The sequence below is a fragment of the Bombus huntii genome, unplaced genomic scaffold (assembly GCF_024542735.1).
Source record: "Bombus huntii isolate Logan2020A unplaced genomic scaffold, iyBomHunt1.1 ctg00000059.1, whole genome shotgun sequence".
NCBI lineage: Eukaryota > Metazoa > Arthropoda > Insecta > Hymenoptera > Apidae > Bombus > Bombus huntii.
Window position 1 is genome coordinate 734,636 of NW_026099320.1, and position 72,089 is coordinate 806,724.

At 27.2% G+C, this 72,089-nt stretch overlaps 8 pseudogenes; all 8 read right to left on the bottom strand.

The window, feature by feature from the left end:
- Window positions 1–2,194: 2,194 nt before the first annotated feature.
- Window positions 2,195–3,761, bottom strand: LOC126875863 (ATP synthase subunit a-like; annotated as a pseudogene).
- A 201-nt stretch (window positions 3,762–3,962) lies between these two features.
- LOC126875880 (cytochrome c oxidase subunit 2-like) lies at window positions 3,963–4,638 on the bottom strand (annotated as a pseudogene).
- A 13,088-nt stretch (window positions 4,639–17,726) lies between these two features.
- LOC126875862 (ATP synthase subunit a-like) lies at window positions 17,727–19,265 on the bottom strand (annotated as a pseudogene).
- A 229-nt stretch (window positions 19,266–19,494) lies between these two features.
- On the bottom strand, window positions 19,495–20,173 carry LOC126875877 (cytochrome c oxidase subunit 2-like; annotated as a pseudogene).
- Window positions 20,174–29,138: 8,965 nt separating this feature from the next.
- On the bottom strand, window positions 29,139–30,866 carry LOC126875861 (ATP synthase subunit a-like; annotated as a pseudogene).
- Window positions 30,867–30,903: 37 nt separating this feature from the next.
- LOC126875878 (cytochrome c oxidase subunit 2-like) lies at window positions 30,904–31,582 on the bottom strand (annotated as a pseudogene).
- A 9,943-nt stretch (window positions 31,583–41,525) lies between these two features.
- LOC126875864 (ATP synthase subunit a-like) lies at window positions 41,526–42,843 on the bottom strand (annotated as a pseudogene).
- Window positions 42,844–42,887: 44 nt separating this feature from the next.
- Window positions 42,888–43,566, bottom strand: LOC126875879 (cytochrome c oxidase subunit 2-like; annotated as a pseudogene).
- Between the last annotated feature and the right edge of the window lie 28,523 nt (window positions 43,567–72,089).

Sequence of the window (72,089 nt, forward strand, 5' to 3'; positions counted from 1 at the left end):
GTTATATTAATATTTTTAAATTTGCAATTTACAAAATTAATGTTTTTATTAAACTATATATCTAATATATAAATTTAACCAAAAATAGTTTAAATAAAAACAATAATTTTGGGAATTATAGATATTGTTATAAAATTTTTTTGAAATTTATTGTATTAAGAAATTTAATTTTTTTAAGTTGGTTAATATTAAATTTATTTTAGAATTTATTATTTTGAATTTTGTTTTAATAATTTTAGTTATTTTATTAAATAATAATATTTATTTTTTTAATTTTTTAATTGGGTTGGAATATTTAATTTCAATTATTTTATTTTATATAATTTTAATTGATTTTAATAGATGAATTTATTTAATTTATTCTGTATGTGAAGGAGTTATAGGTCTATCATTATTAGTTAGAATAAATTATGAATTTGGTCATCAAAAAATTAATATTATAAATTTAATTTAAAAATGAATGAGGTTACAATTGTAATTGTTATTATTATCTTATTTAAGTTTATAAATTTTTATATCTTAAGAAATTTAATATTTTTATTGAGATTAAATATTTCAATAAATATAAATTGATTAAAATGAGTTAATTTAGTTGGAGGTTTAGGAAATAATTATTATTCTAATTATTTAATTTTATTTAATATTAATTTTTATAATTAAAATTAATATTTATAATAATAAATAATTATATAATAAATTTAATATATTTAAGAGAAGATTATATTATAATTAGAGTTATATTAATTAATTTATAAATAATATTAATTTTAAGAAAATTTATTCTTAATTTATTTTTTTATCATTTAAATATTAATTTAATTTATATTTATAAATATTTTGTATTTAAAATAATTTTATTAGGATTAATATTTTCAATATTAATATTAAATATTAATTTTTTTAAAAAAAGTAAGATATTTATTAAAAGATTTTTTATAATAGAATTTTTTTATAAGTTTATAATAAATCAATTAATAAATAAAATAATTTATTATGAATTTTATTTTGAGAAAGGTTTATTAGAAAAATTTATAGGAAAAATTATAAGATATATTTGTGATATATTAGAAATAAATTTTATATTTAAAATTTCTTTATTATTATTATTATATTTATATTTATTAATATTAATGATATTAATTTAATTTAAATTATATTCATATATTAAATAAAAAGAAAAAAAATTTGTTTATTTGTAGTATATAAGTAGCTTATATTAGAGCATTAGATTGAAAATATTAGGGAAATTTTTTTAAATTTTTAAATAATATTTATTATATATATATATATATATGAATTTAAATTTTAAATATTATTATTAATAATAAATTCTAAGAAATAATGATATTTTAAATCAATTATTAAAGTTAGAAGCATTATTGAATTATTTCTATTTACAATTAATTTTTTATTTATTAATAATTTTATATTGACAGTATAATGTTTTATTTAAACTATATAAATTAAATTAAATTTTAAATTTTGTATAATTTTTAAAATAATTTTTTTTATATAATATTTATATATATATATATTAATAAATTGGAATATTAAATTCAATTATTTTATTAACAATAAAATGCCTCTAATTTGGCTTCAATTTAAAATTTATTTTATTTAATATATAAATTTAAATTTATATAAGAAGTAAAATTTACTTTTAATTTCGACTTAAAGATTGATTTATTTTTTAAATCCTTATATATATATATATATATATATATATATATATATATATATATATATATTAAAATATTTAATTAGAATAATCTAAAATATTCAATTTAAATAATTACATGATCATTCTATTAATAAAGAAAAAATTAATATTAAAAATAAAAAAATTATTAAAATAAATAAATATAAAAAATTTAATGTTTTGATATATGAAATTAAAGGAATTAGTAAAATAATTTCTACATCAAAAATTAAAAATGTTAATGAAATTAAATAAAATGGTAATGAAAATGGAATATTTATTTTTGTGATTGGATTAAATCCACATTCATAAGGTAAGTTTTTTTCTATGTTAAATTTTTTATATATTGATAAAAATTTATTTAATAAAAAAATAATTATTAAAATTATAAAAATTAATAAATAATAAATTATATTAATTAAATATATTAATTTAATATTAAATTTTTTAATTGGAAATTAAATGTAATTTAATTATACTATATATTTAAAATTTAATTTAATTTATAATGATATAATAAAATATGTAAATGAATAATCAAATTACATCAACAAAATGTCAATATCAAATAGCAAATTCAAAATTAATATGATGAATTGTTGAAAAATGATTTTTTATTATTCGAATTAAAGAATATAATAAAAATAATGTTCCAATTAAGACATGAATACCATGAGAACCAGTGGATAAAAAAAAAAAAAAAATAGATCCAAAAATTCTATCATTAATACAGAAGAATGAATTATAATATTCAAAAATTTGTATAAAATTAAAATAAAATCCTAAAAAAATTGTTGATATTAATATTGATATTCTTGATTTAAATTTGTTATTTAATATATTATAATGTCTTAATGTTACTGAAAATCCTGATATAATTAAAATAATTGAGTTTAATAAAGGGATTTCAAATGGATTAAAAAATTTAATTATTTTAGGTGGTCATATTAAATTAATTTCAATTGAAGGAGAAATTGAATTATGGAAGAATGTTCAAAAAGATGAAATAAAAAAAAAAATAGTTCAGAAATAATAAATATAATTATTCTAAATTTTATTATTGATAAAATATAAAAAGAATGTATTCCTTGAAATGTTCTTTCTCGAATAATATCTCGGAATCATATTATTGTTGATAAAATTAAAATTAATAAATTTAAGATTATAATTAATAAATTATTTAAAGAAATTCATAAAATTGTTCTTAATAATATATTTATAGTATTAAAAGAGACAATAATTGGTCATGGTCTAATAGTAACAATATGAAAAGGAAAGTTTTTTTTCATTAATTTGATTCAGAAAAATATAATGTTAATAAAATTGAGAATACATAAGCTTGAATTAAAGCTATTGAAATTTCTAGAATTAATAATATATTTTGAATTATTAAAGTTAATGGTGATAAAATAATGAAGTTTATTATAAAATTTCTTAGTAAAATAAGAATAAGATGTCCTGAAATTAAATTTGCTGAAAGACGAATTGATAATGTTCAAGGGCGAATAAAAAGTCTAATAAGTTCAATAATTACTATAAAATTTATTAAAAATTTTGGAGAATTTAATGGTACTAAATGTCTTAAAGTTTTTATAGGAAAATTAATAATTGAGTAAATTAAAAATCTTAATCATAAAGATAATGCTATTGATAGATTAAATATTAAATGTCTTGTTGATGTAAAGATATAAGGAATTAATCTAAATAAATTTAATATTATAATATGAATTATAATTCTTAAGAATCAAAAAATATTTATTGAATATTTATTAGTTATCATTATTTTAAATTCATTAAATAAATATTCAATAAATAATTTAAAAATTATTAAAATTCGTGAAGGAATTAATCAATATGAATTTGGAAATAAAATAATTGGTAAAATTATAAAAATTCAATTTAATTGAATATAATTATTAATTGAAGGATCAAACATTTCAAATAAATTGTTTATCATAATCATTTTCATTTTTTAATTAAATTATTTTTATTATTATTATTATTTATATTATAAATATTTTTTATGATAATATATAATAAAAATGAATTTCTTAAAATTATAATAGTAAATAAACATATTAAACATATTATAAAGATAACTAATCAATTAATAGGTATTATTTGTGGTATTCATTAGAAGTAAATTTTAATTACTATAATTGATTTAAAAGATCAATTCTTTATTTCAGACATCTAATGATAGAAAAATAATAATAAAATATTAATTTTAGAATGATAATCTAAAGTTATTTAAATTAACTAATTTTTCAAATTTTATTTTTAATTCAATTTATAAATAATTCATAAGAAGTTCTTTCTAATATAATAGGTATAAATCTATGATTTATTCCACAAATTTCAGAGCATTGTCCAAAATAAATTCCTGGACGGATACAAAATAAATTTAATTGATTAATTCGACCAGGAATAGCATCTACTTTAATTCCTAATGATGGAATAGTTCATGAATGAATAACATCTAATGAAGAAATAATTATTCGTATAGAAATTTTAAATGGAATAATTAATCGATTATCAGTTTCTAATAATCGAAATTGATTTATTAGTTCATAATTTAATATATATGAATCAAATTCATAATTATTAAATTCTGGATATTCATAAGATCAATATCATTGATGGCCAATAGCTTTAATAGAAAAATGAGGATTTACAATTTCATCGATATAATATAAAATTTTTAAAGATGGAAAACAAATAATTATTAAAATAATTATAGGAGATAAAGTTCAAATAATTTCAATTGTATGATTTTTTAAAAGAGTTAGATTTAAATAATTATTATATATAAAATCTATAATAAAAAATGTTGTTAAAGAAATAATAATAATTATTATTATTATAGTTAAATTATGAAAGGAAATTAAATTATCAGAATAAAAAGAATTTGAATCTTGAAATGTAAATATATTTCATGTAGAAATTTTTAATAATTAAAATTTATTTGAATTTGAAATTCATTATATAATTTTATTAAATTAATTTATTAATAAAAGATAAAAATCTTTATAATTGAATTTTAAATTCAAAGCACTAATCTGCCATATTAATAATTATATATATATATATATATATATATATATATATATATATATATATTATTTATTAATAAATTTTTAAATTTTAATTATTAAAAATATTTTTAATTTTATTATTTATAATTAAAGGAATTTCAATTAGTGAATGATCTAAGGGAGGATAATTGTTTAATCATTCTAAAGAAGATTGATGAAATTTAAATATAACTAATCGTTTTGAAATTAATCTTTCAAAAATAATAAAAATGAAAAATAATATTCTATTTATCGAAATTATTGCTCCAATTGATGAAATTAAATTTCAACAATAATAAGAATCAGGATAATCTGAATATCGTCGTGGTATAGATATTAAGCCTAAAAAATGTTGAGGGAAAAAAGTTATATTTACACCAATAAATATTATAATAAATTGAATTTTTAATCATTTTTGATTTAATATTAGACCTGTAATTATTGGGTATCAATGAATAAATCTAGTAATAATAACAAAAACTGCTCCTATTGATAGTACATAATGAAAATGTCCTATTACATAATAAGTATCATGTAAAATAATATCAATTGATGAATTAGATAATATTACTCCTGTTAATCCTCCAATTGTAAATATTAAAATAAAACCAATAGATCAAATGATTGTAATATTAAAATTTATTTTTGAACCATGATAAGTTGCTAATCATCTAAATACTTTAATTCCTGTAGGAACAGCAATAATTATTGTTGCTGATGTAAAATAAGCTCGAGTATCAACATCTAATCCAACGGTAAATATATGATGAGCTCATACAATAAATCCTAGGAATCCAATTCCTAATATAGCATAAATTATTCGCATTCCAGGATGACTAAGTTCTATTCGAATTAATAATCTTATTGAAGATCCAATTATTCCTGATCATATTGCAAAAATAAAATATATTATTCCAATGTTTTTATGATTAGTTGATATTAATCATTTTTTTTATTAAGATTTATAAATATAAAATTTATATAATTAATTTTGAAGATTAATAGTTTATTTAACATGAAATCTTAAATATTAATTTAATATAAATTAATTAATTAAATGTTTAATTATAATTATAATAATTTTAATTTAATTAAATTAAATAAAATTTTAAAAATTAATTTAAAAATTTTTAAATAATAAAGTATTATGTCTGAAAAAGAAATAAACTGTATATTTATTTAGAAAAATTAAAAATTTTTTAATACTATTTTAAAATTTATTTTATAATATTTAATATAGTTTAAGAAAAATATTAAATTGCAAATTTAAAGATTAAATTAATAATATTTGTATTAAATTAAATAAAATAAATATAAAAGAAAAAATAAAATTGTAATTAGAATGTAGATTTTTATATGAAAAATTTCAAAATGTATAATTATTTTACTAAATTTAAATTTTAATAAAATATATTTTAGTAAAATGAAATAATTTCATATTATAATTATTCTTGTTAATAATAACAAAATTATTAAATTGTTTCTTAAATTTAAATTTAAATTATAAATAAATTCTCATTTGAATATAAATGAAAAAAATAATGGTAAAGAGGAATATATAAATAATAAAATATGAATATATTGAAAAATTTCTAAAATTTAAATTATTTACATTATAAAAATTAAAAAAATATATTAAAGTTGAAAATATACATAAATAAATTAGAATTAATAATATGAATAAGTTTTTATGAGTATGAAGAATAAAATAAAAAAATAATGAATTAAAAATTGATGAACATCCAAATAATTTTTTTATAGAGAAGTTGTATATTTGTATATAAAGCAATGAATGTATTATTAATAAATAAAGTAAGAATTAGATATGGTGTAATGAAAGTTATTGAAGAAAAAAAATAAATTGGAATAAATTTTATAAATGTTGAAATAATTAAAATTTGATTTCATGAAGATATATTATAAATATAAATTATTCAAAAACAAAACGGAAATAAACCAATTTTTAAAAATATAGATAAATTTATTAGAAAATTAATTATATAATTTTTAAAAATAAAAATTTGTGTATAATTTAAAGAAATAATAATAATAATTAATAATCTTGGAATTGATGATATTATAAAATATATGATTCTAACAATTTTATTATTTGATTTAATATTAATTATTCTAATTAAAATAATTGTTGAAAATTCTATTGATAATCATTTAATGTAAATTCTTGATGAATTTAATATAATAAAAAATAAAATAATTACTGATAAATAAGAGAATATATATATTTTATTATAAAAAATATTTTTTTTTTTTTTTTTTTTTTTTTTGAAAAAATTAAATATTGTATATAAAAATAAAATTTATATAGAAAAATTTCTATTAGTTTTTAACTTATTATATAAATAGTAATAGTATAATTTAATTATATACATAAATATTTTATCAAAATATATCTTTTATCAGACATATTACTTATATTTTTATATTTTATATAAAACTTTTTGAATTTATCGATAGGGTATGAACCTATAAGCTTAATTTAGCTTATTATATAGTTTATAAATTTAATTTTTAAAATATAATTAAATTTATTAAATTGTAATTTAATAATAATTTTAGAATTATATAGTTAATTTATAGGAATAAAAATTATTCAATTATTTATAAAAAGTTAGATATATTTTAAAAATTACTATTAAATGCAATTTAATTATTATATTTTTTTATTAGCTAATACCCAAATTGTTAATAATTAATTGATATATATATATATATATATAAATAAGTAACAGCGGTCAGTTTGTGAAAAGTGCTCGTTAACAAATCTTAAATTACAACGAAACGAAATTGTTCAACACCTTAAAATTGAAAATTACCGAACTAAGTAGGAAAAAGGCCACAATGTTTGTAGAACCTCGATAAGTGTTCGCCGAGACAGTTTCGACATCTGGACTACGTCGGACAGTTTACGACGGATATCCGTCACATAAAAGGGGTAGAAAATAACGTAGCCGATACTCTATCTCGCATCGAAGCGATCGGAAAACCAATAGATCACCATACGCTAGCTGCAGCGCAAGAAAAGGATAGCGAGCTACGCAAAATTATCAATGCTGGCTCGAGCGCGTTGCAGCTGAGAAAAGTACGATTTCCCGATCACAACGTCGAGTTATACTGCGATATTAAAACCGAGACCGTGCGACCGTACGTACCGGAACCGTTACGCCGCACCGTATTCCAAGCGCTACATGGACTTTCCCACCCGGGGATGCGAGCTACGCGAAAATTGGTAGCGACGCGCTTCGTCTGGCCGTCGGTAAATAAAGATTGCCGAACGTGGACACGACAATGCATACCGTGTCAGCGCAACAAAGTCACCAGACACGTATCCTCGCCCGTCGGAACGTTCGGAACGCTAGCGGTTGCTCGGCGTCAAACATTTGCGTACAACGGCCTACCATCCAGCGTCTAACGGGATGGTAGAACGCCTACACAGACAATTAAAGGCGGCGATCAAATGCCACGACACGAGCAACTGGGTCGGAATTCTCCCGATCGTCTTATTAGGTATAAGAACCGCGATAAAGGAGGACCTAAACGCAACGGCGGCCGAAATGATTTACGGCACCGGCATACGTCTGCCGGCGGAATTCTTTTTGCCAACTAGTCAACGGGCCAACTTGGAATACGCGAACCGGCTGAGAGAACGCATGGAGAGGGTCAGACCACACCCGATTACTCGCCACGGCGAAAAGAAAATTTTCGTCTTCAAGGAATTAGAGACGTCGCCATACGTATTCGTGCGCCACGACGCGATTGGAGGACCATTACTACAGCCACCGTACGATGCACCGTATAAAGTCATACAGAGAGGTGATAAGACATATACGGTAAAAATAAATAATCGCGACGTAACGGTTTCCATAGATCGCTTGAAGCCTGCGTTTGTCATTCCCGAAGACCTCGAACAAAGGTCCGCCGAGACTCGCAACGTGCTAATTCCGGTAGACCAAACGAATGTCCGCGACGAAAGCAGGGCGAACGCCAATAACCAAACGACAAACGGAGAAAATACCCGGAATAGATACGTTACGCGGTCTGGGCGAAGAGTCCGATTTCCCGATCGGTTTCAGGCAGGTTTCGGATAAGTGTTAAGAACCGGCCAACGCGCACGCTACTTCGTAATATCCATATATTCTTTTATTTACGTAGCGTTATCACTGGTAAGGGGGTACTGTGGCGACAAGGACTATGGAACTTTCCAACGGCTCCGCGATACAAAGCGCTACGCTACGCCGTCGAAACGCGACACGACGCACTCAATCTGTCATCGATATCTTCACGCTCCTTCAGCCGAATTTCTCTTCAGCCGAAGGGCATACAGGCGCCAGCCACGAGGGCACTTATAACGAACGCACGTCAGTGGGGATGATGATATCGATGGGCAATGGAAAAAGAATCAGTTCGGTCGAAAAAATAAGCACATTCGACCACGAGCCGTGAGACGCGAAAGACGAAAAGAAACGGGTACGCTTTTATCGAGAAATCAACCGAACGACGCTATTGTTTATCGACGTTAAGAATCAGCCGATGTTATTTGCATTATTGGTTAAATATCACCTAGTGTACTTCAGTACCTATTACACCATTCCACCTCATATTCAAGAGATAAAAACAAAACACCATTAAAAGCTGTAACAGTTATACTTTCAGACCAGAAGAATAAGATGAGAGTATAAGTAAATGAAAAGATATGGAACATTTAAGGACACTAGATATAGCATTGCAAAGAAAGGACAAGATCATACATGATCTATCACAAACGCTATCATACTTTGAGAAAAATATATTTTTTATCTTTCTTAAAATCCTTTTTAAGAAGGAAAAATGATTTGAAACAAGAACAAAAGAAACTTTCAATCATTTTTCTTGCCTTAAATCGCAGTGTAAAAATAAAGATGAAAAAAATGTTATAGCGGATTGTAAAGACAATACAATGAACGAGCATACCTTGTTGTCGCGAATTGAAACCGTGTGTGTCTGATTTGACGTGCAAGACATTTCCTTGCGGAAGTTGAATTAAAATTAAATTTTTTATAAATAAAATATATATAATAATATTGTTAATAAGTTTTAAATTAGAATAAAAAATAGATAAAAATAGGATAAAAAATATATAAATATGAATATATATATATATATATATATATATATATATATATATATATATATATATATATATATATATATATATTAATATAAATTTTATTAAAAAATTTTAGTTTAAGTAAAAATATTTTATTTACACTAAAAAGATTAATTATTAATTAAAATTTTAATAAAAAAATAATTTAATATAAATTAATAATATTTTAATAAATGTATTTATATATATATATTATGTGTGTGTATGTGTGTATTATAAATAAATATGTAAATATTTTATATTTTAAAAATAAAAATAATTTAATAAAAAATTATATTTAATGTAATTTGCATATTAAATTTTGATTTTAAAAGAATTAATAATATTAATAATATAAAATAAATTTTATAATGATTTTTTAATTAATTATATTTTTGTATTAATAAATAATGATTTAAAATTAAAAATTTATTTTATTTTAATAATTGAATTTAAATAATTAATGAAAGTTAAATTTAGAAAAAAATATAAATAATGATTAATTTAGTGCCAGCAATAGCGGTTAAACTAAATTTGTAAATTAATTTTATTAATTTATATATATATATAAATATTTAAAATAATATTATTTAATAAAAATTATATATTTTAGGTGAAATTTAATTTATAATTAAATTAAATTTTATATTTATAAATATAATAAGATAAAATAATAAACTAGGATTAGATACCCTATTATATAAAATAATAATATTGGATTTATTATTAAATGTTGAATCATTAAAATTAAATTATATGGCGGCTTTTCATTCTTATTAGAGAAACTTGTAGTTTAATTTGATAATCCACGATAAGATAAACTGAAGTAGATGTTTATGTATTGTTGTATATTATTATATAAAATTAATTTTAATAAAAATTTAATAAAAAATTTTAATTCAAATCAAAATGTAGTATATTTAAGAATTTATGAGTTATAATAAATTTAATTTTTTAATAATTATATTTTAATATTAATTTGAAAGAGGATTCAAAAGTAAAATTAATAAATTAATTAATTTGAAAATAGTTTTGAAAAGTGTACAAATTGCCCGTCAATTTCATTTGTGGAATAAGCCGTAACATAGTAAAAATATTGGAAAATGTTTTTAGATAAAAAATTAGTTTTTATAATATTTCATTTTTAATGAAAATTATTTAAATTGAATTTTTTTTAAGATAATAAATTTAATATTTTAGTTTAAAATTTATTAAATTATATTTTTGTAAAGTTGTATAATAAATAATTGTTAAAGTAATAATTTATGAAATAATATAATGATTTATAGATTTAGTAATGTGAATGAAATTTTAAAGAATTAAATAAGTAAAACAAGTTTTGTACCTTTTGTATCAGGGTTAATTAATATAATTTAATAATTTTATTATTCTCGAAAGAAAAAGAGTTAAATATATAATTATGTTTTTGTTGAATAAAAAATTATAATATATATTTAGAAATTAAATGTTAATCGATTTTTTTATATCTAGTTTTTTTTAAATGAATTTAATTAATATATAAAAAATATAAAAAATTTATTTTACAATTTTTTTTATTTTTATATAAAAAATTTATGGGATAAACTATAAATTTAAATATATAATTGAATTATTATTATTATTATTTAAAAATTTATATTATAATAATTATATTGATTTAGTAATAATTTTTATTAATAAGTATTTAATAATTTAATGATTTTATTTTAAAAATTTAAGAAATTGATATAAAATTGAATAATATATATTTATTAAAAAAAATAATTTATAATTTATTTAAATTAAGTATAATGATTATAGTAGTAATATTTTATGTTTAAAATTTTTATTTTTTAATAAATTTTGAAATATATATATATATAAGGAATTAGGCAAATTAAATATATTCACCTGTTTATCAAAAACATGGCTTATTGATTTCAATTTTAAGTCTATCTGCCCAATGATTTAATTATTTAATGGCTGCAGTATAATTGACTGTACAAAGGTAGCATAATCAATTGTTTTTTAATTAAAAACTAGAATGAAAGAATTAATGAGATATATACTGTCTCATATATATATATATAATTAATTTAAATTTTTAGTAAAAATGCTAAAATATATTTATGGGACGATAAGACCCTATAGAATTTTATATTTATATATATTAGATTTTAAATTTTTTAAATATAAATATTTAATTGGGAGGATTAGTAAATTTATAAAACTTTATTTTAAATATAAACTTTAATTAAAGAATAATTAATGATCTTGTATTATAAATTGAAAGAATAAATTACCTTAGGGATAAGAGCGTAATATCTTTTTAAAGATCATATTAATAAAGATGATTGCGACCTCGATGTTGAATTAAGATAAATTTTAAATGCAGAAGTTTAATAATTAAGTTTGTTCGACTTTTAAAATCTTATTCAGATTGGTTTCTATCTATAAAAATAAATAAATTATTTGTACGAAGGGACTATAATTTTTAATTAAATTATATTATTAATTTTAATTAATAATTTTGATTATATTAGCAAATTAGTGCATTAAATTTAGAATTTAAATAAATTATAATAAAATTATAATATATAATAATTTTTTTTAAATTTTTTATTAATAATATTTATAATTTTGATTAGAGTGGCTTTTTTAACTTTATTTGAGCGTAAAATATTAGGTTATATTCAATTACGAAAAGGTCCAAATAAATTAATAATTAAAGGTTTATTTCAACCTTTTAGAGATGCTTTAAAATTGATATCAAAGGAATTTTTTTTTTTAATTTTAGTAATTTATATTTATATAGTCCAATAATTATATTTTTTTTATCATTAATATTATGATTTATTTATCCTTGAATATATTCTTTTTTTTTTATTGATTATAGAATTTTTTTTTAATATTAATTTTGAGATTAATGGTTTATCCAATTATAATAATTGGTTGAGTGTCTTTATGTAATTATTCAATTTTAGTTTCATTACGTTCAGTTTCTCAAATAATTTCATTTGAAATTTTATTATTTTTGGTTTTTTTTTACTAATAATTTTAATTGAGAATTATTCTTTATTTATATTAGAAAATTTCAATATAATATATATTTTTTTTTATATATATCCTTTATATATTATTTTTATAATTAGAGCATTGATTGATTTAAATCGAGTTCCATTTGATTTGATTGAAGGTGAATCAGAATTAGTTTCTCGATTTAATGTTGAATATTATAGAAGATTATTTGTATTAATTTTTTTATCTGAATATTTAAATGTTATATTTATAAGATTATTATTAACAATAATGTTTTTTGGATTAAATTGATGATCATTTAGTTTTATTTTAGTTTATTTATTTCATTTAATTTTATTAATTATAATTCGTGGTGTATTACCTCGTATTCGATATGATAAATTAATAATAATATGTTGGGTTGAATTATTAGTGTTAATTTTAATATATTTAATATTAATTTATTTAATAAAAGAATTTATTGTTTTGATAGTATTTTAATTTGTATTTTAAAAAATATTTAATTTTTAATAAAATTTTTTTATAATAAATTATTATTAATTTTAAATTAATTTTATTAATTTAAAAATTATAAAAATTTATATGTATATATATATATATATAGATTTTGTTTTTAATTATTATATTTAAATATATAAAAGTTTGTTTATATAAATTTAATTAATTAAAAAATTAATTTTTATTAAATTTATATATATATATAAATAAATTATTTAATATTTATTTATTGATTTTTAATTAATATTATTAATTTAAAAATTAATTTTATTTCAAAAATTATATTTAAATATGTGTGTGTGTATTTTATATATATATTTAAATATGTGTGTATATTAATAAATTTGTATGTATTTATATAAATATATATTGATATTATTAGTAAGTTTGTGTTTATATATATATAAATATAAATAAGTAAATTTGTGTGTGTATTTAAATATATTAAATATATATATATATAAATTTATGTGTATTTAAATTTTATAATATTTATATATATGTATTTATAGATATATATATATAAATTAAATTTTTTATTTTTTATATTTAATTTATTTATAGGTTTTATTAAATAAATTATAAATTTATTAGATAAATCTAAAATTTAAAAAAAAAATGTAAATATAATTAATTTTGATTTAAATTAAATAAATTATTTATGTTTAATAATTATAATAATTTAATTATATAATTAAATTTTAATTTATAATTAGATAATTGTTTACTTAAAGTTAATAGAAAATTTTATTTCTATAATATGATTTCAAGTCATATACTTATTCAAGTTCATTAACTAATTTTTTTTTTAATAATATATCTCAAATATTATTTATAAAAAATGATAAAATTAAATATATAAAATATAATGATGTAAATAATATATTTAAATTTGTATATGGATATTCAATTATTTGTTTTCCTAATCAAGTATAATAAAAATGTTAATAAATCATCAATAAAAAATTTTATTTATAAAATAAAATGTATTATTTTTTAAATTATTTAAATTAATTAATGGAATTAAATATAAAATAAAAATTGATATAAAAAGTATAATTACTCCTCCTAATTTATTTGGAATTGTTCGTAGAATTGAATATGCAAATAGAAAATATCATTCAGGTTTAATATGAATTGGTGTAATTATTGGATTTGCTATTTTAAAATTATCTGGATCACCTAAGATGTAAGGTATTTGTAAGTTAATTAATGTAAATAAAATAAAGTTAAATAAAATATGTAAATATATAATGAAAAAATAAAACGATGCACCGTTTATATGAATTAATCGAATTAATCATCCTGAGTTTATATCTTTTATAATATTTGAAATTCTATTAAATGCAATATTGATATTTGGACAGTAATTTATTGATAAAAATAATCCTGAGATAATTTGAATTATTAAAAATATTCCAAGTATTGATCCAAAATTTCATAAGTAATTAATATTAATTGGAGTAGGTAAATTAATAAATGATATTGGTAAATTTATTATATGAATTTTATAAATTGATGAAATTATTTTTTTCATTTTTTAGCTCGTAAGTTTTTGTTTTTAATATAACAAATTTTTGTTATAATAAATAATATAATAATTAAGAAAATAATAAATATTAAAAGAATATAATAGTTGGGATTTAAATATAATTTTTTAATATTATAAATTTTATTATTTTTGTAATAATTAAAATTTAATATTTTGATATTTATATCATAATGATTAATTAAGAATAAAAAAGTTAATATTAAAATTAAATTTGTAAAAAATAAATTTAAATAATTGGTTTTTGTAAATGGTTTATTAATTAAACTAATAAAATAAGAAAATAAAATTAAAATTCCTCTAATAAAAATAATTAATAAGATATATAAGTTTAATGAAATTATTTGTTTATATGTTAATGATATTTATTTTTATAAAAATAATATAAAAAATTGAATATAATATTTGTTTTAAAGGTGATATAAAGGTATTTAAATAGAAATAATTTAAAATTAAAATTAAATTAATATTTAAATTTATAAATAAAAGGAATAATAGAATTATAAAAGTTTTCATTAATAATAAATTAATATATTAAAATTATCTATAGTTATATTAATATTTTTAAATTTGCAATTTACAAAATTAATGTTTTTATTAAACTATATATCTAATATATAAATTTAACCAAAAATAGTTTAAATAAAAACAATAATTTTGGGAATTATAGATATTGTTATAAAATTTTTTTGAAATTTATTGTATTAAGAAATTTAATTTTTTTAAGTTGGTTAATATTAAATTTATTTTAGAATTTATTATTTTGAATTTTGTTTTAATAATTTTAGTTATTTTATTAAATAATAATATTTATTTTTTTAATTTTTTAATTGGGTTGGAATATTTAATTTCAATTATTTTATTTTATATAATTTTAATTGATTTTAATAGATGAATTTATTTAATTTATTCTGTATGTGAAGGAGTTATAGGTCTATCATTATTAGTTAGAATAAATTATGAATTTGGTCATCAAAAAATTAATATTATAAATTTAATTTAAAAATGAATGAGGTTACAATTGTAATTGTTATTATTATCTTATTTAAGTTTATAAATTTTTATATCTTAAGAAATTTAATATTTTTATTGAGATTAAATATTTCAATAAATATAAATTGATTAAAATGAGTTAATTTAGTTGGAGGTTTAGGAAATAATTATTATTCTAATTATTTAATTTTATTTAATATTAATTTTTATAATTAAAATTAATATTTATAATAATAAATAATTATATAATAAATTTAATATATTTAAGAGAAGATTATATTATAATTAGAGTTATATTAATTAATTTATAAATAATATTAATTTTAAGAAAATTTATTCTTAATTTATTTTTTTATCATTTAAATATTAATTTAATTTATATTTATAAATATTTTGTATTTAAAATAATTTTATTAGGATTAATATTTTCAATATTAATATTAAATATTAATTTTTTTAAAAAAAGTAAGATATTTATTAAAAGATTTTTTATAATAGAATTTTTTTATAAGTTTATAATAAATCAATTAATAAATAAAATAATTTATTATGAATTTTATTTTGAGAAAGGTTTATTAGAAAAATTTATAGGAAAAATTATAAGATATATTTGTGATATATTAGAAATAAATTTTATATTTAAAATTTCTTTATTATTATTATTATATTTATATTTATTAATATTAATGATATTAATTTAATTTAAATTATATTCATATATTAAATAAAAAGAAAAAAAATTTGTTTATTTGTAGTATATAAGTAGCTTATATTAGAGCATTAGATTGAAAATATTAGGGAAATTTTTTTAAATTTTTAAATAATATTTATTATATATATATATATATATGAATTTAAATTTTAAATATTATTATTAATAATAAATTCTAAGAAATAATGATATTTTAAATCAATTATTAAAGTTAGAAGCATTATTGAATTATTTCTATTTACAATTAATTTTTTATTTATTAATAATTTTATATTGACAGTATAATGTTTTATTTAAACTATATAAATTAAATTAAATTTTAAATTTTGTATAATTTTTAAAATAATTTTTTTTATATAATATTTATATATATATATATTAATAAATTGGAATATTAAATTCAATTATTTTATTAACAATAAAATGCCTCTAATTTGGCTTCAATTTAAAATTTATTTTATTTAATATATAAATTTAAATTTATATAAGAAGTAAAATTTACTTTTAATTTCGACTTAAAGATTGATTTATTTTTTAAATCCTTATATATATATATATATATATATATATATATATATATATATATATATATATTAAAATATTTAATTAGAATAATCTAAAATATTCAATTTAAATAATTACATGATCATTCTATTAATAAAGAAAAAATTAATATTAAAAATAAAAAAATTATTAAAATAAATAAATATAAAAAATTTAATGTTTTGATATATGAAATTAAAGGAATTAGTAAAATAATTTCTACATCAAAAATTAAAAATGTTAATGAAATTAAATAAAATGGTAATGAAAATGGAATATTTATTTTTGTGATTGGATTAAATCCACATTCATAAGGTAAGTTTTTTTCTATGTTAAATTTTTTATATATTGATAAAAATTTATTTAATAAAAAAATAATTATTAAAATTATAAAAATTAATAAATAATAAATTATATTAATTAAATATATTAATTTAATATTAAATTTTTTAATTGGAAATTAAATGTAATTTAATTATACTATATATTTAAAATTTAATTTAATTTATAATGATATAATAAAATATGTAAATGAATAATCAAATTACATCAACAAAATGTCAATATCAAATAGCAAATTCAAAATTAATATGATGAATTGTTGAAAAATGATTTTTTATTATTCGAATTAAAGAATATAATAAAAATAATGTTCCAATTAAGACATGAATACCATGAGAACCAGTGGATAAAAAAAAAAAAAAAATAGATCCAAAAATTCTATCATTAATACAGAAGAATGAATTATAATATTCAAAAATTTGTATAAAATTAAAATAAAATCCTAAAAAAATTGTTGATATTAATATTGATATTCTTGATTTAAATTTGTTATTTAATATATTATAATGTCTTAATGTTACTGAAAATCCTGATATAATTAAAATAATTGAGTTTAATAAAGGGATTTCAAATGGATTAAAAAATTTAATTATTTTAGGTGGTCATATTAAATTAATTTCAATTGAAGGAGAAATTGAATTATGGAAGAATGTTCAAAAAGATGAAATAAAAAAAAAAATAGTTCAGAAATAATAAATATAATTATTCTAAATTTTATTATTGATAAAATATAAAAAGAATGTATTCCTTGAAATGTTCTTTCTCGAATAATATCTCGGAATCATATTATTGTTGATAAAATTAAAATTAATAAATTTAAGATTATAATTAATAAATTATTTAAAGAAATTCATAAAATTGTTCTTAATAATATATTTATAGTATTAAAAGAGACAATAATTGGTCATGGTCTAATAGTAACAATATGAAAAGGAAAGTTTTTTTTCATTAATTTGATTCAGAAAAATATAATGTTAATAAAATTGAGAATACATAAGCTTGAATTAAAGCTATTGAAATTTCTAGAATTAATAATATATTTTGAATTATTAAAGTTAATGGTGATAAAATAATGAAGTTTATTATAAAATTTCTTAGTAAAATAAGAATAAGATGTCCTGAAATTAAATTTGCTGAAAGACGAATTGATAATGTTCAAGGGCGAATAAAAAGTCTAATAAGTTCAATAATTACTATAAAATTTATTAAAAATTTTGGAGAATTTAATGGTACTAAATGTCTTAAAGTTTTTATAGGAAAATTAATAATTGAGTAAATTAAAAATCTTAATCATAAAGATAATGCTATTGATAGATTAAATATTAAATGTCTTGTTGATGTAAAGATATAAGGAATTAATCTAAATAAATTTAATATTATAATATGAATTATAATTCTTAAGAATCAAAAAATATTTATTGAATATTTATTAGTTATCATTATTTTAAATTCATTAAATAAATATTCAATAAATAATTTAAAAATTATTAAAATTCGTGAAGGAATTAATCAATATGAATTTGGAAATAAAATAATTGGTAAAATTATAAAAATTCAATTTAATTGAATATAATTATTAATTGAAGGATCAAACATTTCAAATAAATTGTTTATCATAATCATTTTCATTTTTTAATTAAATTATTTTTATTATTATTATTATTTATATTATAAATATTTTTTATGATAATATATAATAAAAATGAATTTCTTAAAATTATAATAGTAAATAAACATATTAAACATATTATAAAGATAACTAATCAATTAATAGGTATTATTTGTGGTATTCATTAGAAGTAAATTTTAATTACTATAATTGATTTAAAAGATCAATTCTTTATTTCAGACATCTAATGATAGAAAAATAATAATAAAATATTAATTTTAGAATGATAATCTAAAGTTATTTAAATTAACTAATTTTTCAAATTTTATTTTTAATTCAATTTATAAATAATTCATAAGAAGTTCTTTCTAATATAATAGGTATAAATCTATGATTTATTCCACAAATTTCAGAGCATTGTCCAAAATAAATTCCTGGACGGATACAAAATAAATTTAATTGATTAATTCGACCAGGAATAGCATCTACTTTAATTCCTAATGATGGAATAGTTCATGAATGAATAACATCTAATGAAGAAATAATTATTCGTATAGAAATTTTAAATGGAATAATTAATCGATTATCAGTTTCTAATAATCGAAATTGATTTATTAGTTCATAATTTAATATATATGAATCAAATTCATAATTATTAAATTCTGGATATTCATAAGATCAATATCATTGATGGCCAATAGCTTTAATAGAAAAATGAGGATTTACAATTTCATCGATATAATATAAAATTTTTAAAGATGGAAAACAAATAATTATTAAAATAATTATAGGAGATAAAGTTCAAATAATTTCAATTGTATGATTTTTTAAAAGAGTTAGATTTAAATAATTATTATATATAAAATCTATAATAAAAAATGTTGTTAAAGAAATAATAATAATTATTATTATTATAGTTAAATTATGAAAGGAAATTAAATTATCAGAATAAAAAGAATTTGAATCTTGAAATGTAAATATATTTCATGTAGAAATTTTTAATAATTAAAATTTATTTGAATTTGAAATTCATTATATAATTTTATTAAATTAATTTATTAATAAAAGATAAAAATCTTTATAATTGAATTTTAAATTCAAAGCACTAATCTGCCATATTAATAATTATATATATATATATATATATATATATATATATATATATATATATATATTATTTATTAATAAATTTTTAAATTTTAATTATTAAAAATATTTTTAATTTTATTATTTATAATTAAAGGAATTTCAATTAGTGAATGATCTAAGGGAGGATAATTGTTTAATCATTCTAAAGAAGATTGATGAAATTTAAATATAACTAATCGTTTTGAAATTAATCTTTCAAAAATAATAAAAATGAAAAATAATATTCTATTTATCGAAATTATTGCTCCAATTGATGAAATTAAATTTCAACAATAATAAGAATCAGGATAATCTGAATATCGTCGTGGTATAGATATTAAGCCTAAAAAATGTTGAGGGAAAAAAGTTATATTTACACCAATAAATATTATAATAAATTGAATTTTTAATCATTTTTGATTTAATATTAGACCTGTAATTATTGGGTATCAATGAATAAATCTAGTAATAATAACAAAAACTGCTCCTATTGATAGTACATAATGAAAATGTCCTATTACATAATAAGTATCATGTAAAATAATATCAATTGATGAATTAGATAATATTACTCCTGTTAATCCTCCAATTGTAAATATTAAAATAAAACCAATAGATCAAATGATTGTAATATTAAAATTTATTTTTGAACCATGATAAGTTGCTAATCATCTAAATACTTTAATTCCTGTAGGAACAGCAATAATTATTGTTGCTGATGTAAAATAAGCTCGAGTATCAACATCTAATCCAACGGTAAATATATGATGAGCTCATACAATAAATCCTAGGAATCCAATTCCTAATATAGCATAAATTATTCGCATTCCAGGATGACTAAGTTCTATTCGAATTAATAATCTTATTGAAGATCCAATTATTCCTGATCATATTGCAAAAATAAAATATATTATTCCAATGTTTTTATGATTAGTTGATATTAATCATTTTTTTTATTAAGATTTATAAATATAAAATTTATATAATTAATTTTGAAGATTAATAGTTTATTTAACATGAAATCTTAAATATTAATTTAATATAAATTAATTAATTAAATGTTTAATTATAATTATAATAATTTTAATTTAATTAAATTAAATAAAATTTTAAAAATTAATTTAAAAATTTTTAAATAATAAAGTATTATGTCTGAAAAAGAAATAAACTGTAAATTTATTTAGAAAAATTAAAAATTTTTTAATACTATTTTAAAATTTATTTTATAATATTTAATATAGTTTAAGAAAAATATTAAATTGCAAATTTAAAGATTAAATTAATAATATTTGTATTAAATTAAATAAAATAAATATAAAAGAAAAAATAAAATTGTAATTAGAATGTAGATTTTTATATGAAAAATTTCAAAATGTATAATTATTTTACTAAATTTAAATTTTAATAAAATATATTTTAGTAAAATGAAATAATTTCATATTATAATTATTCTTGTTAATAATAACAAAATTATTAAATTGTTTCTTAAATTTAAATTTAAATTATAAATAAATTCTCATTTGAATATAAATGAAAAAAATAATGGTAAAGAGGAATATATAAATAATAAAATATGAATATATTGAAAAATTTCTAAAATTTAAATTATTTACATTATAAAAATTAAAAAAATATATTAAAGTTGAAAATATACATAAATAAATTAGAATTAATAATATGAATAAGTTTTTATGAGTATGAAGAATAAAATAAAAAAATAATGAATTAAAAATTGATGAACATCCAAATAATTTTTTTATAGAGAAGTTGTATATTTGTATATAAAGCAATGAATGTATTATTAATAAATAAAGTAAGAATTAGATATGGTGTAATGAAAGTTATTGAAGAAAAAAAATAAATTGGAATAAATTTTATAAATGTTGAAATAATTAAAATTTGATTTCATGAAGATATATTATAAATATAAATTATTCAAAAACAAAACGGAAATAAACCAATTTTTAAAAATATAGATAAATTTATTAGAAAATTAATTATATAATTTTTAAAAATAAAAATTTGTGTATAATTTAAAGAAATAATAATAATAATTAATAATCTTGGAATTGATGATATTATAAAATATATGATTCTAACAATTTTATTATTTGATTTAATATTAATTATTCTAATTAAAATAATTGTTGAAAATTCTATTGATAATCATTTAATGTAAATTCTTGATGAATTTAATATAATAAAAAATAAAATAATTACTGATAAATAAGAGAATATATATATTTTATTATAAAAAATATTTTTTTTTTTTTTTTTTTTTTTTTTTTTTTTTTTTTTTTTTTTTTTTTTTTTTTGAAAATTAAATATTGTATATAAAAATAAAATTTATATAGAAAAATTTCTATTAGTTTTTAACTTATTATATAAATAGTAATAGTATAATTTAATTATATACATAAATATTTTATCAAAATATATCTTTTATCAGACATATTACTTATATTTTTATATTTTATATAAAACTTTTTGAATTTATCGATAGGGTATGAACCTATAAGCTTAATTTAGCTTATTATATAGTTTATAAATTTAATTTTTAAAATATAATTAAATTTATTAAATTGTAATTTAATAATAATTTTAGAATTATATAGTTAATTTATAGGAATAAAAATTATTCAATTATTTATAAAAAGTTAGATATATTTTAAAAATTACTATTAAATGCAATTTAATTATTATATTTTTTTATTAGCTAATACCCAAATTGTTAATAATTAATTGATATATATATATATATATAAATAAGTAACAGCGGTCAGTTTGTGAAAAGTGCTCGTTAACAAATCTTAAATTACAACGAAACGAAATTGTTCAACACCTTAAAATTGAAAATTACCGAACTAAGTAGGAAAAAGGCCACAATGTTTGTAGAACCTCGATAAGTGTTCGCCGAGACAGTTTCGACATCTGGACTACGTCGGACAGTTTACGACGGATATCCGTCACATAAAAGGGGTAGAAAATAACGTAGCCGATACTCTATCTCGCATCGAAGCGATCGGAAAACCAATAGATCACCATACGCTAGCTGCAGCGCAAGAAAAGGATAGCGAGCTACGCAAAATTATCAATGCTGGCTCGAGCGCGTTGCAGCTGAGAAAAGTACGATTTCCCGATCACAACGTCGAGTTATACTGCGATATTAAAACCGAGACCGTGCGACCGTACGTACCGGAACCGTTACGCCGCACCGTATTCCAAGCGCTACATGGACTTTCCCACCCGGGGATGCGAGCTACGCGAAAATTGGTAGCGACGCGCTTCGTCTGGCCGTCGGTAAATAAAGATTGCCGAACGTGGACACGACAATGCATACCGTGTCAGCGCAACAAAGTCACCAGACACGTATCCTCGCCCGTCGGAACGTTCGGAACGCTAGCGGTTGCTCGGCGTCAAACATTTGCGTACAACGGCCTACCATCCAGCGTCTAACGGGATGGTAGAACGCCTACACAGACAATTAAAGGCGGCGATCAAATGCCACGACACGAGCAACTGGGTCGGAATTCTCCCGATCGTCTTATTAGGTATAAGAACCGCGATAAAGGAGGACCTAAACGCAACGGCGGCCGAAATGATTTACGGCACCGGCATACGTCTGCCGGCGGAATTCTTTTTGCCAACTAGTCAACGGGCCAACTTGGAATACGCGAACCGGCTGAGAGAACGCATGGAGAGGGTCAGACCACACCCGATTACTCGCCACGGCGAAAAGAAAATTTTCGTCTTCAAGGAATTAGAGACGTCGCCATACGTATTCGTGCGCCACGACGCGATTGGAGGACCATTACTACAGCCACCGTACGATGCACCGTATAAAGTCATACAGAGAGGTGATAAGACATATACGGTAAAAATAAATAATCGCGACGTAACGGTTTCCATAGATCGCTTGAAGCCTGCGTTTGTCATTCCCGAAGACCTCGAACAAAGGTCCGCCGAGACTCGCAACGTGCTAATTCCGGTAGACCAAACGAATGTCCGCGACGAAAGCAGGGCGAACGCCAATAACCAAACGACAAACGGAGAAAATACCCGGAATAGATACGTTACGCGGTCTGGGCGAAGAGTCCGATTTCCCGATCGGTTTCAGGCAGGTTTCGGATAAGTGTTAAGAACCGGCCAACGCGCACGCTACTTCGTAATATCCATATATTCTTTTATTTACGTAGCGTTATCACTGGTAAGGGGGTACTGTGGCGACAAGGACTATGGAACTTTCCAACGGCTCCGCGATACAAAGCGCTACGCTACGCCGTCGAAACGCGACACGACGCACTCAATCTGTCATCGATATCTTCACGCTCCTTCAGCCGAATTTCTCTTCAGCCGAAGGGCATACAGGCGCCAGCCACGAGGGCACTTATAACGAACGCACGTCAGTGGGGATGATGATATCGATGGGCAATGGAAAAAGAATCAGTTCGGTCGAAAAAATAAGCACATTCGACCACGAGCCGTGAGACGCGAAAGACGAAAAGAAACGGGTACGCTTTTATCGAGAAATCAACCGAACGACGCTATTGTTTATCGACGTTAAGAATCAGCCGATGTTATTTGCATTATTGGTTAAATATCACCTAGTGTACTTCAGTACCTATTACACCATTCCACCTCATATTCAAGAGATAAAAACAAAACACCATTAAAAGCTGTAACAGTTATACTTTCAGACCAGAAGAATAAGATGAGAGTATAAGTAAATGAAAAGATATGGAACATTTAAGGACACTAGATATAGCATTGCAAAGAAAGGACAAGATCATACATGATCTATCACAAACGCTATCATACTTTGAGAAAAATATATTTTTTATCTTTCTTAAAATCCTTTTTAAGAAGGAAAAATGATTTGAAACAAGAACAAAAGAAACTTTCAATCATTTTTCTTGCCTTAAATCGCAGTGTAAAAATAAAGATGAAAAAAATGTTATAGCGGATTGTAAAGACAATACAATGAACGAGCATACCTTGTTGTCGCGAATTGAAACGTTGCTCGTCACCGTGCGTGTCTGATTTGACGTGTAAGACATTTCCTTGCGGAAGTTGACCCTCTAGTTGTTGGCGCGAGGTTCGCCGCTAACGGTTGCTGCGATGCTGATGATGATGTGATCATGTGTATCACTGTATGATTTACTGCTGTATCTCTGTTCACTTGATCGTCCAATGCTCGTGATCCGGCTCGAAGGACCAAATGTTACGACCGTTCGCGTAGAGACGCGATCGCGAGGGAAACGTGTGAGCGGGAGACGTAAATTTTTGCTACGATTATGATAATCGACGCCGCGAATTAGTCGTTCCCCTGTTTCGTTTAGAATAACAGAGATAGTTCAAATGATTTTAACTTTGAATTAACACAGTTAATATAAACGTGTATATTTAACGATATTTAAAGTTATAATGAATACGTCACAAATGATTTAACGATGATACAATTAGTTTGTTACAGTAATTTGACCCGATTTTATGATATTTCTCGATGTATTCGTTAGACTAAGCGACTTTGATTTTATTCGTCTGAACCTTTCGATGCATCCCGTTTGAATTCTCATTTGCCACTGACTGCCCTTCCATTTGGTCCTTTGTCTTCTCTGGAAGACGACCCCCACTACGCTCGGATCACGCCACCGTTCGCGCCTATGATCACGTATACCAGCTTCTTTCTTTATGCGGATAAAATAACGCACCGAAGGCGAATAGATGTTTCTGGAACTCGCTGCTTGACGACAACTATGCGTTTATCGCTACTTTGTGTATATCTCGACGGTCATGTAAGACGATCTGTTTGCGACGGTTAGGAACACGGCCTACAGTAAGCCTTGGGGCGTAATAAACGGAGAGAATAAAATTTTAATTAAAATTAAATTTTTTATAAATAAAATATATATAATAATATTGTTAATAAGTTTTAAATTAGAATAAAAAATTGATAAAAATAGGATAAAAGATATATAAATATTAATATAAATTTTATTAAAAAATTTTAGTTTTTATTAAAAAATTAGTAAATAAAAATATTTTATTTACAATAAAAAGATTAATTATTAATTAAAATTTTAATAAAAAATATATATATATGTGTGTGCGTGTGTGTGTGTGTGTACGATTACCATAGAACCGGACAAGTAACCGTGGTAATTAGATACTCGAGAAACTAATGACAATGATCCTAGGTTCAATAACGAACCCGCGGACAACGGGACGGTAGCCGTACGCACTCGCAAAGATCTAAGTCGGATTCTGTGTTAATAGTCGCTGGCGTTAATCTCTTTTTTTGTCGATGAGACCGCAAGAGAGAATGACTTTCCGACCCGGTGATACCCCAGAGGAAAACTATGACGGGGTGTGTCTAAGGACACGAGATCATCGGATTCGTCGGGGACATCCTACGTTCGGAAAGTAAGAGAAATTGAAGTTGCTGCTAATTGGCCAATCTCCATATCGGTAGTTAGAAAAGGATGCTAGCTGCCCTTGAGGGAGGGTTGCTAGTGGGAGACGTCGTTCGTGGAAAAATAGGTCTCTCCTGTCTTCCCGTAACTGGGACAAAGACTGTGTATCTGTTGAAGGATTTTAGGTAACTAGATATTAGTGTTTATGACGGTCCTCGGGCTAGCCGATCACGTACTGTGGAGACGCGTCGACATTTGGTAAACATCCTGCCCGGAGAATAGGATCTGCGTGTGGCGAGCTACGGGACAGAAACCGTTGGAATGTTTACTGCCACGTGCCGCTACAAATCTTTCTTTTAAGGAGAGCTATAGGAATACTCAATGCCTTTGTTAGATGGAGAGTTCGTCCCGTTGACCGCGGGCACGTTCGGCGACTAATTGTCGCCTTGAGCCCAAGCTCATTGTCACAAGTCTCAAACAAATACAATTGGTTAGAATGACGGCAAATCGTTTAGTTACAACTGTAGATTTTAATTACAACGTTTTTATGGATTTTCTCGAGGTTTCAGAGGGAAGGCACCGGTGTCCTCTTATCTCCGACATATAGATTATTTATATATATATATGAGTGTATATGTGTGTATAAAATATTTTAAAGAATTAATTATTAATTAAAATTTTAATAAAAAAATAATTTAATATAAATTAATAATATTTTAATAAATATTTTATATTTATATATTATATATATTTATATATATATATATATTAATTTTTGAAAATTATTGTATTAAGAAATTTAATTTTTTTAAGTTGGTTAATATTAAATTTATTTTAGAATTTATTATTTTGAATTTTGTTTTAATAATTTTAGTTATTTTATTAAATAATAATATTTATTTTTTTAATTTTTTAATTGGGTTGGAATATTTAATTTCAATTATTTTATTTTATATAATTTTAATTGATTTTAATAGATGAATTTATTTAATTTATTCTGTATGTGAAGGAGTTATAGGTCTATCATTATTAGTTAGAATAAATTATGAATTTGGTCATCAAAAAATTAATATTATAAATTTAATTTAAAAATGAATGAGGTTACAATTGTAATTGTTATTATTATCTTATTTAAGTTTATAAATTTTTATATTTTAAGAAATTTAATATTTTTATTGAGATTAAATATTTCAATAAATATAAATTGATTAAAATGAGTTAATTTAGTTGGAGGTTTAGGAAATAATTATTATTCTAATTATTTAATTTTATTTAATATTAATTTTTATAATTAAAATTAATATTTATAATAATAAATAATTATATAATAAATTTAATATATTTAAGAGAAGATTATATTATAATTAGAGTTATATTAATTAATTTATAAATAATATTAATTTTAAGAAAATTTATTCTTAATTTATTTTTTTATCATTTAAATATTAATTTAATTTATATTTATAAATATTTTGTATTTAAAATAATTTTATTAGGATTAATATTTTCAATATTAATATTAAATATTAATTTTTTTAAAAAAAGTAAGATATTTATTAAAAGATTTTTTATAATAGAATTTTTTTATAAGTTTATAATAAATCAATTAATAAATAAAATAATTTATTATGAATTTTATTTTGAGAAAGGTTTATTAGAAAAATTTATAGGAAAAATTATAAGATATATTTGTGATATATTAGAAATAAATTTTATATTTAAAATTTCTTTATTATTATTATTATATTTATATTTATTAATATTAATGATATTAATTTAATTTAAATTATATTCATATATTAAATAAAAAGAAAAAAAATTTGTTTATTTATAGTATATAAGTAGCTTATATTAGAGCATTAGATTGAAAATATTAGGGAAATTTTTTTAAATTTTTAAATAATATTTATTATATATATATATATATATATATATATATATATATATATATATATATATATATATATATATTAAAATATTTAATTAGAATAATCTAAAATATTCAATTTAAATAATTACATGATCATTCTATTAATAAAGAAAAAATTAATATTAAAAATAAAAAAATTATTAAAATAAATAAATATAAAAAATTTAATGTTTTGATATATGAAATTAAAGGAATTAGTAAAATAATTTCTACATCAAAAATTAAAAATGTTAATGAAATTAAATAAAATGGTAATGAAAATGGAATATTTATTTTTGTGATTGGATTAAATCCACATTCATAAGGTAAGTTTTTTTCTATGTTAAATTTTTTATATATTGATAAAAATTTATTTAATAAAAAAATAATTATTAAAATTATAAAAATTAATAAATAATAAATTATATTAATTAAATATATTAATTTAATATTAAATTTTTTAATTGGAAATTAAATGTAATTTAATTATACTATATATTTAAAATTTAATTTAATTTATAATGATATAATAAAATATGTAAATGAATAATCAAATTACATCAACAAAATGTCAATATCAAATAGCAAATTCAAAATTAATATGATGAATTGTTGAAAAATGATTTTTTATTATTCGAATTAAAGAATATAATAAAAATAATGTTCCAATTAAGACATGAATACCATGAGAACCAGTGGATAAAAAAAAAAAAAATAGATCCAAAAATTCTATCATTAATACAGAAGAATGAATTATAATATTCAAAAATTTGTATAAAATTAAAATAAAATCCTAAAAAAATTGTTGATATTAATATTGATATTCTTGATTTAAATTTGTTATTTAATATATTATAATGTCTTAATGTTACTGAAAATCCTGATATAATTAAAATAATTGAGTTTAATAAAGGGATTTCAAATGGATTAAAAAATTTAATTATTTTAGGTGGTCATATTAAATTAATTTCAATTGAAGGAGAAATTGAATTATGGAAGAATGTTCAAAAAGATGAAATAAAAAAAAAATAGTTCAGAAATAATAAATATAATTATTCTAAATTTTATTATTGATAAAATATAAAAAGAATGTATTCCTTGAAATGTTCTTTCTCGAATAATATCTCGGAATCATATTATTGTTGATAAAATTAAAATTAATAAATTTAAGATTATAATTAATAAATTATTTAAAGAAATTCATAAAATTGTTCTTAATAATATATTTATAGTATTAAAAGAGACAATAATTGGTCATGGTCTAATAGTAACAATATGAAAAGGAAAGTTTTTTTTCATTAATTTGATTCAGAAAAATATAATGTTAATAAAATTGAGAATACATAAGCTTGAATTAAAGCTATTGAAATTTCTAGAATTAATAATATATTTTGAATTATTAAAGTTAATGGTGATAAAATAATGAAGTTTATTATAAAATTTCTTAGTAAAATAAGAATAAGATGTCCTGAAATTAAATTTGCTGAAAGACGAATTGATAATGTTCAAGGGCGAATAAAAAGTCTAATAAGTTCAATAATTACTATAAAATTTATTAAAAATTTTGGAGAATTTAATGGTACTAAATGTCTTAAAGTTTTTATAGGAAAATTAATAATTGAGTAAATTAAAAATCTTAATCATAAAGATAATGCTATTGATAGATTAAATATTAAATGTCTTGTTGATGTAAAGATATAAGGAATTAATCTAAATAAATTTAATATTATAATATGAATTATAATTCTTAAGAATCAAAAAATATTTATTGAATATTTATTAGTTATCATTATTTTAAATTCATTAAATAAATATTCAATAAATAATTTAAAAATTATTAAAATTCGTGAAGGAATTAATCAATATGAATTTGGAAATAAAATAATTGGTAAAATTATAAAAATTCAATTTAATTGAATATAATTATTAATTGAAGGATCAAACATTTCAAATAAATTGTTTATCATAATCATTTTCATTTTTTAATTAAATTATTTTTATTATTATTATTATTTATATTATAAATATTTTTTATGATAATATATAATAAAAATGAATTTCTTAAAATTATAATAGTAAATAAACATATTAAACATATTATAAAGATAACTAATCAATTAATAGGTATTATTTGTGGTATTCATTAGAAGTAAATTTTAATTACTATAATTGATTTAAAAGATCAATTCTTTATTTCAGACATCTAATGATAGAAAAATAATAATAAAATATTAATTTTAGAATGATAATCTAAAGTTATTTAAATTAACTAATTTTTCAAATTTTATTTTTAATTCAATTTATAAATAATTCATAAGAAGTTCTTTCTAATATAATAGGTATAAATCTATGATTTATTCCACAAATTTCAGAGCATTGTCCAAAATAAATTCCTGGACGGATACAAAATAAATTTAATTGATTAATTCGACCAGGAATAGCATCTACTTTAATTCCTAATGATGGAATAGTTCATGAATGAATAACATCTAATGAAGAAATAATTATTCGTATAGAAATTTTAAATGGAATAATTAATCGATTATCAGTTTCTAATAATCGAAATTGATTTATTAGTTCATAATTTAATATATATGAATCAAATTCATAATTATTAAATTCTGGATATTCATAAGATCAATATCATTGATGGCCAATAGCTTTAATAGAAAAATGAGGATTTACAATTTCATCGATATAATATAAAATTTTTAAAGATGGAAAACAAATAATTATTAAAATAATTATAGGAGATAAAGTTCAAATAATTTCAATTGTATGATTTTTTAAAAGAGTTAGATTTAAATAATTATTATATATAAAATCTATAATAAAAAATGTTGTTAAAGAAATAATAATAATTATTATTATTATAGTTAAATTATGAAAGGAAATTAAATTATCAGAATAAAAAGAATTTGAATCTTGAAATGTAAATATATTTCATGTAGAAATTTTTAATAATTAAAATTTATTTGAATTTGAAATTCATTATATAATTTTATTAAATTAATTTATTAATAAAAGATAAAAATCTTTATAATTGAATTTTAAATTCAAAGCACTAATCTGCCATATTAATAATTATATATATATATATATATATATATATATATATATATATATATATATATATATATATATATATATATTATTTATTAATAAATTTTTAAATTTTAATTATTAAAAATATTTTTAATTTTATTATTTATAATTAAAGGAATTTCAATTAGTGAATGATCTAAGGGAGGATAATTGTTTAATCATTCTAAAGAAGATTGATGAAATTTAAATATAACTAATCGTTTTGAAATTAATCTTTCAAAAATAATAAAAATGAAAAATAATATTCTATTTATCGAAATTATTGCTCCAATTGATGAAATTAAATTTCAACAATAATAAGAATCAGGATAATCTGAATATCGTCGTGGTATAGATATTAAGCCTAAAAAATGTTGAGGGAAAAAAGTTATATTTACACCAATAAATATTATAATAAATTGAATTTTTAATCATTTTTGATTTAATATTAGACCTGTAATTATTGGGTATCAATGAATAAATCTAGTAATAATAACAAAAACTGCTCCTATTGATAGTACATAATGAAAATGTCCTATTACATAATAAGTATCATGTAAAATAATATCAATTGATGAATTAGATAATATTACTCCTGTTAATCCTCCAATTGTAAATATTAAAATAAAACCAATAGATCAAATGATTGTAATATTAAAATTTATTTTTGAACCATGATAAGTTGCTAATCATCTAAATACTTTAATTCCTGTAGGAACAGCAATAATTATTGTTGCTGATGTAAAATAAGCTCGAGTATCAACATCTAATCCAACGGTAAATATATGATGAGCTCATACAATAAATCCTAGGAATCCAATTCCTAATATAGCATAAATTATTCGCATTCCAGGATGACTAAGTTCTATTCGAATTAATAATCTTATTGAAGATCCAATTATTCCTGATCATATTGCAAAAATAAAATATATTATTCCAATGTTTTTATGATTAGTTGATATTAATCATTTTTTTTATTAAGATTTATAAATATAAAATTTATATAATTAATTTTGAAGATTAATAGTTTATTTAACATGAAATCTTAAATATTAATTTAATATAAATTAATTAATTAAATGTTTAATTATAATTATAATAATTTTAATTTAATTAAATTAAATAAAATTTTAAAAATTAATTTAAAAATTTTTAAATAATAAAGTATTATGTCTGAAAAAGAAATAAACTGTAAATTTATTTAGAAAAATTAAAAATTTTTTAATACTATTTTAAAATTTATTTTATAATATTTAATATAGTTTAAGAAAAATATTAAATTGCAAATTTAAAGATTAAATTAATAATATTTGTATTAAATTAAATAAAATAAATATAAAAGAAAAAATAAAATTGTAATTAGAATGTAGATTTTTATATGAAAAATTTCAAAATGTATAATTATTTTACTAAATTTAAATTTTAATAAAATATATTTTAGTAAAATGAAATAATTTCATATTATAATTATTCTTGTTAATAATAACAAAATTATTAAATTGTTTCTTAAATTTAAATTTAAATTATAAATAAATTCTCATTTGAATATAAATGAAAAAAATAATGGTAAAGAGGAATATATAAATAATAAAATATGAATATATTGAAAAATTTCTAAAATTTAAATTATTTACATTATAAAAATTAAAAAAATATATTAAAGTTGAAAATATACATAAATAAATTAGAATTAATAATATGAATAAGTTTTTATGAGTATGAAGAATAAAATAAAAAAATAATGAATTAAAAATTGATGAACATCCAAATAATTTTTTTATAGAGAAGTTGTATATTTGTATATAAAGCAATGAATGTATTATTAATAAATAAAGTAAGAATTAGATATGGTGTAATGAAAGTTATTGAAGAAAAAAAATAAATTGGAATAAATTTTATAAATGTTGAAATAATTAAAATTTGATTTCATGAAGATATATTATAAATATAAATTATTCAAAAACAAAACGGAAATAAACCAATTTTTAAAAATATAGATAAATTTATTAGAAAATTAATTATATAATTTTTAAAAATAAAAATTTGTGTATAATTTAAAGAAATAATAATAATAATTAATAATCTTGGAATTGATGATATTATAAAATATATGATTCTAACAATTTTATTATTTGATTTAATATTAATTATTCTAATTAAAATAATTGTTGAAAATTCTATTGATAATCATTTAATGTAAATTCTTGATGAATTTAATATAATAAAAAATAAAATAATTACTGATAAATAAGAGAATATATAAGAGAATATATATATTTTATTATAAAAAATAATTTTTTTTTTTTTTTTTTTTTTTTTTTTTTGAAAAAATTAAATATTGTATATAAAAATAAAATTTATATAGAAAAATTTCTATTAGTTTTTAACTTATTATATAAATAGTAATAGTATAATTTAATTATATACATAAATATTTTATCAAAATATATCTTTTATCAGACATATTACTTATATTTTTATATTTTATATAAAACTTTTTGAATTTATCGATAGGGTATGAACCTATAAGCTTAATTTAGCTTATTATATAGTTTATAAATTTAATTTTTAAAATATAATTAAATTTATTAAATTGTAATTTAATAATAATTTTAGAATTATATAGTTAATTTATAGGAATAAAAATTATTCAATTATTTATAAAAAGTTAGATATATTTTAAAAATTACTATTAAATGCAATTTAATTATTATATTTTTTTATTAGCTAATACCCAAATTGTTAATAATTAATTGATATATATATATATATATATATATATAATAAGTAACAGCGGTCAGTTTGTGAAAAGTGCTCGTTAACAAATCTTAAATTACAACGAAACGAAATTGTTCAACACCTTAAAATTGAAAATTACCGAACTAAGTAGGAAAAAGGCCACAATGTTTGTAGAACCTCGATAAGTGTTCGCCGAGACAGTTTCGACATCTGGACTACGTCGGACAGTTTACGACGGATATCCGTCACATAAAAGGGGTAGAAAATAACGTAGCCGATACTCTATCTCGCATCGAAGCGATCGGAAAACCAATAGATCACCATACGCTAGCTGCAGCGCAAGAAAAGGATAGCGAGCTACGCAAAATTATCAATGCTGGCTCGAGCGCGTTGCAGCTGAGAAAAGTACGATTTCCCGATCACAACGTCGAGTTATACTGCGATATTAAAACCGAGACCGTGCGACCGTACGTACCGGAACCGTTACGCCGCACCGTATTCCAAGCGCTACATGGACTTTCCCACCCGGGGATGCGAGCTACGCGAAAATTGGTAGCGACGCGCTTCGTCTGGCCGTCGGTAAATAAAGATTGCCGAACGTGGACACGACAATGCATACCGTGTCAGCGCAACAAAGTCACCAGACACGTATCCTCGCCCGTCGGAACGTTCGGAACGCTAGCGGTTGCTCGGCGTCAAACATTTGCGTACAACGGCCTACCATCCAGCGTCTAACGGGATGGTAGAACGCCTACACAGACAATTAAAGGCGGCGATCAAATGCCACGACACGAGCAACTGGGTCGGAATTCTCCCGATCGTCTTATTAGGTATAAGAACCGCGATAAAGGAGGACCTAAACGCAACGGCGGCCGAAATGATTTACGGCACCGGCATACGTCTGCCGGCGGAATTCTTTTTGCCAACTAGTCAACGGGCCAACTTGGAATACGCGAACCGGCTGAGAGAACGCATGGAGAGGGTCAGACCACACCCGATTACTCGCCACGGCGAAAAGAAAATTTTCGTCTTCAAGGAATTAGAGACGTCGCCATACGTATTCGTGCGCCACGACGCGATTGGAGGACCATTACTACAGCCACCGTACGATGCACCGTATAAAGTCATACAGAGAGGTGATAAGACATATACGGTAAAAATAAATAATCGCGACGTAACGGTTTCCATAGATCGCTTGAAGCCTGCGTTTGTCATTCCCGAAGACCTCGAACAAAGGTCCGCCGAGACTCGCAACGTGCTAATTCCGGTAGACCAAACGAATGTCCGCGACGAAAGCAGGGCGAACGCCAATAACCAAACGACAAACGGAGAAAATACCCGGAATAGATACGTTACGCGGTCTGGGCGAAGAGTCCGATTTCCCGATCGGTTTCAGGCAGGTTTCGGATAAGTGTTAAGAACCGGCCAACGCGCACGCTACTTCGTAATATCCATATATTCTTTTATTTACGTAGCGTTATCACTGGTAAGGGGGTACTGTGGCGACAAGGACTATGGAACTTTCCAACGGCTCCGCGATACAAAGCGCTACGCTACGCCGTCGAAACGCGACACGACGCACTCAATCTGTCATCGATATCTTCACGCTCCTTCAGCCGAATTTCTCTTCAGCCGAAGGGCATACAGGCGCCAGCCACGAGGGCACTTATAACGAACGCACGTCAGTGGGGATGATGATATCGATGGGCAATGGAAAAAGAATCAGTTCGGTCGAAAAAATAAGCACATTCGACCACGAGCCGTGAGACGCGAAAGACGAAAAGAAACGGGTACGCTTTTATCGAGAAATCAACCGAACGACGCTATTGTTTATCGACGTTAAGAATCAGCCGATGTTATTTGCATTATTGGTTAAATATCACCTAGTGTACTTCAGTACCTATTACACCATTCCACCTCATATTCAAGAGATAAAAACAAAACACCATTAAAAGCTGTAACAGTTATACTTTCAGACCAGAAGAATAAGATGAGAGTATAAGTAAATGAAAAGATATGGAACATTTAAGGACACTAGATATAGCATTGCAAAGAAAGGACAAGATCATACATGATCTATCACAAACGCTATCATACTTTGAGAAAAATATATTTTTTATCTTTCTTAAAATCCTTTTTAAGAAGGAAAAATGATTTGAAACAAGAACAAAAGAAACTTTCAATCATTTTTCTTGCCTTAAATCGCAGTGTAAAAATAAAGATGAAAAAAATGTTATAGCGGATTGTAAAGACAATACAATGAACGAGCATACCTTGTTGTCGCGAATTGAAACGTTGCTCGTCACCGTGCGTGTCTGATTTGACGTGTAAGACATTTCCTTGCGGAAGTTGACCCTCTAGTTGTTGGCGCGAGGTTCGCCGCTAACGGTTGCTGCGATGCTGATGATGATGTGATCATGTGTATCACTGTATGATTTACTGCTGTATCTCTGTTCACTTGATCGTCCAATGCTCGTGATCCGGCTCGAAGGACCAAATGTTACGACCGTTCGCGTAGAGACGCGATCGCGAGGGAAACGTGTGAGCGGGAGACGTAAATTTTTGCTACGATTATGATAATCGACGCCGCGAATTAGTCGTTCCCCTGTTTCGTTTAGAATAACAGAGATAGTTCAAATGATTTTAACTTTGAATTAACACAGTTAATATAAACGTGTATATTTAACGATATTTAAAGTTATAATGAATACGTCACAAATGATTTAACGATGATACAATTAGTTTGTTACAGTAATTTGACCCGATTTTATGATATTTCTCGATGTATTCGTTAGACTAAGCGACTTTGATTTTATTCGTCTGAACCTTTCGATGCATCCCGTTTGAATTCTCATTTGCCACTGACTGCCCTTCCATTTGGTCCTTTGTCTTCTCTGGAAGACGACCCCCACTACGCTCGGATCACGCCACCGTTCGCGCCTATGATCACGTATACCAGCTTCTTTCTTTATGCGGATAAAATAACGCACCGAAGGCGAATAGATGTTTCTGGAACTCGCTGCTTGACGACAACTATGCGTTTATCGCTACTTTGTGTATATCTCGACGGTCATGTAAGACGATCTGTTTGCGACGGTTAGGAACACGGCCTACAGTAAGCCTTGGGGCGTAATAAACGGAGAGAATAAAATTTTAATTAAAATTAAATTTTTTATAAATAAAATATATATAATAATATTGTTAATAAGTTTTAAATTAGAATAAAAAATTGATAAAAATAGGATAAAAGATATATAAATATTAATATAAATTTTATTAAAAAATTTTAGTTTTTATTAAAAAATTAGTAAATAAAAATATTTTATTTACAATAAAAAGATTAATTATTAATTAAAATTTTAATAAAAAATATATATATATGTGTGTGCGTGTGTGTGTGTGTACGATTACCATAGAACCGGACAAGTAACCGTGGTAATTAGATACTCGAGAAACTAATGACAATGATCCTAGGTTCAATAACGAACCCGCGGACAACGGGACGGTAGCCGTACGCACTCGCAAAGATCTAAGTCGGATTCTGTGTTAATAGTCGCTGGCGTTAATCTCTTTTTTTGTCGATGAGACCGCAAGAGAGAATGACTTTCCGACCCGGTGATACCCCAGAGGAAAACTATGACGGGGTGTGTCTAAGGACACGAGATCATCGGATTCGTCGGGGACATCCTACGTTCGGAAAGTAAGAGAAATTGAAGTTGCTGCTAATTGGCCAATCTCCATATCGGTAGTTAGAAAAGGATGCTAGCTGCCCTTGAGGGAGGGTTGCTAGTGGGAGACGTCGTTCGTGGAAAAATAGGTCTCTCCTGTCTTCCCGTAACTGGGACAAAGACTGTGTATCTGTTGAAGGATTTTAGGTAACTAGATATTAGTGTTTATGACGGTCCTCGGGCTAGCCGATCACGTACTGTGGAGACGCGTCGACATTTGGTAAACATCCTGCCCGGAGAATAGGATCTGCGTGTGGCGAGCTACGGGACAGAAACCGTTGGAATGTTTACTGCCACGTGCCGCTACAAATCTTTCTTTTAAGGAGAGCTATAGGAATACTCAATGCCTTTGTTAGATGGAGAGTTCGTCCCGTTGACCGCGGGCACGTTCGGCGACTAATTGTCGCCTTGAGCCCAAGCTCATTGTCACAAGTCTCAAACAAATACAATTGGTTAGAATGACGGCAAATCGTTTAGTTACAACTGTAGATTTTAATTACAACGTTTTTATGGATTTTCCCGAGGTTTCAGAGGGAAGGCACCGGTGTCCTCTTATCTCCGACATATAGATTATTTATATATATATATGAGTGTATATGTGTGTATAAAATATTTTAAAGAATTAATTATTAATTAAAATTTTAATAAAAAAATAATTTAATATAAATTAATAATATTTTAATAAATATTTTAATATATATATATATTAAAATATATATATTAATATATATTATTATAATATATATATTTATATATATATAATTATATATATATATATATATATTAATTTTTGAAAATTATTGTATTAAGAAATTTAATTTTTTTAAGTTGGTTAATATTAAATTTATTTTAGAATTTATTATTTTGAATTTTGTTTTAATAATTTTAGTTATTTTATTAAATAATAATATTTATTTTTTTAATTTTTTAATTGGGTTGGAATATTTAATTTCAATTATTTTATTTTATATAATTTTAATTGATTTTAATAGATGAATTTATTTAATTTATTCTGTATGTGAAGGAGTTATAGGTCTATCATTATTAGTTAGAATAAATTATGAATTTGGTCATCAAAAAATTAATATTATAAATTTAATTTAAAAATGAATGAGGTTACAATTGTAATTGTTATTATTATCTTATTTAAGTTTATAAATTTTTATATTTTAAGAAATTTAATATTTTTATTGAGATTAAATATTTCAATAAATATAAATTGATTAAAATGAGTTAATTTAGTTGGAGGTTTAGGAAATAATTATTATTCTAATTATTTAATTTTATTTAATATTAATTTTTATAATTAAAATTAATATTTATAATAATAAATAATTATATAATAAATTTAATATATTTAAGAGAAGATTATATTATAATTAGAGTTATATTAATTAATTTATAAATAATATTAATTTTAAGAAAATTTATTCTTAATTTATTTTTTTATCATTTAAATATTAATTTAATTTATATTTATAAATATTTTGTATTTAAAATAATTTTATTAGGATTAATATTTTCAATATTAATATTAAATATTAATTTTTTTAAAAAAAGTAAGATATTTATTAAAAGATTTTTTATAATAGAATTTTTTTATAAGTTTATAATAAATCAATTAATAAATAAAATAATTTATTATGAATTTTATTTTGAGAAAGGTTTATTAGAAAAATTTATAGGAAAAATTATAAGATATATTTGTGATATATTAGAAATAAATTTTATATTTAAAATTTCTTTATTATTATTATTATTATATTTATATTTATTAATATTAATGATATTAATTTAATTTAAATTATATTCATATATTAAATAAAAAGAAAAAAAATTTGTTTATTTATAGTATATAAGTAGCTTATATTAGAGCATTAGATTGAAAATATTAGGGAAATTTTTTTAAATTTTTAAATAATATTTATTATATATATATATATGAATTTAAATTTTAAATATTATTATTAATAATAAATTCTAAGAAATAATGATATTTTAAATCAATTATTAAAGTTAGAAGCTTTATTGAATTATTTCTATTTACAATTAATTTTTTATTTATTAATAATTTTATATTGAAAGTATAATGTTTTATTTAAACTATATAAATTAAATTAAATTTTAAATTTTGTATAATTTTTAAAATAATTTTTTTTATATAATATTTATATATATATATATTAATAAATTGGAATATTAAATTCAATTATTTTATTAACAATAAAATGCCTCTAATTTGGCTTCAATTTAAAATTTATTTTATTTAATATATAAATTTAAATTTATATAAGAAGTAAAATTTACTTTTAATTTCGACTTAAAGATTGATTTATTTTTTAAATCCTTATATATATATATATATATATATATATATATATATATATATATATATATATATATATATATATATATATATATATATATATATATATATATATATATATATATATATATATATATATATATATATATATATATATATATTAAAATATTTAATTAGAATAATCTAAAATATTCAATTTAAATAATTACATGATCATTCTATTAATAAAGAAAAAATTAATATTAAAAATAAAAAAATTATTAAAATAAATAAATATAAAAAATTTAATGTTTTGATATATGAAATTAAAGGAATTAGTAAAATAATTTCTACATCAAAAATTAAAAATGTTAATGAAATTAAATAAAATGGTAATGAAAATGGAATATTTATTTTTGTGATTGGATTAAATCCACATTCATAAGGTAAGTTTTTTTCTATGTTAAATTTTTTATATATTGATAAAACTTTATTTAATAAAAAAATAATTATTAAAATTATAAAAATTAATAAATAATAAATTATATTAATTAAATATATTAATTTAATATTAAATTTTTTAATTGGAAATTAAATGTAATTTAATTATACTATATATTTAAAATTTAATTTAATTTATAATGATATAATAAAATATGTAAATGAATAATCAAATTACATCAACAAAATGTCAATATCAAATAGCAAATTCAAAATTAATATGATGAATTGTTGAAAAATGATTTTTTATTATTCGAATTAAAGAATATAATAAAAATAATGTTCCAATTAAGACATGAATACCATGAGAACCAGTGGATAAAAAAAAAAAAAAAAAAAAAATAGATCCAAAAATTCTATCATTAATACAGAAGAATGAATTATAATATTCAAAAATTTGTATAAAATTAAAATAAAATCCTAAAAAAATTGTTGATATTAATATTGATATTCTTGATTTAAATTTGTTATTTAATATATTATAATGTCTTAATGTTACTGAAAATCCTGATATAATTAAAATAATTGAGTTTAATAAAGGGATTTCAAATGGATTAAAAAATTTAATTATTTTAGGTGGTCATATTAAATTAATTTCAATTGAAGGAGAAATTGAATTATGGAAGAATGTTCAAAAAGATGAAATAAAAAAAAAATAGTTCAGAAATAATAAATATAATTATTCTAAATTTTATTATTGATAAAATATAAAAAGAATGTATTCCTTGAAATGTTCTTTCTCGAATAATATCTCGGAATCATATTATTGTTGATAAAATTAAAATTAATAAATTTAAGATTATAATTAATAAATTATTTAAAGAAATTCATAAAATTGTTCTTAATAATATATTTATAGTATTAAAAGAGACAATAATTGGTCATGGTCTAATAGTAACAATATGAAAAGGAAAGTTTTTTTTCATTAATTTGATTCAGAAAAATATAATGTTAATAAAATTGAGAATACATAAGCTTGAATTAAAGCTATTGAAATTTCTAGAATTAATAATATATTTTGAATTATTAAAGTTAATGGTGATAAAATAATGAAGTTTATTATAAAATTTCTTAGTAAAATAAGAATAAGATGTCCTGAAATTAAATTTGCTGAAAGACGAATTGATAATGTTCAAGGGCGAATAAAAAGTCTAATAAGTTCAATAATTACTATAAAATTTATTAAAAATTTTGGAGAATTTAATGGTACTAAATGTCTTAAAGTTTTTATAGGAAAATTAATAATTGAGTAAATTAGAAATCTTAATCATAAAGATAATGCTATTGATAGATTAAATATTAAATGTCTTGTTGATGTAAAGATATAAGGAATTAATCTAAATAAATTTAATATTATAATATGAATTATAATTCTTAAGAATCAAAAAATATTTATTGAATATTTATTAGTTATCATTATTTTAAATTCATTAAATAAATATTCAATAAATAATTTAAAAATTATTAAAATTCGTGAAGGAATTAATCAATATGAATTTGGAAATAAAATAATTGGTAAAATTATAAAAATTCAATTTAATTGAATATAATTATTAATTGAAGGATCAAACATTTCAAATAAATTGTTTATCATAATCATTTTCATTTTTTAATTAAATTATTTTTATTATTATTATTATTTATATTATAAATATTTTTTATGATAATATATAATAAAAATGAATTTCTTAAAATTATAATAGTAAATAAACATATTAAACATATTATAAAGATAACTAATCAATTAATAGGTATTATTTGTGGTATTCATTAGAAGTAAATTTTAATTACTATAATTGATTTAAAAGATCAATTCTTTATTTCAGACATCTAATGATAGAAAAATAATAATAAAATATTAATTTTAGAATGATAATCTAAAGTTATTTAAATTAACTAATTTTTCAAATTTTATTTTTAATTCAATTTATAAATAATTCATAAGAAGTTCTTTCTAATATAATAGGTATAAATCTATGATTTATTCCACAAATTTCAGAGCATTGTCCAAAATAAATTCCTGGACGGATACAAAATAAACTGAATTGATTAATTCGACCAGGAATAGCATCTACTTTAATTCCTAATGATGGAATAGTTCATGAATGAATAACATCTAATGAAGAAATAATTATTCGTATAGAAATTTTAAATGGAATAATTAATCGATTATCAGTTTCTAATAATCGAAATTGATTTATTAGTTCATAATTTAATATATATGAATCAAATTCATAATTATTAAATTCTGGATATTCATAAGATCAATATCATTGATGGCCAATAGCTTTAATAGAAAAATGAGGATTTACAATTTCATCGATATAATATAAAATTTTTAAAGATGGAAAACAAATAATTATTAAAATAATTATAGGAGATAAAGTTCAAATAATTTCAATTGTATGATTTTTTAAAAGAGTTAGATTTAAATAATTATTATATATAAAATCTATAATAAAAAATGTTGTTAAAGAAATAATAATAATTATTATTATTATAGTTAAATTATGAAAGGAAATTAAATTATCAGAATAAAAAGAATTTGAATCTTGAAATGTAAATATATTTCATGTAGAAATTTTTAATAATTAAAATTTATTTGAATTTGAAATTCATTATATAATTTTATTAAATTAATTTATTAATAAAAGATAAAAATCTTTATAATTGAATTTTAAATTCAAAGCACTAATCTGCCATATTAATAATTATATATATATATATATTATTTATTAATAAATTTTTAAATTTTAATTATTAAAAATATTTTTAATTTTATTATTTATAATTAAAGGAATTTCAATTAGTGAATGATCTAAGGGAGGATAATTGTTTAATCATTCTAAAGAAGATTGATGAAATTTAAATATAACTAATCGTTTTGAAATTAATCTTTCAAAAATAATAAAAATGAAAAATAATATTCTATTTATTGAAATTATTGCTCCAATTGATGAAATTAAATTTCAACAATAATAAGAATCAGGATAATCTGAATATCGTCGTGGTATAGATATTAAGCCTAAAAAATGTTGAGGGAAAAAAGTTATATTTACACCAATAAATATTATAATAAATTGAATTTTTAATCATTTTTGATTTAATATTAGACCTGTAATTATTGGGTATCAATGAATAAATCTAGTAATAATAACAAAAACTGCTCCTATTGATAGTACATAATGAAAATGTCCTATTACATAATAAGTATCATGTAAAATAATATCAATTGATGAATTAGATAATATTACTCCTGTTAATCCTCCAATTGTAAATATTAAAATAAAACCAATAGATCAAATGATTGTAATATTAAAATTTATTTTTGAACCATGATAAGTTGCTAATCATCTAAATACTTTAATTCCTGTAGGAACAGCAATAATTATTGTTGCTGATGTAAAATAAGCTCGAGTATCAACATCTAATCCAACGGTAAATATATGATGAGCTCATACAATAAATCCTAGGAATCCAATTCCTAATATAGCATAAATTATTCGTATTCCAGGATGACTAAGTTCTATTCGAATTAATAATCTTATTGAAGATCCAATTATTCCTGATCATATTGCAAAAATAAAATATATTATTCCAATGTTTTTATGATTAGTTGATATTAATCATTTTTTTTATTAAGATTTATAAATATAAAATTTATATAATTAATTTTGAAGATTAATAGTTTATTTAACATGAAATCTTAAATATTAATTTAATATAAATTAATTAATTAAATGTTTAATTATAATTATAATAATTTTAATTTAATTAAATTAAATAAAATTTTAAAAATTAATTTAAAAATTTTTAAATAATAAAGTATTATGTCTGAAAAAGAAATAAACTGTAAATTTATTTAGAAAAATTAAAAATTTTTTAATACTATTTTAAAATTTATTTTATAATATTTAATATAGTTTAAGAAAAATATTAAATTGCAAATTTAAAGATTAAATTAATAATATTTGTATTAAATTAAATAAAATAAATATAAAAGAAAAAATAAAATTGTAATTAGAATGTAGATTTTTATATGAAAAATTTCAAAATGTATAATTATTTTACTAAATTTAAATTTTAATAAAATATATTTTAGTAAAATGAAATAATTTCATATTATAATTATTCTTGTTAATAATAACAAAATTATTAAATTGTTTCTTAAATTTAAATTTAAATTATAAATAAATTCTCATTTGAATATAAATGAAAAAAATAATGGTAAAGAGGAATATATAAATAATAAAATATGAATATATTGAAAAATTTCTAAAATTTAAATTATTTACATTATAAAAATTAAAAAAATATATTAAAGTTGAAAATATACATAAATAAATTAGAATTAATAATATGAATAAGTTTTCATTAGTATGAAGAATAAAATAAAAAAATAATGAATTAAAAATTGATGAACATCCAAATAATTTTTTTATAGAGAAGTTGTATATTTGTATATAAAGCAATGAATGTATTATTAATAAATAAAGTAAGAATTAGATATGGTGTAATGAAAGTTATTGAAGAAAAAAAATAAATTGGAATAAATTTTATAAATGTTGAAATAATTAAAATTTGATTTCATGAAGATATATTATAAATATAAATTATTCAAAAACAAAACGGAAATAAACCAATTTTTAAAAATATAGATAAATTTATTAGAAAATTAATTATATAATTTTTAAAAATAAAAATTTGTGTATAATTTAAAGAAATAATAATAATAATTAATAATCTTGGAATTGATGATATTATAAAATATATGATTCTAACAATTTTATTATTTGATTTAATATTAATTATTCTAATTAAAATAATTGTTGAAAATTCTATTGATAATCATTTAATGTAAATTCTTGATGAATTTAATATAATAAAAAATAAAATAATTACTGATAAATAAGAGAATATATATATTTTATTATAAAAAATAATTTTTTTTTTTTTTTTTTTTTTTTTTTTTTTTTTTGAAAAAATTAAATATTGTATATAAAAATAAAATTTATATAGAAAAATTTCTATTAGTTTTTAACTTATTATATAAATAGTAATAGTATAATTTAATTATATACATAAATATTTTATCAAAATATATCTTTTATCAGACATATTACTTATATTTTTATATTTTATATAAAACTTTTTGAATTTATCGATAGGGTATGAACCTATAAGCTTAATTTAGCTTATTATATAGTTTATAAATTTAATTTTTAAAATATAATTAAATTTATTAAATTGTAATTTAATAATAATTTTAGAATTATATAGTTAATTTATAGGAATAAAAATTATTCAATTATTTATAAAAAGTTAGATATATTTTAAAAATTACTATTAAATGCAATTTAATTATTATATTTTTTTATTAGCTAATACCCAAATTGTTAATAATTAATTGATATATATATATATATATATATATATAAATAAGTAACAGCGGTCAGTTTGTGAAAAGTGCTCGTTAACAAATCTTAAATTACAACGAAACGAAATTGTTCAACACCTTAAAATTGAAAATTACCGAACTAAGTAGGAAAAAGGCCACAATGTTTGTAGAACCTCGATAAGTGTTCGCCGAGACAGTTTCGACATCTGGACTACGTCGGACAGTTTACGACGGATATCCGTCACATAAAAGGGGTAGAAAATAACGTAGCCGATACTCTATCTCGCATCGAAGCGATCGGAAAACCAATAGATCACCATACGCTAGCTGCAGCGCAAGAAAAGGATAGCGAGCTACGCAAAATTATCAATGCTGGCTCGAGCGCGTTGCAGCTGAGAAAAGTACGATTTCCCGATCACAACGTCGAGTTATACTGCGATATTAAAACCGAGACCGTGCGACCGTACGTACCGGAACCGTTACGCCGCACCGTATTCCAAGCGCTACATGGACTTTCCCACCCGGGGATGCGAGCTACGCGAAAATTGGTAGCGACGCGCTTCGTCTGGCCGTCGGTAAATAAAGATTGCCGAACGTGGACACGACAATGCATACCGTGTCAGCGCAACAAAGTCACCAGACACGTATCCTCGCCCGTCGGAACGTTCGGAACGCTAGCGGTTGCTCGGCGTCAAACATTTGCGTACAACGGCCTACCATCCAGCGTCTAACGGGATGGTAGAACGCCTACACAGACAATTAAAGGCGGCGATCAAATGCCACGACACGAGCAACTGGGTCGGAATTCTCCCGATCGTCTTATTAGGTATAAGAACCGCGATAAAGGAGGACCTAAACGCAACGGCGGCCGAAATGATTTACGGCACCGGCATACGTCTGCCGGCGGAATTCTTTTTGCCAACTAGTCAACGGGCCAACTTGGAATACGCGAACCGGCTGAGAGAACGCATGGAGAGGGTCAGACCACACCCGATTACTCGCCACGGCGAAAAGAAAATTTTCGTCTTCAAGGAATTAGAGACGTCGCCATACGTATTCGTGCGCCACGACGCGATTGGAGGACCATTACTACAGCCACCGTACGATGCACCGTATAAAGTCATACAGAGAGGTGATAAGACATATACGGTAAAAATAAATAATCGCGACGTAACGGTTTCCATAGATCGCTTGAAGCCTGCGTTTGTCATTCCCGAAGACCTCGAACAAAGGTCCGCCGAGACTCGCAACGTGCTAATTCCGGTAGACCAAACGAATGTCCGCGACGAAAGCAGGGCGAACGCCAATAACCAAACGACAAACGGAGAAAATACCCGGAATAGATACGTTACGCGGTCTGGGCGAAGAGTCCGATTTCCCGATCGGTTTCAGGCAGGTTTCGGATAAGTGTTAAGAACCGGCCAACGCGCACGCTACTTCGTAATATCCATATATTCTTTTATTTACGTAGCGTTATCACTGGTAAGGGGGTACTGTGGCGACAAGGACTATGGAACTTTCCAACGGCTCCGCGATACAAAGCGCTACGCTACGCCGTCGAAACGCGACACGACGCACTCAATCTGTCATCGATATCTTCACGCTCCTTCAGCCGAATTTCTCTTCAGCCGAAGGGCATACAGGCGCCAGCCACGAGGGCACTTATAACGAACGCACGTCAGTGGGGATGATGATATCGATGGGCAATGGAAAAAGAATCAGTTCGGTCGAAAAAATAAGCACATTCGACCACGAGCCGTGAGACGCGAAAGACGAAAAGAAACGGGTACGCTTTTATCGAGAAATCAACCGAACGACGCTATTGTTTATCGACGTTAAGAATCAGCCGATGTTATTTGCATTATTGGTTAAATATCACCTAGTGTACTTCAGTACCTATTACACCATTCCACCTCATATTCAAGAGATAAAAACAAAACACCATTAAAAGCTGTAACAGTTATACTTTCAGACCAGAAGAATAAGATGAGAGTATAAGTAAATGAAAAGATATGGAACATTTAAGGACACTAGATATAGCATTGCAAAGAAAGGACAAGATCATACATGATCTATCACAAACGCTATCATACTTTGAGAAAAATATATTTTTTATCTTTCTTAAAATCCTTTTTAAGAAGGAAAAATGATTTGAAACAAGAACAAAAGAAACTTTCAATCATTTTTCTTGCCTTAAATCGCAGTGTAAAAATAAAGATGAAAAAAATGTTATAGCGGATTGTAAAGACAATACAATGAACGAGCATACCTTGTTGTCGCGAATTGAAACGTTGCTCGTCACCGTGCGTGTCTGATTTGACGTGTAAGACATTTCCTTGCGGAAGTTGACCCTCTAGTTGTTGGCGCGAGGTTCGCCGCTAACGGTTGCTGCGATGCTGATGATGATGTGATCATGTGTATCACTGTATGATTTACTGCTGTATCTCTGTTCACTTGATCGTCCAATGCTCGTGATCCGGCTCGAAGGACCAAATGTTACGACCGTTCGCGTAGAGACGCGATCGCGAGGGAAACGTGTGAGCGGGAGACGTAAATTTTTGCTACGATTATGATAATCGACGCCGCGAATTAGTCGTTCCCCTGTTTCGTTTAGAATAACAGAGATAGTTCAAATGATTTTAACTTTGAATTAACACAGTTAATATAAACGTGTATATTTAACGATATTTAAAGTTATAATGAATACGTCACAAATGATTTAACGATGATACAATTAGTTTGTTACAGTAATTTGACCCGATTTTATGATATTTCTCGATGTATTCGTTAGACTAAGCGACTTTGATTTTATTCGTCTGAACCTTTCGATGCATCCCGTTTGAATTCTCATTTGCCACTGACTGCCCTTCCATTTGGTCCTTTGTCTTCTCTGAGATACGACCCCCACTACGCTCGGATCACGCCACCGTTCGCGCCTATGATCACGTATACCAGCTTCTTTCTTTATGCGGATAAAATAACGCACCGAAGGCGAATAGATGTTTCTGGAACTCGCTGCTTGACGACAACTATGCGTTTATCGCTACTTTGTGTATATCTCGACGGTCATGTAAGACGATCTGTTTGCAACGGTTAGGAACACGGCCTATAGTAAGCCTTGGGGCGTAATAAACGGAGAGAATAGAATAATCTTCTTTCTCTGTGGGATGTTAGAGACTGATGTGTACAAATCGAAACCGCTGAGGAGAATATCGAAAGGCGAGTGTCACAAATAAGTGAAGAGATATTATTGAGCGTCTTTAAAAACATGTTACGAAGAAATAATAAATGTACTGAATATCAAGGCGGGCATATTTAACAATATTTGTAATTATTTTTATGCATATTAATTGTAAGTTATCGATCCTTATCAGGAGCACGAAATTACACAATTAACAATTATCGAGATCGTCAAACTTTAAAACGACGAAATTTTCGGCTCTCTCGTTAAGTACCGAAAGAACTGAGTTACAGTTAAAGGTACGCGAAATTACATTAGAGAAATTAATGCAACGTGTTACGCCATGCGGCTTACCATAGATCATATTCTTAACTGTCGATCGCGGCACTGTAATGTCGCAGACGGATCGTCGCGGCTGCCCGGCAAACAAACATTGTAGTGGCAAGCGCATGGTTCATTAAGCATGTAGTCTGGTTCTTGGTGTCGGGTACTTTCCTGAGATTTAATATCATATACAGCACCCGGGCAACCCTAGAAGCCATCGGAGTTGGGATACGCCCAACCAGCGCACTCGGTACACAGTACCGGTTACCTCAAATAATCGCCCGCAGGAGGCACTCTCGTCTCAGGTCGAACGGGGCCCTTTCCAAGCCCTTCCGTCTGCCGGGACGGTATCCGGAGCAGGTGGGACGCTGCTCACCCGCCGAAGGCCACTCGGGGGACTTTGTCCCCCTTAAACCAGCCCTCTTGCCAGCACTTGGCCACAACCACTGCCACCACGAGTCCATACCCATAATTGGTCGAGCCGAGGGTTCGCTACGCCCTCAGGGCTAACACTCGACCGCCCGTGGTACCGTTCATATGTCAACGGTGGGACCGCGCGTGTGGATGTACCGCCACGTCTCTGCTGCACGGTTTACCTGCACACCGTGCAGTCAGACCCAGATGAGACTCACGTAAGCGCGAGTTGAGGAAACGTACCTCGGCGGCTCTCCCGACGGTCTCACCCTTGGCTTCAGGATCGTGGGTGCGCTACTACCCAAGGCTCCGTGGGGAAGATGTTTGTCTTACACCACAGCAACCTTCCTTGCGGTGTACATAGAGGACTCACGTAAGCGGGACGCTTGTCCCGACGGTCCTCCCTGGCTGCGGGACCGTGGGTTTGCCAGCCCCCATAGACTCGCAAAAGCGAATCCTCCCTGCGGGAGGTTCATTAAGCAGGGCGACCTCCAGAAACGTCGATTCGTGGCCGTTATTTTACCTCGCGTAAAAGAATGTGGCGTGATCCGAACGTAGTGGGGGTCGCCTTCCAGAAAAAAAACGGAAAAAATCGAAAGGCGTGCAGAACTTTTCGAGAAGCCGAACCGTCAACACATCTCTTATATCGCGCATTACTTATCAAGCAAAACGCAGTTACATTTCTTTTTGTTGTTCTCTTTATGTCTTCCCAGTTGATAATTTGTTAAAATAAACGTTAATTTATTTGTGTTAATTCTGTGGAATTCATTGAACTACCGTTATTATCCTAATCGAAATGAGGGAATCGATCAGTTCGTGGCGTCGATTATTTAATCGTAACGGGAACTTGCAACTCTCGTTGACGTGCTATCTCGCGATCGCGTCTCTCCGCGAACGATCGAAACACAACGTTCAAACGACAATTGATAGTCCTGACGAAATAAACGTCGCTCAGAGAGTCGAAAATTTGTCTCTTCAAATTTTAAGCGGATACGAGTTATCCCCACTACTTCGCGGAACTGATCACTGCAAGTAGTTTCCGGTGTTTTCTTTGTCTGCTCCAGCGATAACGCAATTACTCATAAATTGCCAAAATAAGAAAAACGAAGTTTTCATATTTTTTATTTCATTGTTATAAAACGATTTAATTGGATTTTTGAGAATCTCACGATCAAAATGATATTGGACGATAGCTAAACTCTGGAAATGCGCAACGTTCGGTCAACTGCACAGAAGACCATGCCTAAGTCCGACACAATTCTTTGAAGTTACAATGAATGTTGATACTAAATCCGTCGTTTAGAGATACCTTGGCTTCTTATGACACTAAGTTAAACAACTTCCGTTATTTGCTGACTGGTCCAAATGGATCCAGACACTGGTTAAATTATATTTCTTTTGACTTTATTTGTCTAGATATAAAATCTGTAAGGTATCTCGTTGTATCTCAATTGCTTCTCTTCTTTCTTATTCCTACATTCACCGTATTCACAAAACAACGATCCAAAGACAAGTAACAGCGGTCAGTTTGTGAAAAGTGCTCGTTAAAAAATCCTAAATTACAACGAAACGAAATTGTTCAACACCTTAAAATTGAAAATTACCGAACTAAGTAGGAAAAAGGCCACAATGGTTGTAGAAAAACAGAATAATTGTATTATAATTCACCAATATCTGTGGCAGGCTAGCGCGATTTTCAATTTAACAAAATTACATCGTAATTATATTTCAGGTATGCATGAACCAAAATACTAATCATAAAAAGAAATTTGCTATATGTAGCGAAAAACCGTGTTACGTCGCGCGAGATAAACCGTACGCCATCATCTCGTTGTCAAACTTCGGCGCCTCTACACGAGATGTCTGAGGGAGGGAGTCTACCCACGAGCGTGGCGGACGGCGAGGCTGGTCTTACTCCGTAAAGAGGGCCGAACGGCGACATTGCTGTCGGCATATCGGCCGATTTTTCAATTTTGGACGATTTGTACGAGAAAGAAATGATCAGACCAAGCAATTCACCATACGCAATCCCTTGTTGTATTAGTGCGGAAAAAGAATAAAAAATGCATCTCTGCGTCATCTACGGGGAATTAAATAAGATCACCGTGAAAGACAATTTTCCGGTGCCTTTTACGACAAAAGAGAAGAATTAGAATTCCTAAAGTACCTACTATACAAAATAAAAGCGCAAATGAAACAAGAATTCGCAAACGCTATAAACCATTACTGGACAAATAAAATAAGAAACATCTCCAAAAACGACTCAGCCAACATGTTCCCACAAATAAATCAAATCTTCAGACCAAAAGGACAAAGCTCCATCCCACCTCTCAAATTGCCCCCAGAAGAAACCTCCCTCATCCAAGAAGCAGGTATAACAATACACAACACCACCAAAGACATCGAGGGTAACTTCATAATAACTAAAACAACGGAAAAACTAGACATCATCGGCACCCACTTTTCCAAAATACACACACAAAACGAACACATGGGACGAGATCAACTAAACAGAATTATCATCACCGAAACAAACTTAAAAATGAAATGGAACAAGACAAAACGCTAAACAAAACAGTCTGTACATTCTCAAACGAAAACACCGTAGACAACCCCAAACAACCAGATCCAGAAATAAACTACTTCACAAATTACAATCAACCAAACACAATCTTCTCCAAACTAAACAACAAAAAATCCTCCGGCTTCGACGGCATCCCAAACGTTTTACTCAAGCGCCTACCGAACAAAATAAAATGGTACTACACAGTACTCTTCAACAATGCTCTAAACAACACATATTTCCTCAGAAAATGGAAAAAAGCCAAATTGATAGCTATTACAAAAAAAGACAAAGACGGCTCATCGCCCGCAAACCTACGACCCATAAGTCTCCTCCCCAACATAAGCAAAGTACTTGAAATAATCATAAACAACCCCCTAACTTCCATCTGCACAAAAAATGACATAATCGCAGAAAATCAATTTGGCTTCAGGCACAACCACTCCACAATCCACGCAATAAACAAACTTACGTCGGACATCTGCTGGGCCCTAAACGCAAAACAACGAGTAGCCGCCTGCTTAATAGACCTCGAAAAAGCTTTTGACACAGTCTGGATCCCAGATCTCATATACAAATTGATCAAGATAAACCTTCCTAAACATCTAATTAAAATAGTCTGGGACATGATCACAAGCAGAACATTCGTAATGACCGAAGGTTCAAACACATCAAGCAAAGAATTCTCCATAACAAATGGTCTGCAACAAGGTACAGTAAATTCCCCGCTACTTTTCAGTATTTACAATAGTGACTTTCTAAACCTCTTTAATTTCAATACATCCACCCACAAGCGCTCCATAGCCTTCGCAGATGATCTAATCATCTACGTAACAGGCCGCAAAACTAAGACAATAAAAACTGAACTGCAAGAACTTTTCGAAAAAATAAACGACTATTACCACGCGTGGAAACTAAAAATCAACACAAGCAAATGCGAAACCATACTATTCAGACCCAAGTTAAGTGAAATCGACCCAACAGAAAGAGAACACTGCCGAAAATTCCAAGTAAGAGAAAAAGCAAACAAAGGGGCACTCATACCACACAAAAACTGCTCATCCTTACGGCGTACTCTCAATAGCCTTAAGCACCCGTCATAAATCCGAGTAATTTGCTTGCTAAGGTCCTTCCGACTCAACAAATGTATTTTTCTCAATCACTTTTAGACTGTTATCTACCACGGCTTGCCAAGGGAGAGTTGGGTTTTTCCACGTACGATGCTTCCTAATAACAACTTTCTATCGAGGGCAGCTAAGACCCTTCTTAGTCCGCCAACCTTCGTTTAACCAATTAACAACGAAGCCTATTTCCCTCACTCTCTTAGCCAAAATCGTCATCAACAAATCCGATGGTCCCGTGCGCTAGACACACCCATCACTAGCTTTCCTCCGACACAGCATCGTCACTCAACTTCACTTCTTCTACACCGTTGGAAAAGTCACCTCGTTCTCTTACGACATCGGGAGAGTCAAGTCAACTAGTCAGTTTAACGCTAACGCCTAACGTGGCAGTCTAAGCATAACGCTAGAGTAGCATAATTCACGTAAACTATTTTAGTCGGTTCTCGGTATTGTCGAACATACATCTCCTCTACTAAATATATTATAGTGCTACGTCCACTAATACACTAAATCCAATTATAAGAGCCCTGCTCTAACGTACACATCTATCTTATCTTCGTGCGATAAGTGATTATCTATTTATCTATGCTCAACAGTGTAATCTAAGTGTTGGAAATATATAATTTACAATTCTGTGAATCACAGTGTTATACAAACTAAATCATCCCTATTATCTCAACGGAAATCAGGGGATCGGTCAATTCGTGGCGTCGATTGCTATAATCGTAACGGGAATTTACGACTCTCGTTGACGTCTCTCCTCGCGATTACGTCTCCCCGCGATTGGTCGAAACTACATAAAGAATGGTTTCCATCACGTAAGGGTTTCAAAATCATCTATTAAATATACATCTTTCGTACAGTTCGCACACCTGAAATTGCCTTTAGAGCTTACTAATGCCCCGCGTGTTTTTCAATGATATATTAATTTTGTATTTACCAATCTCGTTAAAAAGAATAAAGTCGTACTATATTTAGATGATATTTTAGTCGCTACAGAAACGCTTAAAGAACATATTTTGATTTTTTGAATGTTTGAAGAAATTTTTCATTTAGCTGTATAAAACGATTTACAATTCCATTTAGACAGATTTTCTTTTTTCATACCGCGAAGTTACATATCTTGGCTAACTAATTTTAATGAATCTAGTATTCGTTCCAGTCGAGACGGCATTGAATATGTCCGAGACTATCCACTGCCACGAACGGCGAAAGACGTACTGCATTTTGTGAACCCCGCAAGCTATTTTAGGTATTTTATTCCAAATTTTTCTATTTTAACGAAATCCCTATATGAATTATTAAGAAACGATGCGAATTTCCAGTTTGGCGCGAAAGAAAATACGGCCTTTACGTGTTTAAAAAGGTAAATTAGCTGATAAACCGGTTTTGATTATCTATTCCCCGATTTTAAAACAGAGTTGCATTGTGATGCCATCGCAAGTGATTTCGGCGCGGTATTAATTAAAAAACAAACGGACGGTTTCTTTCGACTTATATTTTATTTTAGTAAACGAACCACTATCGTAGAGTCAAAATATTGCAGCTTCGAGCTGGAACGTTTAGCCGTTATTCATGCCATCAATAGGTTCCATATTGATATTTATGGGATTCATTTTAAGATCGTTACCCATTACGATAGTTCGCGTCTCACGTTAAGCAAACAAACGGTCGACCCACGCATTGCGCAATGGGTGATCTTACAAAATTGAATGTGAAAATGTCACATGTTGACGCATTAAGCTATTGCTGCAGTGACCTTATCTTAGATCCAAACTCAAACAAATTGTTAAATCAGGAAATCCAACAGACAACTTTCGTTAAATACATCTGGAGTTACATCTGGGTCATAAGTTGAACTGGAAGAAACACATACAAGAAAAAACTAAACACTTACATCTAATCAGAAATTCCATGTAGCTCGTAGCAAGAAAATCTAAATCAGACATATGCAGCCTGGTCTTATGAACTACAAAAATGGGGCATGGTTGCCAAATCAAATATGAAGAAAACAGAAACCTTCCAATCAACTATACTAACATCGATACTAAGTACACACAAAATTCTCTAAAGCATATCACGACAAAATGGACAATTACATAAACTCGCTTGCCAAAAATAGTAATCCTTACTTGGGCTTTCGGTTCGGTTCGGGCCGAGGGTAACACACGGACGGAGATCTCTGTGGAAAAAGTGAAGTGTGAAGGGAAAAAGGAACAGGAAGCATAAAGAGGCATGAAGAAGGGAAAATAAAGAGTGAGCATACGAGGAGAAGGCAAAAGAAAAGCGAAAAAGGAGACAAGAACGAGAGAAAGCTACAAATAAGAAAAACTAGAAAAGAAGAGATTAGGAGGCTAGAAGCGCGGCAAAACAAAGTAAGGTAGGGAAACGGCAGATGGCGACAAACAGGGGAAGACCAAGGAGTACTGGTAAAGCAGTCTTCAAAAATACACTGGACAAATACAGCTCGACAGAAAAAGAGACACCAGCCAGAGAGAAAGTAATGGAGGCAGTGGTGGAAAAAATAGAGAAAATGGAAAGAGGATTCGAGGCAATGATCGAGGAAATAAAATATATATATATATATATATATATATTGGAAAAGCAAGTGGAGGAGCTGAAGAGAGAAATGAAAGAGGAAAGGGAAAGAAGGGAAAGAAGGGAAAGAGAGACAGACAGAGAGAAAGGAGAGTGGGAATGGGAAAAGAAAGAATTATTGGGTAGAATCAGAAGAATTGGAGAGGATCAGGACAGGGCAGAGAGAGAGGAAAGAAGAAGAAACATAGTAATCAAGGGAGTGGACTGGAACGAAGGAAGCAATGAAGAGACAGTAAAGGAGTTTATAAACGAAAAAATGAGGATAGGGGCAGAAGTAGAAAAAGCACATATGATAAAGGTGGGGTGGGGGGGGGGGGGGCAAGAACACAATAAAAGTGGCAACGATGAAATCAATGGAGGAAAAAATAAGGATAATGAAGGAGAAAAGCAAATGGGAAAAGCAAGGGGGAAAAGGCTGACAAAAAAAGAAAGGGATGGGAAGCAACACATAAGAAGGGTAGCCAGAGAAAGAATGGAACAAGGCGAATATGTAAGGACAGGATACAAGAAACTAACAATAGAAAACAAATGGTACAGGTGGAACGAAAACGAAGAGAGGCTGGAGGAAGAAAGAAAGAGAGGGGAAGGAAAATGAAAAAAGAGGAACAGGAGGGGGGACTACAATGGGGATGAAAACGTGCTTCTGAAATGTAGCAGGGTTAATAAGTAAGGACAAAAGAGAAAAGTTAAAATATAGACTACCCAAAGAATTCGACTGGAAATGCAGGGCAGCAATGACAGTAAGGAAAAAAGGAAGAGCAAAGGGAAGAATAACGACGGGTATAAATAAAAACCTAAGAGAAATAGGATATCAAGGAATTAGTGATAATATAGTTGGAAGAAAAATAATATACAATTACAAGACGTATAGGATAATGATGGTTTATAATCAAGATACATAATGGACATGGAAAAAAATAGAGGAAAGAGTAGACGGAAGAGAAGAGCAAGTGGTGATCATCGGCGGAGACTGGAACGCAAGAACGGGAGAAGAGGGAGGGTCGATAAACGAGGACGTAGGGAAAGAAAAAAACAGACGATCAAAAGACAAGACAATAAACATGGAAGGAAGAACACTGCTAAAGATAATCAATGGCAGCGATAAAGAAGGAGAGGAGCGGACCTATATTGGCGAGAGAGGAAACTCAGTAATAGACTATGTGATTGGCAATCAGGAGGCGACAGAAGAAATAATTTACATGAAAATAGGAAAAAGAACAGAGTCAGGCCACATGCCGTTAGAAATAGAAATAGGGGGGGGGGGGGGCGGAATTACAAAAAAAATGAGGAAAAGGAAGAAGAAGAGAAGGAGAAGAGGGAATGGACAAACAAAAGTGTGGAAAAATACTTGGACGAATGTAAAGACTGGACCTGCAACGGAAGAACAGTAGCGGAAATGTGGACAGAAATCAACAAGAAGATAAACGAAGCAATGCAAAAGAAGAAAGTAAAGATAAGGAATAGAAAGAGAGGAAAAGAGAGTAAAAGAGAGATGAGAAGGAAGGTGACAAAGTTTATGAAAGGAAAATACAGTAGAGAAGCTCTTATGGAGGAAAAAAGGCATTCAAATAGAGGTGCAAACAAAGAAAGGAAAGATACGAAGAAGAAGAAATGGTGAAAATCAAGAAGATCAAAACAGAACAAGAAGCGTGGAAATACATAAATAAATACAGAAGAAGAAGAGAGAATATAGATGAAGATTATATGAAATAAGCGAGGAAGAGTGGAAAAATCATTTTATGGAAATTTTAGAAGGAACAGAGCACAAAGAGGGCAGGAAAAAAGAGGAGCATCGAGCAGAAGAGAAAATAATGGAGGAGAGAGAAGATAATATATAGAGAAGGAAGAGGAAGAGGATATACAAACTAAGAAACTTGAAGGAGAAGAAAGCAATGGGGGAAGGCGGGTTAGAAAATGAAGTATGGAAGTATGCACCGAAGGAAGTGGGTGAAGCGTTATGGGCTCTGTTAAGGAAAATATGGAATGGGGTGGGGATACCAGAAGATTGGAAAAAAGGAGCAAATATGTCCGATATATAAAAAGAGGGACAAGAGAGCAGGGAAGGGTTACAGAAAAGTAACATTAATGGATACAGCATACAAGATCTGTGCAGGGATACTGCACGAACGACTGAAGGCAGAGATTGAAAACAAACTGAAAGAGAGCCAATTCGGATTCAGAAAAGAAGGACGCGGTATTTGTGATAAACCATATCATAGACAAACAGTTGAGTAGAGAAAAAGAAAAACTACATGCCTGCTTTGCGGACTTAAAAGCGGCGTTCGACAGGCTAAACAGAAAGAAATTGGAGGAGAAAATGAGAAACATGGGGATTAACGAAAACTTAACCAGAAGGATTAAAGAGATATACGCAGAAACAAAGAATGTGGTAAGAATCAAGAATAACAACACAAAAGAATTTTGGACAGTGAGGGGAGTCAGACAAGGATGCCCGTTGAGCCCTACGTTGTTTAACATCTACGTGGCGGGGCTGGAAGAAGAATTAAGGAAAGGACAAGTCGGGGGGGGGGGGGCATAGTGGTAGGAGAAAGAAAGGTATGGTCATTGACATATGCAGACGATATTGTGCTGATGGTTGATAGAGAGGAGAAGCTAAAGGAAATGCTAAAGAGATTCGAAATATTTTTAAAGGAAACCGAATTGGAACTGAGCACGAAAAAGGCCAAGAGTGTAGTTTTCGAGAAAAACGAAAAAACAAGAGGAGACAAAGAAAATGGAAATGGGGAGAACGAGAATTAGAAGAAGTGGACGAGATAAGATACCTAGGGTACATACTACTGAAAAAACGGTAGTGATGAGAAACACATAGAAGACAGGAAAAAGAGAGCAAGAATAGCAATGAAGAAAACATGGGGCGTGGAAGAAAAAATTTCCAAACAGGACAACAAGAGGAGAATGAAGATGTTTGGAACGCTGGTAGAGAACGTGGCGCTGTTTGGAGCATAGGTATGAGGCTGGAACATGGAAGAAAGGCTGGATAGAATACAAAGAAGATATGTGAAATGGAGCTTAGGTTTAGATATGACAACACCGAATTATATATCGATAGAAGAATGTAAGCTAACAGAAATCAAAGAAAAAGTATTAGGAAGAGCAGCAAGGTATGAAGGGAAAGCCATAAAGTCAAAAAAGGAACTAGTAAAGAAGTGCATAAAGGAAAGAGAGAGAAACTGGGGAAATGGCCAATAACGGAAAAGAGCAAGAAAGAGAAAGAAGGGACTAGAAAGGATGAGAAATGGAGGGACACAGATGGAAGTAAGAGAAGAGCAAGAAAAGATGACACTAGACCAAATTATAGAAGAAAGGAGAAAGAGAGAAGCAGAAGAGAGGGGGAAAGGATAAGGGAATCAAAGTATGACAAACATTATAGAAAAATCGCCAAAGAAGAGTTAGCAAAATACTTAGAAGGGAGGATGAAGTGGAAGGACAGAAAAATATTAGCAAGATTCAGATGCGGAAACGAGACTAAATCAAGGGAATACTGGAAAGAAGAGGGAGAAAAAAGATGCAAGCTATGTAAAAAGAAAGAAGAAGACCTGAGACACGTAATAGAAGAATGAGAAATAACAGGAGAACCAAGGGACACAGAAAATAACAACAACAACAACAACAACAACAACAACAACAACAACAACAACAACAACAACAACAACAACAACAACAACAACAACAACAACAACAACAATAATAATAATAATGATAATGATGATGATAGTTATCCTTACTCATCCTCAATTATTAACAAATCACACACCCATACATTCTAATTAAAACGTTAAAAACCTTCCTTATTTTATTTTGTTTTTTTTTTTTTATTATGGGTAATAGCACAGAAATCCCCATGCTATAGTAATTAGCAAATGATACAAAAATGTAAGTATTTGTAGAAACAAATAAGAACGTTTAATAAAGGAAAAATTAAAAAGAAAATGATAGATACTTCTACCTCTCAGAGGGATCAAGCAAAAGGACCAAACGCATCGAGATCTACAGTAAGACACGGTAAACCGGCCTATCCTGTTCAATATCCATGTTTAGTGTCCTATTATAAATGTATGGCATGAACAAGAACGGCAATCAAAATAATAAATCAGCAATAGCATTCGTAAATGATATGTTAATTACATCAGAAACAATAAACCGTGACAAATAAAAATCCAGCTGCAAGACCTAGTCAAGAAAGTAGAAAATTACGCTTTCCAACACGGAAGCTAAGAATCTACACCCATAAATGTGAAACAATCTCGTTCAGTCCATATATTTCAAAAACTTCAAAAGCAAAGTACGACGTGAGAATAAATTCGAAAATATTCTTCCATACAACAGAAAATATCAACGGAAAATTTTCCGATGCAAACAAAGTTAGATGCTTCGGAGTCCATCTAAACTTCGGGTTAAATCACAACGACAACATAAAGACACAGTTATAGAAAGCAGATAAATTCTTCTTATACCTCATAAGACTACCTTACTCGAAAGATTCGCACAGATCAATGAAACTTCACTGCTACAAAACACTAATTAGACCAACCATTCTAATGTATGGTCGTTAAATCTGTTTCAATGTAAGTGTCAACGCCACGGAAAAATTAAGAATCATTGAAAGAAAATACATCACAGCATGTTTAGGAATATATAGATTGCCAGAATTGAAATTTAGCAAATATAGCAAATCACAAGCTATACGAAGAGCCCAAATTAATCCATATCGATTCTTCATTCTTAAATTAGTCAGACCACTGGTCAAAGATACACAAAATAATCATAAACTTCATCGTCGCCCACAATCTATAGTCAAACCCGTTATACCATAAACACATTCAAAAAACAGGTTATTTCCCCCCGGAATCCTTCACCTGTTTAGATAGCGTGAAATTAATCCAAAACAATAATAACTTAGCATTATTCTATCACTACAGCAGAAACGTAATAATAAAAAATACTGTACGATAGCGACATAGACCATAAGGATAGCAATATAAGACTTATGTATAAATTGTCAACCGTAGATTTAAGTGAGACACTCAAAGACAATAAAGATAAATATAGGTGGCTAACCACCGTAGAAAATTAAATTATAGCGATAAGAAAACCGTATGTTTAGTTAGTAAATGAACCAAAGATTGTAAGCAAAGATCACAAAAGAACAATGCAAATGTCACGTAAACTTGAGGGTTAGACGATAAAATAAAATAGCTGAGTCGTAACACAACTATTAATTTTGTTTTCATTAATCTTTATTATGAATTCAGCAATCACAATGAAATACACACTGAATTAACACACACAAATCACAATTCACTCCAATCACCTTATGTAAAACTTAGTTACACTGATACGTTAAGTACGCGACTGTTATAAGGATAGAGACCGGTAAAGATATGTTGACTATTCTAAGGATACGGAATAAGTGAAGTTTTACTGACGATACTGTGTCTGGGGAAAGCTAGGGATGGGTGTGTCTAAGGACACGGGACTATCGGACTTGTTGATGATAATTTTGGTTAAGGAAGTGAGGGTAGTAGACATCTTTCTCCGATTGGATAATAAGACGGTTGGTGGACCAGGAAGGGTTTTAGCCGCCCTCGTGAGAAAGTTGCTAACGCAACATACCAGACGCGAGGAAAACCTACTTTCCCTGTTAACCCGTAGTAAACAATAAACGTAAAAGGAAATCTAAGACAAGAGATACTCGCTTGGCCTGAAGGACCTTAACTATGAAAATTCCAAGACCGCTGGTGGGTACTTAGGACTACTGAGGGCACGCGCCAAGAATGTGCAGACATCTGGGCGCCATCCTGCCCGCGGTGTGTGGCCTGGTCTCTGATGTGAATTGACGTTATACAAACACAGTTAAATTAAGAAAATGTTCCCTGCAATTGTGTAATCATATATACGTAATTATATATCTCATACGTTTATTCTCTTTCTTCCCCCTCCTAAAATGTCAGCGATCCATAATACAATATCGGGCCTCCCTATACTAGTTTGTAAGTTCATAGTCTAAGGAATGGTTACATTGTAAGTCAATAAATGGTAGTATGAAGTGCAACGTTTATGTGAGCACCTATACTAGGCGTACATTACGCAAACATTAAAAACTTCCCACAAGCTGAGACCCTCAACTCATAAATCAAATTCTTTTTATTTTTGATTCATTGTGGTAAATGAAATCATTTACCAACATATTTGTCACACTTTTCTCATTCAGATAAGACCAACCACGATATAATTTGGAGCATATTTGCTTACTGAGTAAATGATAATTAAATACATATCAATAAGTAAATCTAACATCACAAATATATTAGTAAAAGTTTAATTTTGGAAAAGTTAGAAATAAAAAAGTTTTACTTTTGATTCAGCACATAGATACATTGTCTCCGCGCTATCTGCCACTGGACCATATTACACCACCACAAAATATCCCGAAGTTCTTGTTGGACTCAACGGGTATAACATCGCATATACTTTGCATATTTACTGCATAGACCTCCGCAGTTTATTTAATTTTTTATAATCATTGTAACAAAAGTTAGTGTTATAATTTCATTTTATTGCAGCATAAGTCCAGTTTTTGTGTGTGCAATAAAATATTGTTATACCACTATCACCAGGAACGATGTGTAAAAGTACACTTACAAGAAAAGATAAAAATTTATTTCACAGTTATACTTAAATGTGGCATAAAGAGTAATATCTGAAAGAAAATTTCAGAAACATTGATTTCCAGAATTATTTCATTACTTTCCACATACAGTTGTCAATATCCACAGTTGGCTGAATCCCACATGTAGAGTGTAATAAAAGAAGAACAAGACAATACGATAAAATTTTGTAAGAAGCAAGAAATTCTAACAGTGAAATAAATAAAAAAAAAACAGAAAAAGATAAAACACATAATAGGAAACTACAACGGAACAAAGAAATCTCAAGAAAGTAGACAGTTACAACTAAAATGGTAGAGGAAAGAAACACAAGAGGAAAATTAGAAAAACACATCATAAACAGCAAAATGGCAACAAAAGACAAAGAATAGATAACAACAAGTATAAACAAAGGAAATATAGTTGTGAACACAGGGAATAAAGGCATGAAATTTGAAATCCTGAAAAAGATAGATATGTTTAGGGAAATGAGAAATTTTTTTTTTTTTTATTTATTTGTTGAAATTACAATCAATTCTCGCGTTGAGAAGAAATGAGAAATATGAAAGACAAATTAAAGGAGATAAGAAAGGCAAATAATATATTTAGTTACACCTAATACAAGATGTTAAGCTAGAGAAAAATAACGGGAGATAAGGAAATAAAATGGATAGAAAAAAGAAGAAAACTTGAAACTACAAGATAAGATAGATGAACTCGAAGGGATGACGATAAATTAAAAGTGATAAATGAAGCGGAATATATTGAAGAGATAAAAACAAAACACCATTAAAAGCTGCTACAGTTATACTTTCAGACCAGAAGAATAAGATGAGAGTATAAGTAAATGAAAAGATATGGAACATTTAAGGACATTAGATATAGCATTGCAAAGAAAGGACAAGATCATACATGATCTATCACAAACGCTATCATACTTTGAGAAAAATATATTTTTTATCTTTCTTAAAATCCTTTTTAAGAAGGAAAAATGATTTGAAACAAGAACAAAAGAAACTTTCAATCATTTTTCTTGCCTTAAATCGCAGTGTAAAAATAAAGATGAAAAAAATGTTATAGCGGATTGTAAAGACAATACAATGAACGAGCATACCTTGTTGTCGCGAATTGAAACGTTGCTCGTCACCGTGCGTGTCTGATTTGACGTGTAAGACATTTCCTTGCGGAAGTTGACCCTCTAGTTGTTGGCGCGAGGTTCGCCGCTAACGGTTGCTGCGATGCTGATGATGATGTGATCATGTGTATCACTGTATGATTTACTGCTGTATCTCTGTTCACTTGATCGTCCAATGCTCGTGATCCGGCTCGAAGGACCAAATGTTACGACCGTTCGCGTAGAGACGCGATCGCGAGGGAAACGTGTGAGCGGGAGACGTAAATTTTTGCTACGATTATGATAATCGACGCCGCGAATTAGTCGTTCCCCTGTTTCGTTTAGAATAACAGAGATAGTTCAAATGATTTTAACTTTGAATTAACACAGTTAATATAAACGTGTATATTTAACGATATTTAAAGTTATAATGAATACGTCACAAATGATTTAACGATGATACAATTAGTTTGTTACAGTAATTTGACCCGATTTTATGATATTTCTCGATGTATTCGTTAGACTAAGCGACTTTGATTTTATTCGTCTGAACCTTTCGATGCATCCCGTTTGAATTCTCATTTGCCACTGACTGCCCTTCCATTTGGTCCTTTGTCTTCTCTGAGATACGACCCCCACTACGCTCGGATCACGCCACCGTTCGCGCCTATGATCACGTATACCAGCTTCTTTCTTTATGCGGATAAAATAACGCACCGAAGGCGAATAGATGTTTCTGGAACTCGCTGCTTGACGACAACTATGCGTTTATCGCTACTTTGTGTATATCTCGACGGTCATGTAAGACGATCTGTTTGCGACGGTTAGGAACACGGCCTACAGTAAGCCTTGGGGCGTAATAAACGGAGAGAATAGAATAATCTTCTTTCTCTGTGGGATGTTAGAGACTGATGTGTACAAATCGAAACCGCTGAGGAGAATATCGAAAGGCGAGTGTCACAAATAAGTGAAGAGATATTATTGAGCGTCTTTAAAAACATGTTACGAAGAAATAATAAATGTACTGAATATCAAGGCGGGCATATTTAACAATATTTGTAATTATTTTTATGCATATTAATTGTAAGTTATCGATCCTTATCAGGAGCACGAAATTACACAATTAACAATTATCGAGATCGTCAAACTTTAAAACGACGAAATTTTCGGCTCTCTCGTTAAGTACCGAAAGAACTGAGTTACAGTTAAAGGTACGCGAAATTACATTAGAGAAATTAATGCAACGTGTTACGCCATGCGGCTTACCATAGATCATATTCTTAACTGTCGATCGCGGCACTGTAATGTCGCAGACGGATCGTCGCGGCTGCCCGGCAAACAAACATTGTAGTGGCAAGCGCATGGTTCATTAAGCATGTAGTCTGGTTCTTGGTGTCGGGTACTTTCCTGAGATTTAATATCATATACAGCACCCGGGCAACCCTAGAAGCCATCGGAGTTGGGATACGCCCAACCAGCGCACTCGGTACACAGTACCGGTTACCTCAAATAATCGCCCGCAGGAGGCACTCTCGTCTCAGGTCGAACGGGGCCCTTTCCAAGCCCTTCCGTCTGCCGGGACGGTATCCGGAGCAGGTGGGACGCTGCTCACCCGCCGAAGGCCACTCGGGGGACTTTGTCCCCCTTAAACCAGCCCTCTTGCCAGCACTTGGCCACAACCACTGCCACCACGAGTCCATACCCATAATTGGTCGAGCCGAGGGTTCGCTACGCCCTCAGGGCTAACACTCGACCGCCCGTGGTACCGTTCATATGTCAACGGTGGGACCGCGCGTGTGGATGTACCGCCACGTCTCTGCTGCACGGTTTACCTGCACACCGTGCAGTCAGACCCAGATGAGACTCACGTAAGCGCGAGTTGAGGAAACGTACCTCGGCGGCTCTCCCGACGGTCTCACCCTTGGCTTCAGGATCGTGGGTGCGCTACTACCCAAGGCTCCGTGGGGAAGATGTTTGTCTTACACCACAGCAACCTTCCTTGCGGTGTACATAGAGGACTCACGTAAGCGGGACGCTTGTCCCGACGGTCCTCCCTGGCTGCGGGACCGTGGGTTTGCCAGCCCCCATAGACTCGCAAAAGCGAATCCTCCCTGCGGGAGGTTCATTAAGCAGGGCGACCTCCAGAAACGTCGATTCGTGGCCGTTATTTTACCTCGCGTAAAAGAATGTGGCGTGATCCGAACGTAGTGGGGGTCGCCTTCCAGAAAAAAACGGAAAAAATCGAAAGGCGTGCAGAACTTTTCGAGAAGCCGAACCGTCAACACATCTCTTATATCGCGCATTACTTATCAAGCAAAACGCAGTTACATTTCTTTTTGTTGTTCTCTTTATGTCTTCCCAGTTGATAATTTGTTAAAATAAACGTTAATTTATTTGTGTTAATTCTGTGGAATTCATTGAACTACCGTTATTATCCTAATCGAAATGAGGGAATCGATCAGTTCGTGGCGTCGATTATTTAATCGTAACGGGAACTTGCAACTCTCGTTGACGTGCTATCTCGCGATCGCGTCTCTCCGCGAACGATCGAAACACAACGTTCAAACGACAATTGATAGTCCTGACGAAATAAACGTCGCTCAGAGAGTCGAAAATTTGTCTCTTCAAATTTTAAGCGGATACGAGTTATCCCCACTACTTCGCGGAACTGATCACTGCAAGTAGTTTCCGGTGTTTTCTTTGTCTGCTCCAGCGATAACGCAATTACTTATAAATTGCCAAAATAAGAAAAACGAAGTTTTCATATTTTTTATTTCATTGTTATAAAACGATTTAATTGGATTTTTGAGAATCTCACGATCAAAATGATATTGGACGATAGCTAAACTCTGGAAATGCGCAACGTTCGGTCAACTGCACAGAAGACCATGCCTAAGTCCGACACAATTCTTTGAAGTTACAATGAATGTTGATACTAAATCCGTCGTTTAGAGATACCTTGGCTTCTTATGACACTAAGTTAAACAACTTCCGTTATTTGCTGACTGGTCCAAATGGATCCAGACACTGGTTAAATTATATTTCTTTTGACTTTATTTGTCTAGATATAAAATCTGTAAGGTATCTCGTTGTATCTCAATTGCTTCTCTTCTTTCTTATTCCTACATTCACCGTATTCACAAAACAACGATCCAAAGACAAGTAACAGCGGTCAGTTTGTGAAAAGTGCTCGTTAAAAAATCCTAAATTACAACGAAACGAAATTGTTCAACACCTTAAAATTGAAAATTACCGAACTAAGTAGGAAAAAGGCCACAATGGTTGTAGAAAAACAGAATAATTGTATTATAATTCACCAATATCTGTGGCAGGCTAGCGCGATTTTCAATTTAACAAAATTACATCGTAATTATATTTCAGGTATGCATGAACCAAAATACTAATCATAAAAAGAAATTTGCTATATGTAGCGAAAAACCGTGTTACGTCGCGCGAGATAAACCGTACGCCATCATCTCGTTGTCAAACTTCGGCGCCTCTACACGAGATGTCTGAGGGAGGGAGTCTACCCACGAGCGTGGCGGACGGCGAGGCTGGTCTTACTCCGTAAAGAGGGCCGAACGGCGACATTGCTGTCGGCATATCGGCCGATTTTTCAATTTTGGACGATTTGTACGAGAAAGAAATGATCAGACCAAGCAATTCACCATACGCAATCCCTTGTTGTATTAGTGCGGAAAAAGAATAAAAAATGCATCTCTGCGTCATCTACGGGGAATTAAATAAGATCACCGTGAAAGACAATTTTCCGGTGCCTTTTACGACAAAAGAGAAGAATTAGAATTCCTAAAGTACCTACTATACAAAATAAAAGCGCAAATGAAACAAGAATTCGCAAACGCTATAAACCATTACTGGACAAATAAAATAAGAAACATCTCCAAAAACGACTCAGCCAACATGTTCCCACAAATAAATCAAATCTTCAGACCAAAAGGACAAAGCTCCATCCCACCTCTCAAATTGCCCCCAGAAGAAACCTCCCTCATCCAAGAAGCAGGTATAACAATACACAACACCACCAAAGACATCGAGGGTAACTTCATAATAACTAAAACAACGGAAAAACTAGACATCATCGGCACCCACTTTTCCAAAATACACACACAAAACGAACACATGGGACGAGATCAACTAAACAGAATTATCATCACCGAAACAAACTTAAAAATGAAATGGAACAAGACAAAACGCTAAACAAAACAGTCTGTACATTCTCAAACGAAAACACCGTAGACAACCCCAAACAACCAGATCCAGAAATAAACTACTTCACAAATTACAATCAACCAAACACAATCTTCTCCAAACTAAACAACAAAAAATCCTCCGGCTTCGACGGCATCCCAAACGTTTTACTCAAGCGCCTACCGAACAAAATAAAATGGTACTACACAGTACTCTTCAACAATGCTCTAAACAACACATATTTCCTCAGAAAATGGAAAAAAGCCAAATTGATAGCTATTACAAAAAAAGACAAAGACGGCTCATCGCCCGCAAACCTACGACCCATAAGTCTCCTCCCCAACATAAGCAAAGTACTTGAAATAATCATAAACAACCCCCTAACTTCCATCTGCACAAAAAATGACATAATCGCAGAAAATCAATTTGGCTTCAGGCACAACCACTCCACAATCCACGCAATAAACAAACTTACGTCGGACATCTGCTGGGCCCTAAACGCAAAACAACGAGTAGCCGCCTGCTTAATAGACCTCGAAAAAGCTTTTGACACAGTCTGGATCCCAGATCTCATATACAAATTGATCAAGATAAACCTTCCTAAACATCTAATTAAAATAGTCTGGGACATGATCACAAGCAGAACATTCGTAATGACCGAAGGTTCAAACACATCAAGCAAAGAATTCTCCATAACAAATGGTCTGCAACAAGGTACAGTAAATTCCCCGCTACTTTTCAGTATTTACAATAGTGACTTTCTAAACCTCTTTAATTTCAATACATCCACCCACAGGCGCTCCATAGCCTTCGCAGATGATCTAATCATCTACGTAACAGGCCGCAAAACTAAGACAATAAAAACTGAACTGCAAGAACTTTTCGAAAAAATAAACGACTATTACCACACGTGGAAACTAAAAATCAACACAAGCAAATGCGAAACCATACTATTCAGACCCAAGTTAAGTGAAATCGACCCAACAGAAAGAGAACACTGCCGAAAATTCCAAGTAAGAGAAAAAGCAAACAAAGGGGCACTCATACCACACAAAAACTGCTCATCCTTACGGCGTACTCTCAATAGCCTTAAGCACCCGTCATAAATCCGAGTAATTTGCTTGCTAAGGTCCTTCCGACTCAACAAATGTATTTTTCTCAATCACTTTTAGACTGTTATCTACCACGGCTTGCCAAGGGAGAGTTGGGTTTTTCCACGTACGATGCTTCCTAATAACAACTTTCTATCGAGGGCAGCTAAGACCCTTCTTAGTCCGCCAACCTTCGTTTAACCAATTAACAACGAAGCCTATTTCCCTCACTCTCTTAGCCAAAATCGTCATCAACAAATCCGATGGTCCCGTGCGCTAGACACACCCATCACTAGCTTTCCTCCGACACAGCATCGTCACTCAACTTCACTTCTTCTACACCGTTGGAAAAGTCACCTCGTTCTCTTACGACATCGGGAGAGTCAAGTCAACTAGTCAGTTTAACGCTAACGCCTAACGTGGCAGTCTAAGCATAACGCTAGAGTAGCATAATTCACGTAAACTATTTTAGTCGGTTCTCGGTATTGTCGAACATACATCTCCTCTACTAAATATATTATAGTGCTACGTCCACTAATACACTAAATCCAATTATAAGAGCCCTGCTCTAACGTACACATCTATCTTATCTTCGTGCGATAAGTGATTATCTATTTATCTATGCTCAACAGTGTAATCTAAGTGTTGGAAATATATAATTTACAATTCTGTGAATCACAGTGTTATACAAACTAAATCATCCCTATTATCTCAACGGAAATCAGGGGATCGGTCAATTCGTGGCGTCGATTGCTATAATCGTAACGGGAATTTACGACTCTCGTTGACGTCTCTCCTCGCGATTACGTCTCCCCGCGATTGGTCGAAACTACATAAAGAATGGTTTCCATCACGTAAGGGTTTCAAAATCATCTATTAAATATACATCTTTTGTACAGTTCGCACACCTGAAATTGCCTTTAGAGCTTACTAATGCCCCGCGTGTTTTTCAATGATATATTAATTTTGTATTTACCAATCTCGTTAAAAAGAATAAAGTCGTACTATATTTAGATGATATTTTAGTCGCTACAGAAACGCTTAAAGAACATATTTTGATTTTTTGAATGTTTGAAGAAATTTTTCATTTAGCTGTATAAAACGATTTACAATTCCATTTAGACAGATTTTCTTTTTTCATACCGCGAAGTTACATATCTTGGCTAACTAATTTTAATGAATCTAGTATTCGTTCCAGTCGAGACGGCATTGAATATGTCCGAGACTATCCACTGCCACGAACGGCGAAAGACGTACTGCATTTTGTGAACCCCGCAAGCTATTTTAGGTATTTTATTCCAAATTTTTCTATTTTAACGAAATCCCTATATGAATTATTAAGAAACGATGCGAATTTCCAGTTTGGCGCGAAAGAAAATACGGCCTTTACGTGTTTAAAAAGGTAAATTAGCTGATAAACCGGTTTTGATTATCTATTCCCCGATTTTAAAACAGAGTTGCATTGTGATGCCATCGCAAGTGATTTCGGCGCGGTATTAATTAAAAAACAAACGGACGGTTTCTTTCGACTTATATTTTATTTTAGTAAACGAACCACTATCGTAGAGTCAAAATATTGCAGCTTCGAGCTGGAACGTTTAGCCGTTATTCATGCCATCAATAGGTTCCATATTGATATTTATGGGATTCATTTTAAGATCGTTACCCATTACGATAGTTCGCGTCTCACGTTAAGCAAACAAACGGTCGACCCACGCATTGCGCAATGGGTGATCTTACAAAATTGAATGTGAAAATGTCACATGTTGACGCATTAAGCTATTGCTGCAGTGACCTTATCTTAGATCCAAACTCAAACAAATTGTTAAATCAGGAAATCCAACAGACAACTTTCGTTAAATACATCTGGAGTTACATCTGGGTCATAAGTTGAACTGGAAGAAACACATACAAGAAAAAACTAAACACTTACATCTAATCAGAAATTCCATGTAGCTCGTAGCAAGAAAATCTAAATCAGACATATGCAGCCTGGTCTTATGAACTACAAAAATGGGGCATGGTTGCCAAATCAAATATGAAGAAAACAGAAACCTTCCAATCAACTATACTAACATCGATACTAAGTACACACAAAATTCTCTAAAGCATATCACGACAAAATGGACAATTACATAAACTCGCTTGCCAAAAATAGTAATCCTTACTTGGGCTTTCGGTTCGGTTCGGGCCGAGGGTAACACACGGACGGAGATCTCTGTGGAAAAAGTGAAGTGTGAAGGGAAAAAGGAACAGGAAGCATAAAGAGGCATGAAGAAGGGAAAATAAAGAGTGAGCATACGAGGAGAAGGCAAAAGAAAAGCGAAAAAGGAGACAAGAACGAGAGAAAGCTACAAATAAGAAAAACTAGAAAAGAAGAGATTAGGAGGCTAGAAGCGCGGCAAAACAAAGTAAGGT